At 36.4% G+C, this 72,089-nt stretch overlaps 2 protein-coding genes, 1 long non-coding RNA gene and 1 other non-coding gene across 8 annotated transcripts; 1 reads left to right on the top strand and 3 right to left on the bottom strand.

The window, feature by feature from the left end:
* Positions 1-44,662: 44,662 nt before the first annotated feature.
* Positions 44,663-49,490, top strand: LOC145088464 (protein NRT1/ PTR FAMILY 5.6-like). The gene is made up of 3 exons (XM_079026823.1): positions 44,663-44,958; positions 47,852-48,069; positions 48,159-49,490. The coding sequence occupies exons 1-3, from the start codon at positions 44,814-44,816 to the stop codon at positions 49,488-49,490; spliced, it is 1,695 nt and encodes a 564-aa protein (XP_078882949.1). The 5' UTR covers positions 44,663-44,813.
* An 85-nt stretch (positions 49,491-49,575) lies between these two features.
* Positions 49,576-52,113, bottom strand: LOC145088465 (serine/threonine-protein phosphatase PP1 isozyme 3-like). 2 transcript variants are annotated; one of them, XM_079026824.1, is made up of 4 exons: positions 51,624-52,113; positions 50,820-51,379; positions 49,869-50,069; positions 49,576-49,761 (listed from the first exon to the last, which is right to left on the bottom strand). In XM_079026824.1, exons 1-3 carry the CDS (start codon positions 51,799-51,801, stop codon positions 49,887-49,889), a joined length of 921 nt encoding a protein of 306 aa, XP_078882950.1. In that variant the 5' UTR covers positions 51,802-52,113; the 3' UTR covers positions 49,576-49,761; positions 49,869-49,886. The 2 variants fall into 2 exon arrangements, with proteins under 2 accessions (XP_078882950.1, XP_078882951.1); XM_079026825.1 differs by having other exon boundaries at positions 51,463-51,766.
* Positions 52,114-59,502: 7,389 nt separating this feature from the next.
* TRNAV-CAC (transfer RNA valine (anticodon CAC)) lies at positions 59,503-59,576 on the bottom strand. The gene has a single exon. It is a non-coding gene; the product is annotated as a tRNA-Val (tRNA).
* Positions 59,577-62,581: 3,005 nt separating this feature from the next.
* LOC145088463 (uncharacterized) lies at positions 62,582-65,261 on the bottom strand. 4 transcript variants are annotated; one of them, XR_013701147.1, is made up of 5 exons: positions 64,791-65,261; positions 64,444-64,675; positions 64,103-64,168; positions 63,169-63,379; positions 62,583-62,751 (listed from the first exon to the last, which is right to left on the bottom strand). It is a non-coding gene; the product is annotated as an uncharacterized LOC145088463 (long non-coding RNA). The 4 variants fall into 4 exon arrangements; XR_013701148.1 differs by having other exon boundaries at positions 64,103-64,675; positions 64,791-64,966; positions 65,061-65,261; XR_013701149.1 differs by having other exon boundaries at positions 62,582-62,751; positions 64,103-64,542; positions 64,713-65,261.
* Between the last annotated feature and the right edge of the window lie 6,828 nt (positions 65,262-72,089).

Below are 72,089 nucleotides of genomic sequence, written 5' to 3'. Positions count from 1 at the left end.
CCATACATCATGTGTCTCAAAATCAAACACAATACAATGTATCAAAATCATCAAAGTAAAATAGTAATCAATGCAGAATCATAAGAGGGATGTTGTGTGATCATGCCATACCCTTCCCTTTCGAACCGGAAGTACCTGAAACATAAACATGAAAACGTAAGCACAAAGCTTAGTGAGTTCCCCAAAATACCACATGCCATATGAATCAGTGAGCCCAACCTTGGGGTATATTCCAATGGGCCTAGCCCTGGGATATATTTCAATCTGAACATGCAATAATGGGCCTAACCCTATGGTATCTTGCAACCCAATACATATAAATAGGCCCGGCCATGGGGTATCTTTCAACCCAAACATACTTGCAAATGACACAAAAATAAATAGCATCCACCATAACGCAATCTAGTGGGTCGGCATTGGTGTCTTTAACCCACAAGTATAGTGAGAAGACTCACCTCAAACTGAAGAGTAATGAATCTCACACCCAAGTCGTCGAAGCTAGAATTCCCACACCAAACAATACATTATAAGGCCCTAATTAGAAATTAACATAATAATTCACACTCTAAGGTCTAGGCCCAAAATCTTTCTTTCTTTCTTTTTTTTTCTCTCTCTCTCTCTCTCTCTCTCTCTCTATCTATCTCTCTATCTTTATGGTTAAAAGACCATTTTACCCATCCATGGCCATGATCCACTCAACTTGATCTAAATCCATTTGAACAAAAGTCAACATCTGCGGGGGTACGCCATGAATACTAGGATCTAGGCCCAACATAGAGGCTTGTATGGTAACCAAGACAAAATCAGGCTACACCCTGCATAGCCTAGATTACACCCTGGTATTAGCACTGTTTGCTAACTTTCTCAATAAGTCCTTAATACCTTAAGACCAAACGTACAACTCCTAGATTTGAACCTAAGGTATGTATTAAATGATAAAGTCACAAACTTTATGTAACACCCATAAAATTCAAGCCAATTAAAAACTTTTTAAAACATTTAAAACCATTAAGTTATTACAATTTGTTTTCAAAATAGTTTAAACATCAGAGTATCCCCAGAATCAAATCTTGAAAATATAAGGAGGTGTACGATCACGCATTCTCATTGTCGTGATCATCAGAAGTACCTGAAACATAATCAACAACTGTAAGCTCAAAGCATAATGAGTTCCCCTAAAATACCAACGCCATACGAATATAACCATATAATATAACACAAACACAACATGCATAACGATCCATCAGTTTGACTGGACCGCCTCACATACCATCAGTCTATCTGGACCGCTCTCCAAGCCTTCGACCTGACTAGTATGCCCTAGTCGGGTCTATAGTTTATCTGGTCCACCCTGGGTATCTTGGCCTACAGCACAAAACAGGACCTGCCTCAACCCAATCCCCCAAACCAACAAACATGTGCACATAAATATCATACGCTAGCTAGCATGTACAGATAATCATACAGATCTACAGATCACTAACATAGCAACCATCCTATAACTAAGATACCGATCTAATCGATCATTAATGCAGCAACCATTCTATAATCATGATACAGATCTAATAGATAACTGACAAAAACCATCCTATAACCAGGATACAAATCATAAGGTCCGGCCTTGGTGCCTTACACCCTGTTGATATAGTGAGAATAACTCACCTCACACTGCTAAAGTCTCACGGATAAACTCTAGCTGCTGGATGACAGATTCCTGAACTATCAACATAAAAAAGACACCGAATTAATAATTGGGTTCCAACACATAATCATAAGTCCATGCTTAGGGTAAAAGACTACTTTACCCCTAACCTAGCTTTATTCAAGCCCAAGGCGCAAGCTCACACTCCAAAGGCCCAAAACGTCAAATAATGGACCAAAGCCTAACGTATGACCTAATTTTCCAAATTAGGCCCAAACCCCTCACATGGTCTTACCTTAAGGCCCAAACATTTATTCTGGTCCAAACACTTGGCATTCCAATGGCCCAATATCTCATACTCATAAAGGCCCAATTATGGCCCAATTTTCCAAATTGGGTCCAAGACTTTCTAATAGGCTTTATCCTTATGCCCAATCCAAATATTCTAGTCCATATACTTATTCTTCGATGGCCCATCAATAACTCAATCACCAAAGCCCAATAGAAGGGCCCAACTCAAGGCCCAAGCAAAATTAGGGTTTTCGCATAAAATGACGATTATGGTTAAGTATTTCTCACTTAACCCATTAAGGACTTAATCCATTAAGTCCATCACTCTACTAGATAAATCATACGGTGTGATCGGTGAAATTCACAATTCAATTTCAATGGCCCAAAATACGGGTCCCGATAAGTCCAAATTAAAATCTCTAAGATTAGGGTTTTCTAAACCCTAATTAGGGTTTCCAACCCAAAACATACTAATTAGGCCCAAAATTTAAGACTTTAGATCAATCAGGGTTTCATTAGGTCAACTAGGGTTTCATAAGTCAGGCACCATGCACTACCACCTCGGGTAGTTGTAACCCCCGGGTTTCAGGGCTAAGCATTTTTGTCAATGTAATAGTCTAGGTCAACTCTTGTAACTCTTTTTGAAGTAATAAAGATGAAATATTTGAGTATTATGTGAATTATATGTGTTTATTATTTAATTATAAATGTATAATTAATAAAGAATAAAAATGAGCGTCAAAATTAAAGTGTGAGATAATCCCGATATCTCTACATAAAGTTGTAGAATATGTTTCAAGGTTTCCGTGCATATAAGGAACGCCGAAATCCGAGTTATAACGAAGAAGTTATGACCCGTCGAAGTTTCACGACAGAACCGGCACGATACCGGGAAGCGTGAATAGTGAATTTACGATAGAGCGAGATTTAGCCTTAGTGATCTAAACGAAAGTCGTAGAATATGTTAAACTAAGAACATCGATAAAAAGAACGCCCAAATCTGACTTCGTATGAAGAAGTTATGAGATTTTAAACAGACCAATCCTGTCCCGGCTTGTTAAAAATATAACTTTAAAAATAAAGTCAAAATTAGCCGACGGAGTCTAAACGAAAGTTGTAGAGTACGTCTTCACCTACACGTGGATATAAAGAACGTCAAAAACGGAGTTCGTATGAACGAGTTACAAATTATAATAGCATATTTACGTATTAAAATAAAGTATAAATCATGTATACGTACACATATATATATACATATGTATATATCATTAGAAAGGTATCGACGATGCGGTCATTATAAGACTAATGTTGAGTTCTTTCGACATTAGTTTAATACAAATATCATTAAATCCATTTATAATAGTATTATAGAGGGGTGTTTAGTTGTTTATATAACTAAAAGGTCATTAAGTAATTATGGAGGGTAGTTTTTGAAAATTCAATTAGTATAAATAAGAGCCTTGGGCTCTCATATTTCTTGCACCATTCTCTTGATTCAAGAGTCTTTCTCTCCTTATCCCCCGAGCATTTCGGTCTCTCGTGATTCGACTTCTCTTTCTGTAGCTTAGTATAGTAAGGTGAGCGCTGAAGCGCTGCACGAATCTTTCTTAGAAAGATTCAGTGACGAAGTTCTGCCCCTGTAGAGCCCGACTCCTAGCTAAAACCCCCTTGTAAGTAAGTTATGCTTACCTTATTTTAATATAGCTTATATTTAAAATTAGTATTGTTATTATGAACTTATAATAAATATTTGAGCTATTATTATAACTTATATAAGTGTCGTTATAATATTTTTTTTAACTACTCGCGGTACGGGGAATCTGGTTTAAAGGGCCGCATAGGGTTGTTGGATTTCAGAAGTGCTATATGCCAAAATGGTCCTGCCCTCCGGTGTTTTATGTCTGGCCCCTGTCTGTACATAGTGGTTGGAAAATATTGTTTAACGCTTATATAATAATAATAATACTAAGACTAATAGTTGGTCACGGTAAATATTAGACTAAAATTTAGCGATAATAATGCTAGGTTTCGTCGAAGGAAAATAGAATCGTTAGAAGCAAGCGCTGCCCGATTTTGGAATCATCACCTTAACAGGTGAGTGCATAGTTACTTTCAACTTACACATAGATATGAAGTATTTTATATAAATTACGTGCTATGTGTGCATATTATCTGAATACTTGCTATCTATGCTAGATGAACGTTGTTATACATGTTTTCAATGATTTAAACTGTATATGTATTTTATATCTACGAAAATGTTGGGGTAAAACATGGGTAGATGCAATAGGTGATGTGTGATAAAATGATGAGAGGCCTCGATGTTGATGTTGTTGATTCTGTCATCTAGCGGAGTATGGATGACGACCACGGACTCTTCTAGACAGTCCAGTGGAACACTAGCAGGCTCGCAACCTGTAGGTCTTTGTGAACGATATGTTCACCGGTGTACTCCATCCCCCACATGGTTGCCTTTAGGACATTTATTGCTGAGGAATCCCCTTAGCAGTAGTGTCCGTCCCGATGATGATCCTTAGGCTAGGTCCCTTATGATAGGTGTTTAGGGACGTAAAGTGAGGATAACGGGAACGGGTAATCGGGTTATTGTTGATCGATGAAATTAATAAACTTATTTATTGTGGGTTGAAAACCCTATGTGCTCACCAGGCTCCCAAGCCTGACCCACTCAGTTTTATGTATTACAGGTAGTGGCGCATGAGCATAGGTGTGATGTTTTGGACGAGGGATTACGAATATAGGCCTGTAGATATGAAATAATGTAGTAAGGCTTATATTGTACTGTTTATGCTTTTGATCTGTACGAACATGACATCCCGAGTCTTTTAATGAAATACATTTCTATGGAAATGCTTTTGATAAATCTTTATCATATTTTTGTTTTGGGACAAATTCCGCAACACTTTCATTTAAAATGTAACTTTGATTTTTAAACAAAGCATAAACAAACCGGTCTTTTCTGGCCGTGATTTTAGGGATGTCACAGTAGTGGTGGTCAACGGCGGCTCACGGCAGCGGCCACCACCTCAAGGTGGTGGTTATGGTCCTAGTCCAATTATGTCTAAACATCCCAATAGTAGTCTAAAAATAAGCAAAAACACACCGCCACCCAACACGACTACTGATGGTGGCAGGAGGCGGCAGCCACCACCTCACGATGGTGGTTATGAGTTTTCTTTTGATTACTCTGTTACCAATTACAATTTTACAATGCAATGTCAAAAAATAAACACACACACACACAATAAGATAAACACACACCTCATGGTGGTGGTGGTGGCTTTCTTGTGAAGTCTGGCTAAGCAACACACGCCTACAAACTGAAACACGCACACAATACACGTATTTTGCTCAAAAATAAACACGACCACCCACCTCACGGTGGCGTACGGCGACGACAACAATAGCACTAGCGGTTAACGGAGGTAATGAGCGCGAAATGGCGGCGATAGCAGCAGCAACAGTGGCGGTCATGGCATTTGGTTGTAGGCGGCGACTAACATAAGAAGAGAAGAATAAGAAATGGTGGCAGTCGAACAGAAAGGCGGAGGCTGGAGAGTCACGAACAACGGCCACCACGACGCCACCTCTTCGTCGGTCTTCAACTGATGCAACACCATCCCCGAGTTACCTTCGTCTTTGTTATTACTGGCACATGGGTCACCAGCGGCTGGAGGGGGAGCGGGAGGTATAAGGTGGTGGCGGCTGAGTATTTTTAGGGTTAGGTTTTGGACAGGGTGGGTGACGGGTTATATACCTCGAGCCTTATAAAACATTATCCCATAATAACAACATTGGTCCCTCCTTCTCCCTTTGCTTTTAAAATGAATCCATAATTTACCATTTAAACCCTGCCTTCTGAAATCCCTTACAAATCAAGTCTGAAATATTACCAAGCAGCCCTTCCCTCTACAAATTATTTTCAACTGAAGTCCTTATGTTACCAAATGGACCCTCCTCTACAAAACCTTTTCAACTTAGGTCCAAAATTTACTCTTTAGTCTCTGCTTCCATAAATTATTTCATATTAAGTCCAAATGATACCAAACACCCCTGACTTCTGAAAATCCTTACAAAATAAATCCCGGATCTTACACTTTAACCCCCGAAACTCCAAATCATGTCATTTGACTCCCCGAAACCAACACCCCGATAAATATTATGGATTTTTGGGCTACTATTCATTTATAAATCTTTATCTATTTATTTATTAATAAACAAGATGTTACAACTCTCCCCCATTTAAATTAGATTTCGTCCTCAAAATTGTTTCTTATCATTCCTTACACGTCAGACAACTTGAACTACATGGCTACAATCCCAAGCATAACCCCAGCCTTCCCAAGGCAATTAAAACTAACCATCACACGGTTTTAAAACCGAATATGGACGAATTCCCCGCATTATGATCACATTACTCAATCTGAAATTTGTAGTCTCGAGATGGTCTGAATCCCTGACAGACTGCCCATACTGAATCATTATTTTTTAACCTAGTCCGCTTATCTCTCAACTAACTATTCAACTTCTGATAACCATGGGTTCCGACTGCATGACTTAGCATATCCCCAAATAATCAAATACCGCTCATACACCCGAAACCCAGATTACTAATACTGCCCTAAACACAGAAACTATCCAAACAGTAGGATATCTCTTGATTGCTTCCCACAATCCACCGAGACCTCCCTGGTCCCAACTTATGTGGAATAATGAAATCTTACCTAGTTGCTGAGTCAAGAGCAATCTCACAGTCACCCCACGCGAGTCCCAAGGAAAATTCAATTATCAATAACTGCCATAGTTATATCGCCACTCATGGCTCCACCAATCCTTCTGGTCCATCCAATCGTAATAGCCTGACAACCTGTCGCCATCGAATCACGTATGAAAAGTGAATGCTACTAGAATATTGTAGTCTTACATCATTCCTGGTCCCCAACGACATACCGTTTCCTGATTCCCATCATGATGTGGTCTACCCACAATCTTAAGAACTGCCCCACCTTGGCCTAATCATCTGAAAGAATTCGTGAATGCTACGGGTCCTCCCACAGTCTCACAACACTTCCCTCACTATCTGACCACTAGATTTAACGGATTACATACATAGTCTTCAGCATGACTGGACCGCCTCACCGGGCCTTCAACATATTTGGACCACTCTCAGAACCTTTAACATGTCTAGACCCCCCAGGCCTTCAACATGTCTAGACCGTTCTCCAGGCCTTCGGCCTGACTAGCACGCCCCATTAGCCTTCAGTTTATCCGGACTACCCTAGGTCTGTTAAGAAAAGCCTTGAACCCATCTTGGTGCCCTTTCCATAAATAACCAACTCTCCCCCACTTGGGGTTAGAACACTCGATTCAATTCGCATACTGTAATCCTGACCTAACCATACACGTAAGTTGAACCAAACCCCTTAATGCTACCTTGAACACCTGCAAATATACTCGAAAAGATCGCCTCCATATCTATACTTGTGGAAACCCTTGACCTCCTGCTTGATCGCCCCACCTCTATGGAGCCCATTATCCGGATAACGACAGACAAAACCTTCAATGGCATATGTCTCATCTGAGAATTCTCATTTCCCCCTCCGATCCCAAGTGACAGTAATTAGTCCATATTTGCAATCCAAATGACAATCCGACACTTGGACCACCTGAGAATATGGTACCTAACTTTCCTCGCATGATACTCATGCCACATCGAATCACTTACGCTTACCAGCGCTGAAATACTGCCGCCAACCCCTGCGACCAACGGACCTCGACTGGAACCACCTGACCCTGGGGCCACTAGCCTGCTCACTCCTGTGAACTCGGAAAACAGAAAAGGTACAACCCTTGCCATAAATGATAAAATTCCAATCCATCAGTCAACCATTCTACTTCCGATCCTCTAATGAATCCCTGAACTCTAACTACCTACAATCCTATGATAATAAAATTCTCTGACACTTCTAGTGACCTAACGACTCATGAAGTTCCAGCACACATGGATCAGACAATACAGGTAACTAACCCGAAGTTGCTGCTTACCCATACATAACGAGATTCCAAGGCAAGACAAATACCGATCAAAGACAATTTGACCACAGTATTATTACAGAATGGGGGTTTCCAATTACATACCTGAGATTTCTTGTGGCTCGAAGTTGACCTCCTGAGGAACGATGACCGTTGGAATCTGAATTCCTTCCGCCCCCAACGTAGGATAGCTGGACTTGAAATGACATGGATGGTGACGGTGAAAGCATATCTGATCCTTCTTGCAATCCCGTTGCACATTCCTTCTCTATCCGCAATTGTAGCACCTGAATTCGTGACAAGCAAATCCATGGGTTCCCCCCCCCTCCCGACACTTGCCACACACCTCCTGACCCTCCTGAATTCCAGTACCCAGGTCATTAGCCTCCAACTCTCCGTCCTCTTCCAGAAAGTCCCTCTTCCTCTTTTCCTAGTTATGACCATACAACCGACACTCCCCCAGTAGTCATCCCAGTAGCAACGTCTCTCATAATTTGTAGGACTACACTAAGCTCCCCGTAGTTGGCGATCACCCTGGTGGTGACCCGGTTCACGACACCGAACAATTCTTCTTGAAAAATATGAGATACCTCCACGGGAATCATCTCCTGCATTTGATTAACGGACAATATCGGCTTATCCTGGCTGCTAGCTCCTCCCCCTGTCGTCTTTACAGCTGCTGCGGCAACCATCTCATTAATGGATGCATAATGCTCGTCAAAGTACTCAACCATGGTGGTCTTAGTAGAACCAAAAATCTCTGGAATCTGACCCTAGACAATCTCAACCACCTCCTCCCGGATAATCTCCCTTATGCGATCCTCTGTCAACGCTGGCCTATCTTGGATGCCAACTCCTGATCCTGACCCGGATCCGACCTCAAATCGTTTCGTAACCACTATACCAAAAATACATACCAAGAAGATATCATACATTCTGTGCAACAACGGAAAACCAACTACCAACAAAACCCTAGGGGTCGTGACTTCCTTGCTACGCGTATGGGTCCTGTGCTTTCAGTAGTACAAGCCCATACTACCTTCCACACCTACCCATATTTGTCTCAAGTATCATCACAACACCCTAACAATATACGTAAACATGGCGAGCGCTCAATCCTCACTCCTGGAGGAAGGCTGAATATCCCATAACTAGCCTACCAACCTCGCACAACCCACCCACGAAACTTCCACCAACCCTGCAGCATTCGTGTATGCTAGCCATACATAACGTTGGACCCTAGAGAATTTCAAATACCTGATCCTACCCTAAGCCCTTCATCAAACAAGAACATGAAATAAGGCCAAACCAAACATTCTCAGGCTATAAGATCTTAATTATGTACGACCGTGATGCATACACTAAGCAACTACAGTAATGATGTCAATTTCACATAAGGAAAAACCCTAGGCTATCAGGCATCATACAATCAGACAATTTTATCATGCAATTCCTGAAGATCCCTAGCCTAGTACTAGCATGCTGTTCTAACATATCACAAAATCAAATAATATGTAAGGTAATTTGGGGTCTACTTACAGGCTCCGGCTGATCGTACACTTGCATCTTCCTTTAGTATTTTGAAAACCGTTTGAAAAATCATTTTAAAGTTTTGTCCTCGGTTTGAGATTGGATACACACGAGTGTTTCCTCCAATTCACTCAAACCAAGGCTCTGATACCAACTTGTAACACCCATCAAATTCAATCCAATTTAAAACTTTTTAAAACATTTAAAACCATTAATTTATTACAATTTGTTCTCAAAATAGTTTAAACATCAAAGTATCCCCAGAATCAAATCATGAAAATATAAGGAGGTGCACGATCACACCTTCGCCTTGCTGCGATCATCATAAGTACCTGGAACATAATCAACAACTGTAAGCCCGAAGCTTAGTGAGTTCCCCCAAAATACTAACGCCATACATATATAACCATATCATATAAACAAACACTACATGCATAACGAGCCATCAGTCTAAACAGACCGCCTCATAGGACATCAGTCTATCTGGACCGCTCTCCTAGCCTTTGGCACGTCTGGACCGCCTCTTAAGGCCTTTAACTTCTGTGGACCGCTCGTCAGGCCTTCGTCCTGACTAGTATGCCCTAGCTGGGTTTGCAGTCTATCCGGTTCACCCTGGGTATCTTTGCCTACAACACAAAGCAGGACCTGCCTCAACCCAACCCCCCAAACCAACAAACATGTGCACATAAATATCATACACTAGATAGCATGTACAAATAATCATACAGATCTACAGATCACTAACATAGCAACCATCCTATAACTAGGATACCGACCTAACCGATCACTAATATAACAACCATCCTATAACCAGAATGCCGATCTAACAGATCACTAACATAGCAACCATCCTATAACTAGGATACAAATCATAAGGGTCGGCCTTGGTGCTTTGGACCCTGTTGATATAGTGAGAAGAACTCACCTCACACTACTGATGTCCCGCGAATAAACTCTAGCTGCTAAATGACAGATTCTCGAATTGTCAACATCAAAACGACACCTAATTAATAATTGGGTTCCAACACATAATATTAAGTCCATGCTTGGGGTAAAAGACTACTTTACCCCTAACCTAGCTTGATTCAAGCCCAAGGCCCAAGCTTACACTCCAAAGGCCCAACATATGGACCAATTTTCCAAATTGGGCCCAAACCCCTCACATGGTCTTACCTTAAGGCCCAACCATTTATTTTGGTCCAAACACTTGGAATTCTAATGGTCCAATACCTCATAATCATAAAGACAGCCACCACGACGCCACCTCTTCTCCAGTCTTCAACTGATGCAACTGGTGGCGGCTGAGTATCTTTAGGGTTAGGGTTTGAACCGGGGGGGGGGGGGGGGTGACGGGTTATATAACCCGAGCCTCATAAAACATTATCCCATAATAACAACATTGGTCCCTCCTTCTCCCTTTTCTTTCAAAACGAATCCATAATTTACCATTTAAACCCTGCTTTCTAAAATCCCTTACAAATCATGTCTGAAATCTTACCAAGCAGCACCTCCCTCTACAAATTATTTTCAATCGAAGTCCTTATGTTACCAAATGGCCCCTCCTCTACAAAAACCTTTTCAACTTAGGTCCATAATTTACTCTTTAGCCCCTGCTTCCATAAATTATTTCATATTAAGTCCAAATGATACCAAATACCCATTGACTTCTGAAAATCTTAACAAAATAAATCCCGAAACTTACACTTTAACCCCCGAAACTCGAAATCATGTCATTTGACTCCCCAAAACCAAAACCCGGATAAATATTATGGATTTTGGGAAACTTTTCATTTATAAATCTTTATCTATTTATTTATTAATAAACGAGATGCTACATATATGCATTTGCATGGCTCAAAAGGGAAAAAACCAACCCTAAGTCCAAAAACCACTTAAAAGCTCAATAGTTCATTCATGGTTGGCTGAGTATCTTTAGGGTTAGGGTTTGAACCGGGGGGGGGGGGGGGGTGACGGGTTATATAACCCGAGCCTCATAAAACATTATCCCATAATAACAACATTGGTCCCTCCTTCTCCCTTTTCTTTCAAAACGAATCCATAATTTACCATTTAAACCCTGCTTTCTAAAATCCCTTACAAATCATGTCTGAAATCTTACCAAGCAGCACCTCCCTCTACAAATTATTTTCAATCGAAGTCCTTATGTTACCAAATGGCCCCTCCTCTACAAAAACCTTTTCAACTTAGGTCCATAATTTACTCTTTAGCCCCTGCTTCCATAAATTATTTCATATTAAGTCCAAATGATACCAAATACCCATTGACTTCTGAAAATCTTAACAAAATAAATCCCGAAACTTACACTTTAACCCCCGAAACTCGAAATCATGTCATTTGACTCCCCAAAACCAAAACCCGGATAAATATTATGGATTTTGGGAAACTTTTCATTTATAAATCTTTATCTATTTATTTATTAATAAACGAGATGCTACATATATGCATTTGCATGGCTCAAAAGGGAAAAAACCAACCCTAAGTCCAAAAACCACTTAAAAGCTCAATAGTTCATTCATGGTTGGATGGGAGTGCACAAGCTCCCATTTTTATGACTACTCAACTCAAAACCAATAGAACATGGTGATCAATAGGTATGGAGTAGATCATAATCCATAAAACCAAGGTCTTGGGACACAAGTATAACAAATCATGAGCTAACTTGAAATCTATCAAAAGGAAGCATAAAGGATTAAACTTTATACCTCTTGAGGATGAAAAATGTAAGATAGATCCTAGATCTTCAAGCTTGAGCTTCACCAACTCCAAAGGTGGACTCCTCCTTCTTCAAGATACACCATAAAACATAAAAGAGGCTCAAAATGTGCTCAAGGTTATTAGGGTTTTGAAATGACTAATTGGGAGAGTGGAGGCAGAGGTCAGAGAGGGACTCAAGGGAGTTAAGGTCCTTAAATAGGGTCATAACCCTAAAAGTTTGGGTTTAGATCCTGCGTACCTACGCCTTACGTAGGGATTGGTACGCCCTGCGTAGTGCATTTAGTCCCCGTGTTCTTAATCCCTCTTACACACTGCGTACTAAGTGGTGGGTTATGAGCAAAACAACATTCCTTTGATGTTCATGCAAACCCTAATGCTTGGATCTAGTTTTTCTATTTATACATGCAATAATTATGCAAGACTTGAAAACCCTAATCTAGCATACAACAATAAATCGAAATCAACATAAATAAATTAGTGAGAATGTTACCTTTGATTGTTACTTGAAGATCTTGAGCTTTTAAGAACCTTAGCACCTCAAATGTTGTGCCTCTAATAGATCACCAATACCAAAACAATTGGAGAATGCAAGAGAGAGAGAGAGAGAGGGAATAATTCATTTTCGTCTCTTGGAACTCTTCTTACGGGTGTGGTTGCCGAAAATTGCATGCCAAGGGGTTCCTTATATAGGTGAGCTGTTAGGGTTTCAGTCAAAACCCTAATTAGATTGCATAGGCCTTAAGCAATCCAAAGGATCCTTCCAGAAGGTCCCCTTGGACGATTTCTATGTGGGCTCCCACATAGAATTCGTCCAACCCTTTTTTGGGGTTCCTTAGCCCATATTATAATTGTGACACAATTACAAGTTCAGTCCCCTTAATTCAATTAACCTCTTTTGACCACAAAATTAATTCTAAATTAATTCTTGACCAATGTTAAGTAAATAAATATGATTTCTCTTTTAATATGTTATTCATATATTATATTAATAAGCCATAATAACCTCTTTCTCTATTATTCATCCAGTCAAGTTGCTCTGGTGAAGGCAACCCAAAAGGATCATGCTACAACCGGGTCAAGTACATACCAAATATAGTTATGGACTTAGACACTAATCCAACGGTCTCCCACTTGGATAAGTCTAACAACTATAAATGCAAGTACAACTTCAAAATCTGATTAGCAATCATAGCTCTCAAAAGCCATTGTTGAACTCTGACACGTCCTTTAGATAAGAGATCGTATATTCCTCCGTTCTCAAGATATCGTGCGGACAATTACATGGAACATAATCATACTTATTGTCCAACAGTTTGTTTCTCGATCTCTGATTCGTATGACATAGAACTTAATTGAACACATCAATTTAGTCCTGACCGGGCTCGACACATAAGTCAAAACAAAATCATCGAGGGGCCCAAGATATCGCTTTTAGCCTCGTAGGATAAAAGGAACATATAAACTTCGACTTATTTGCTTGTACTATTTACTTATCAAATCGTACACAACAATGCATTTTATAACATTAAGTTACTGATGCGTTTACACAGTATCAATGCACAACCGACTCGTAAACAACAACTCATATATCTAGTTTTAAATACTATATGATATTATCATCTCACAATCACTCGTGATTAAATTCCATGAAGTGATTCATGTGAGTGCGGGTTTAATCCAATACTCAAATCATATTTCATAAGTACTCATGAACGTTACAACAAACCTTTGCTATGTCTAAACACTTAGACAATCTACAAGCCAATTCATGACAGTCTTCTTTCATACCTACTTCCAAAGTATGATCGATTGTGGATAGTTTAAATAATCTTATTATTTAGGAAGTCAAAACATGCAAAGTGGACCAATAGTAAATAATTAACACAAGACAATAACTTTACTTATAAATAAAACTCCTTTATTTAATCATCAAATGTTAATTACAATTTATCTATTACAAGTTTCTAAAGCTATCCAATTACTAAAACTAATATCATCCTTCAGCCCAATGCTCCTAGCGTGCTGCAAGTGCTTAACCCTACTCAATCCCTTCGTAAGAGGGTCTGTTGGGTTCTGTTTTGACGATACCCTGTTTACTACGAGGAGTCCCTCTTTTACCCGATGTCTAATAAAATGATATTTCATCTCGATATGCCTGGATCTGCCATGATCCCTTGGTTCCTTGGTTAAGGTAACCGCACCTTCGTTATCGCTAGAAAATCCCCATAGTCTCCTTTATGGCTGGTACAACTCCAAGGTCTCCGATGAAGTTATTTAGCCATATTGCCTCCTTTAACGCTTTGCTCGCTGCTATGTACTCTGATTCGCACGTTGAATCAACTACGGTCTCCTGCTTGGAACTTTTCCATGTCACTACTCCCCCATTCAGGGTAAAGACCCAACCTGACTGAGAGTGGTAATGATCCTCTGAAAACCAGCGTCACTATACCCTCGTACTCTCAAGTCATCACTCCCACCGAAGATAAGAAACCATTTCTTAGTCCTCCAAAGGTACTTAAGAATATTATTCACTGCAGTCCAATGTGATCTACCAGGGTTCCCTTGATATCTGCTGACCATGCTCAAAGCGAAGGCCACATCAGGGCGAGTACATGTCATAGCGTACATGATTAAGCCAACTGTGGAAGCATAAGTTACTCTTCTCATCTCTGCTATCTCGGCATCGGTACTCAGACTTTGAGTCTTACTCAACTTGGTATTTCTTAGGATTGGTAACTCCTCTTTCTTGGAATTTTCCATGCTAAAACATTTCAACACTTTATCCAAGTAAGTACTTTGACTAATTCCTATTAGTCTTTTACTCTTATTTCTCAAAATCCTTATCCCAAGAATATAAGTAACTTCTCCGAGGTCCTTCATAGTGAAGCACTTCCCAAACCAGGAGTTAACCTCCTGTAAGGTTGGGACGTCGTTTCCTATAAGCAGTATGTCGTCCACATATAATACGAGAAAGCTAACTATACCCCCACTGGCTTTGACATACAAGACTCATCCTCGCTTCTCAAAAAACCAAACTCTTTGACCTTTTCGTCGAAACAAAGATTCCATCTGCGAGACGCTTGTTTCAATCCATAAATAGATTTCTTAAGCTTACACACTCTATTTGGGTGCTTTGCACCGACATAACCCTCTGGTTGACTCATATAAACATCTTCAGCCAACTTCCCATTAAGGAAAGCAGTTTTGACATCTATCTGCCATATTTTATAATCATGAAACACAGCTATGGCTAGTATAACCCTTATAGATTTAATCTTCAGAACTGGTGATAAGGTCTCATCATAGTCAACTCCGAGAGTTTGAGTAAAACCCTTTGCAACCAATCGCACCTTACACATGTGTACTTTCCCATCCATGTCAGTCTTCTTCTTGAAGATCCACTTGCACCCGACCGTCTTATGACCCGGTACATTGTTAACCAAGTTCCAGACTTGATTGTCATACATGGACTGAATCTCGCTGTGCATAGCCTCTTTCCATTTTGTAGAATCCGGGCCTGCCATGGCTTGCTTGTAGGTGTTAGGTTCATCCAAATTTACTAGTGTACTATCACTAATAAACGTATCACCCTCAGCAGTTATATGGAAACCATATAATACGGGTGGAACACTAACTCTACTGGAATGTCTAATAGGTAGGGACTCGTCAATCGGTTCAACATAGTTTCCTCCTCGAGTTGAGTGCCAACGTTATAGGTTCCTTCATCGTTTGATTCTTGAAGTTCTTCACGATCAATTTGCCTACCACTGTCCTCTTGGCATATGAGTTAGCGTTCTCGAAAAACACCTCTCCTCGCAACGAAGACAAAATTGCCACTCGGTCTATAGAAGAGATATCCAAAGGACTTATATGGATAGCCGATGAAAATACATCGCTCACTACAAGGTTTGAGCTTGTCGTGGGTCTCTCGTCTTACGAAAGCCTCGCAACCCCAGACATTGATATGTGCCAACGAGGGAGTTTTCCCTGTCCACATCTCATGAGGTGTTTAGACAAACTTCTTAGTCGCGACAAGATTAAGGATATGGGCGGCGGTCTCTAAGGCATACCCCAAAACGAGATAGGTAACGACGCACGACTCATCATGGAACGAACCATGTCCAACAAGGTTCAATTGCGCCTCTCAGCCACACCATTCAACTGCGGTGACCTAGGCAGCATCAATTGCGGAACGATTCCACATTCCTTGATGTAGTCGTGGAATTCCATACTAAGTTACTCACCTCTTTGATCGGATCGAAGCATCTTAATTTTCATGCCCAGCTGATTCTCCACTTCTTGGCTTAAACTCTTTGAACTTTTCAAAGGTTTCTGACTTGTGCTTGATTAAGTAGATATACCCATATCTGCTATAATCATCGGTGAAAGTCACATAGAAGCAGTTCGCATCCCTTGTGGTGGATCTAAAGGGCCTACATACATCGGTATTTATGAGATCTAATAAACCCTCACCCATTTCACAAGTGCCGATGAAGGGTGACTTGGTCATCTTTCCAAGTAAACAAGACTCGCACGTGTCATCATCCCTAAGGTCGAATGACTCCAACACTCCATCCTTTTGGAGTTGGGCTATGCGCTTCTTGATGACATGTCCAAGACGACAATGCTACAAGCATGCCTTATCCACACTATTGGAAGAATCGATATGTAATACATCATTTCCTAAGTTGTCTACAACCATCACAGTTTCATATATTCCATTACAAGGCAATGCTTTAAAATAAAAAGTACCATTAAAAAGAGCATTAATAGAACCATTTTCATTATTAAACAAAAATCTAAAACCTTGTTTATACGAACCATGAAAAGAAATAATGTTTCGTGTTATTTCTGACGAATAACAACAATTATTCAAATCTAGACCTAACCTACTACTAAGCACTAAAGAGTACACTCCAATCTTGGTGACAGGCGACGCTTTTCTATTCCCCATGATCAAGTTTATCTTCCCATGCTCTACATCCCTACTTCTTAGACCTTGCAAATAAAAACAAATGTGAAAACCACATCCCGTATCGAGTACCCAAGACATAGCATGTGATGAGTTATTAGATTGAATAATATAAATACTTGCAAATGATGGCTTTATCTTCCCATCCTTGATATCTTGCAGATACTTCGGGCAACTTCGTTTCTAATGCCCTTTCGCGTGGAAGTAGTAGCACTCTGCTTCCTTTGGGTTGGAAGAAGGAGCAGCAGGACCAACTTTGGTTCCACTTGAAGAGGTACCGTCATAAGACTTTCCCTTGTGGCTCTTAGAAAGAGCCTTCATCTTCTTTCCTTTTCCCTTCCCAATTACCAAGACAGGGGCAACAATAATAGGAGTATATGCAACCAATTTTCCTTTTAGACAACTCTTAACAGTCCTTAGCAAGCCTTGAAGTTTGCTTAGAGTGACCTCCTCCTTGTTCATGTGGTAGGTCATACGAAACTGGTCGTAGCAAGGAGGTAAGGAGTGTAGAATAATATCTATGGCCAGCTCCTCATCGAAGTTAACATTTAACTTCAGCAAGCGGTCCACGTATCTCTGCATTTTCTGCAAGTGGGCAGATGGACTCCCCGTCCTTCATTTTGGAAGTGATCATCGCAACGATGATTTCATGCCGTTACTGCCTAGCACCTTGATGGTACCTTTCCATCAAATCTTAGTGCATCTCGTAGAGGTAGTAGGACTTTGGAGTTCAACAATCATTGTTGCGAGCATGATGCAATGAACCTTTATAGCATCTCGCTCGTGGGTTTCGTAAGCAGCGATTTGTTCGGGAGTAGCAGTGTTGACATTAACTTCTTTCAGCTCCTTGTCGAGAACATACTCCTTGTCCTCGTAATGGGTGACCATGCGAATGTTGCGGATCCAATCGTTGAAATTGGACCCATCAAATATTACCCTCCCACACAAGTTCATGAGTGAGAATGAGCCGGAAGGGGTCGAGCCAGAAGCGTTGTTGTTGTTTGAAGTAGACATCTGAAATAGAAAAGGAACAAAGTTTAAATTAGATAAGAATCTCCAATTTAACACCCAAATGAGAAATTAGGGCTAGGACCCAACAAAATTATTCACATTTTAAAAGAGTGATGTCATAATCCAAAATGCAAATAATTTGAAGGTTGGTAAATGACGATTTACCACTTTCCACCATGAAAAACGAAAAATACAATTAAGTTTTAAATGTATTGAAACTCCTAGATCCTTTGATATTCATTGAACTTTTAAATGGCATGTTTAAATCTCGATATGCCCTTCAAGTCTGTGATTGGGATACCGAGGATTACAAACAAGGTGTGAATAACCATGTAAATGTACTTGGTGCTCTTGATGACATTTACCACCTAATCAATGTTCCAGTTAACCACACACGCTCCATTTATCTATGATAAATATCGAGCCACCTGTTGGGGTGCAAAGTTATTCATGATTGACTTTGTAAATGTTTGACTTTTATAAAACCCACTTGCATGTGGTGCTTTATCCTTTAGACCCATTTGTTTGTTAGAGTGAGAGAGAGACATGTAAACACCTCTATATAAGGTGGGTTTGTCCACCTGTAGAGGTGTGCTTGAGAGATTTAGTTCACAGTGATTAGTGAGTGAGATATTTATGAAGCTCTAGACTAGATCCCTTTTTGTACTCATTTACTATGATCGAATGTATCTTTTAGCACCCAAATCACCATGTTCAATTGTGCAAGCTTTAATTCCGCATGCCAAACCATGTTCTTTGTCACTACAATTGCTATAAGATTTTTTTAAGATCAAATTTTCTTGAAAAACCCCATTGATGATCCAATATTTTTTTTTAAGATCAAAACTAAAAACCATTTTAAATCTGTTATTGTTCACATATCATGAGCCCAAAAGTATATGATCCGATATCTTAAAATCAAGAGTCCATTATTTCGTTAGTTTATGATCCAAAAGAATGAGTTCGGTTACAGTTCATCTGATTAGAGCCCAAGACATTTGTTTTTGATCCACTTTCATTAGGTGAGCCCAATGATTCGATAAATTCTTTCAATATATCTCACTGTTGGTATTCTTCACCTTACGCTTAATAACTTGTATATTGACGGTGTTATTGAATCGCTTTTCTTCAACTTGTTCTTGAGTTTCGTTTTTATATCATCATTCTTAATAATCGATTGTTGTTTATCGTTGATATGAATATGGGAATCGATTTCATATAATTTGTTCTATGACAATATCGATTTTGTTCAAGATGAAGTTTAGACATCAAAAATTGGTTCATTGATTTGGATGAATATTGTCAAGAACAAATGAAAGTGATGAAGAACAGTTAGTTAAACACTTTTTGATCTTAAATTGGACATTAAAATCGTCAATTTCGTGTTTATGGTTCATTGACTCTAAAAAGTCAAACTGTGAAAAAGTTGGAATTCAAGAGATGAATCGGTGAAATTATACACTGAAATCAATAGTTACAAGTTGTTTTAGAGTTGAAAGAATCAAAATCTAGCCTGATTTGAGTGTAATTTCGAATTTGGTGTTGTCGATGTTCTTGATGACGAACTCTATTGGAGTCGGTGGGTGTGTTTTTGGGTTGGTGGTATACTTGGGAACGAACAGATGAGGAGATTTGATTGTTGATTTCGAAATATTGGAGTCTGTGTTCGTTAATTTGGAATCGATCGTGAGTCAGGTGTTCAATTTCATGAAAAACGAAGGGTTAATGATCGATTTGGGTTAAGATTCGAAGTCTTGAATGTCGATCTGTTATATCAAGAAGTAAATGTTTCAAAGCCTTGGTTATATGATCGATTGGTTGGAGTTGGATGTTTTGATGAAGAGGAACAATTTTTGGGACGAAGAACAGAAGTTTCGTTCATATGGTGCAGGATTGGTACGTATTGAACTTGATTTGGAAATTGATTTTGAATATACGAAGGATTTTGATCGTTGATTTACGAAGGGTTCAAGTATGGTTGATGATTTGGTTTGTGTATTAAATGCGAAGGCAAGTTAATTGAAGAATTTGATTATGGAATCGATTTCAAAGGTTTTGATAATTTTGGGGTTGATCGATTCGAAGGGTACATGCTTTGGGTTTGGGAAGATCAGTAAGAAACGAAGACTGTAAGAATGAGAATTTGATTTTGGAGATCTTGAGGTCAAGAAACGAAGGGTCATGGATTGCAAAAAGCGAAGGGTAATAGATGAATGAAAAAAAACGAAGAACTGGAACTGGGTTAACATACGAAGGGTATCACTATTCATTACTGTTCACAGTCAACTCTTCGTATGCTTCGTATGTTTTTTCAAAAAGTCTTCATATGAATTGAAAAAGAAAAGCAAAGTTTAAAAAACAGCCCCTGAACCTTCGAATTTTTGACACTTCGAAAATTAAAGCAAGTTTCGTATGTTTGATCACAAAAAGCTTCGTATGAACTAAAAGAAAATGGGAAGTTTCGAATCTGGCCCCTGAACCTTCGAATTTTTGATACTTCGAAAATTAAAGCAAGTTTCGTATGTTTAACATTTTTCACCCAACTTCGAAAATTGTTTGAGGCTTCGCATATTTGGTACAAGTCTTCGTATGTTTGGAGCAAAAAGGGCAGAATTTACGAAGATGGTCCCTGAGACTTCGAATTTTTGGCAGTTTGCACCGAAATTCGAAAAAGGACTATTTTTTGCTGAAAATTGAAGATTGTGCATTTCAGGCCCCTGCAGTTTGTGCAAATTGACGCTTTCTACCCAGCTTTGGAAAAGGGGGAGAGTTTTGCATATTTGGCTGTTTTGGGCGCAACGGGTCACTGCAGAATTTTGAAATTGACAATTTCTACCCATTTTTGAGAAATTTTGTCAAAGGCAATCCGTGAACGACAATAAAAATTGAATATTTTTTGGGTTTTCCGGATTGAAGCACAAAGTTTATGCCATATGTTAAGGGGGAGTTTTGACACGAAAAATTCCAAATAGAGCACGTTCTTTTTCCTTGGGAGTTTTATAATCATTTTTCGATTATAAAAAGGGGGATAAGTTTTATATGGAAATTCGAACTTGAATTTTTCATATTACATGGATTTGAAGACTGAAGTGATCTTGAAGTTTTGAAGCCTACGAGATGATGCAATTGGAAGTTCGGAAATGATGTATTCGAAATGGGTTTGGATTTATTGAAGATTTTTGGGGTGTGTTTTTATACGCAACTTTTGGGTGATTATTTGGAGTTTGGAATACTCTTGATCATTCGTTGCTGCTCGGTTTGTATGGTCTCACATCCTAGAGCCCAAATTGAAGAGTCATGGAAGAATTGAAGATTAAAATTCGTTTCGACATGTGTCACTTTTGAGGCTCGAACCGCGTAGTGCTTGATTTTGGAAGATTTGAAGTGGGTCATTTATTCCTAACTTTGAGGGGGAGAATGTTGGGGTGCAAAGTTATTCATGATTGACTTTGTAAATGTTTGAATTTTGTAAAACCCACTTGCATGTGGTGCTTTAGCCTTTAGACCCATTTGTTTGTTAGAGTGAGAGAGAGAAATGTAAACACCTCTATATAAGGTGGGTTTGTCCACTTGTAGAGGTGTGCTTGAGAGATGTAGTTCATAGTGATTAATGAGTGAGATATTTATGAAGCTCTAGACTAGATCCCTTTTTGTACTCATTTACTATGATCGAATGTATCTTTTAGCACCCAAATCACCATGTTCAGTTGTGCAAGCTTTAATTCCGCATGTCAAACCATGTTCTTTGTCACTACACCACCCTTTGCCACCATTGCTAGTCCATATTAGTGTGTCGGTTATACATGCACGCTCCACTAACGACTTGGCAGGGTGCAAAGTGTAATTTAATGGAATAACATCATTTCACATTTTTCCTAAAGTAACTAAGATTAGGAATTTTATAAAAAAACATTTAGTTACTTTATTAATCATTATACTTTTAATGAGGAATTAGTTGTCCTATCCTACCCGTTCGGCTAACGACCCTAAACCAATCATGGAAGTAGTGGGTGAGAGTGGACACCCATTAAACTGTCATTTTATAGGCAACAACCTTATACCCCCTTTATAGACCGGTTTCATGAATGATGCCTACTAACGGTAAGTCTAACTTAATCTTACACACACACACACACACACACACATATATATATATATATATATATATATATATATATATATATATATATATATTATTAATCTTATAATATTATAATAGTATAAGGGTTAAATTTTAAACTTGTAAAATTCTAGGGTTTAGAAATTAAATATTTCAAAATTAAACTTTTAATCAAAAATTTAAATTCCAAAACTTGAGGGCAAGTTTTGAAACTTTTCAAAACATCTATTAGATCAAATTTGAAAATTTATTAATTGATCATATTATTAATATTTATCACATAATTTGAACTAATCTATTTTCTTTACAAGATAATTCAAATAAAAAATACAGATAATTAAATTTATCTTATAAAACAAGTAATCATCTTATTTGTGATAACTATCCTTCAATTGAATTAGGATAATCAATACTATATTGAAAAAATTATGTTTATCAGTCAAAATCGTTTTTGGTAATTATCACAATTTAGTTTTAGTCAAAATCCCGAAAAATCAGCCACCAGACGAGCCGACTCGCCGAGTCACAGAACTGGACTCGTCGAGTAGCCCTGACTCGTCAAGTTCATCTGGTGACTCGACGATTCCATCAGTCAGAGGCTGAAATTTTCGACTTTTGAGCTTGAACAAATTATATATGCAATAAATACAAAAGAGAAACAATCTAGGCTTTGATACCACTGTTGGGTTATGAGCAAAACAACATTCACATGGTGTTCATGCAAACCCTAATGCTTGGATCTAGTTTTTCTATTTGTACATGCAACAATTCTCCAAGACTTGCAACCCCTAATCTAGCATACAACAAAAAATCAAAATCAAAATAAATAAACTAGTAAGAATGTTACCTTTGATTGTTGCTTGAAGATCTTGAGCTTTTGAGAACCTTAGCACCTCAAATGTTGTGCCTCTAATAGATCACAAACACCAAAACAATTGGAAAATGCAAGAGAGAGAGAGAGAAGGGAGAGGTAATTTTCGGCTCTTGGAACTCTTCTTAGGGTTGTGGTCGCCAAAAATTGCAAGCCAAGGGGTTCCTTATGGAGGTGAGCTGCTAGGGTTTCAGTCAAAACCCTAATTAGATTGCTTAGGCCTTAAGCAGTCCAAAAGATCCTTCCAGATGGCCCCCTTGGACGATTTCTATGTGGGCTCCCACATAGAATTCGTCTAACCCTTCTTTGGGGTTCCTCAGCCCAAATTACAATTGTCACACAATTACAAGTTTAGTCCCCTTAATTCAATTAACCTCTTTTGACCACAAAATTAATTCTTGACCATTGTTAATTAAATAAATATGATTTCTCTTTTAATGTATTATTCATTTAATATATTAATAGACCATAATAACCTCTTTCTCTATTATTCATCCAGTCAAGTTGTTATGGTGAAAGTAACCCAAAAGGACCATGCTACAACCGGGTTAAGTACATACCAAATATAGTTATGGAGTTAGACACTAATCCAACAGTAAGCAATCCCGTGCCCTGCGTAAGACCATTTTTGCAAAGAATTTATTACATAATTTAAAAAGGTAAATACCTAGGAAACAAATGTTAAAACTCTCCCCCACTTAAATCCGTCTTCGTCCTCAAAGTTCGTTTCTACAAATAACTCCGGGTAATGCTCCATCATCTCCTCATCAAGCTCCCATGTCCACTATGAACCATTATGATGTTGCCATGTCACCTTAACTAAGCCTACCACCTTGTTGTGTAAGGTCTTCGTCTTCCTATGAAGGATCGCTATCGGTTTCTCCACATAGTTCAGACGCTCATCCACCTAAATGTCATCCAAGGGAACCACTATGGAGTCACCAGATAAACACTTTTGTAACCGAGAGACATGGAAAATGTTATGGATCTGACTGAGTTCATCAGATAGATCCATCCGGTATGCAACCTTGCCCACCCGAGTGATAATCCTAAATGGACTAATACATCGAGGGCCTAAATTGCCCCGCTTCTAAAGTCGGATGACACCTTTCCAAGGTGACACCTTCAGAAGCACAAAATCCCCTACCTAGAACTCGAGGTATGATTGTCGACGGTCTGTAGATGACCCCACACCCGCAGAATCAACTCGGTGATCTTAAGTACTACCTCAATACTCCCCATAACCCAATGTACACCCTCCCAACAAATCGATGTCCGACACTTCCTTCCATACAACATCTCAAAAGGTGGTCGATCAATGCTGGCATGATAGTTGTTGTTGTAGGAGAACTTGTCCAGTGGAAGATAAGTATCCCAACTCCTGCCAAAATCCAGCACACATGCCCTGAGCATATCCTTGAGTGTCTGAATAGTGTGATCACCCTGTCCATCGGTCTGGGGGTGGTATGCTGTGCTGAAATGCAGCCGAGTACATAGCTCTTCATGAAATTTCCTCCAAAATCTGGAGGTAAAGCGAGAACATCCCGATCTGAAACTATCGAAAATGGCAGCCTGTATCGTACCACCACATCTCTAATGTAGATGTCGGCTAGCTTCTCATCAGATATACTCTCAGCGATATGTAGGAAATGAGCATTCTTGGTCAATCTATCAACTATGGCCTAGATAGAGCCAACCCCACATGTCGTGCTTGGCAAATTTATGATGAAATTCATGGTAATCTCCTCCCATTTCCACATGGGAATGGGTAATGGTTGCATCTTGTCATGGGGTCTCTGATGTTTGGCCTTGACTTTCCGACAAGTCAAGCACTGCTCCATAAACCATGCTACCTCCGTCTTCATACATGACCACCAACAACTCAACCTTAGATTCTTATACATCTTCATGGCCCCTATGTGGACCGAAAAATTTGATTTATTAGCCTCATTCAGTAATGTCTATCTAACCCCACCAACAGCCAGGACCCAAACTCTACCACACTGAGTCAATAAACTCTGACTATCCCTGACGAGTAATGGAATCTGACCCCTGATTTGCTCCGCCTTCTAATTTTCCTTCTTTAACCCTTCCACTTGAGCATTCTTGATCATGTCTTAATATGGTAGAAACAATAATCATCCTCTAACACAAGTCTCTGATGGGAGTACTTGCGGTTTTATGGATCAAGGAATCTACCACAAATTTGGCCTACCCTGGGTGATATAGAATCTCAGTAGGAGAACCAATGGTTGCAAGTTGATCACAGTAGGAGCAAAATTTGGTACTATAGACTGTAACATAATCATTATTTGTGCATAGATGTTGCAATTCATCATTTAGTTGAATTTCTTGTGTCTTGGAGCGAAGAGTATTCGCTTTTTCTAGGGCAGTCCACACATCAGTAGGATTTTTACAACCTAGGGTTTCAGCCACGGATTCCTCAATCAAGGAAGAGAGAAGGAGGTTGTACAATCATCGATCCTGAGCAAGACAATCTTTATTAGTTTTTTGTATGGCCACATCAGAGGATGACGATGGTGGCATAAGCTTAGAACTATTCAGATAGCTAGACAGATATTGAGAAGTGAGAAGAGTCTCCACTTGGTTACGCCACAAAAGATAATTTGGAGAGGTGAGTTTGATTGTAATCATATGAATGAGAGTGACATATGGAAGAGAGAAGTCAGAATCAACCATGGTGAAAAGATGCAGCCGCAGGCACAGGCACATGACATGTAATAGGGTTCTTAAAAAAGATATGTGAGGGGTATCCAATCTGATACCATGTGAATATTTTGAGAATATCACCTTTGAATGGTGGCAAAATATTATTAACAATATATAGAAGAGGGATTACAACATATTGTGTACATAAGCCTAAACCTAGAATATAAATATACAAAACACAATTTAACATAGTGGGCTAATTATGGGCTAACAATGAATCAAGTTATAACGTTAATGATGTGAACCAGTCTAAATTAATTGTGTTTGACTGAACTAGACTTGTCGAATGTTGAACCGGAGAGCCTGGATAAGATATGCACCTTTATAGCTTATGAGTTATTACTTATTATAAATTTAACAATACTTAATTACGACACAGAGCCCTTGTGCAATATCGGTTTCTTCTTCTTTAATGGTTTCATCGATTACATGTTTAGTAACAATTTTAAGCCTATGATAACTTAGCATCACACATGACCTAATTATCAAAATAGTTGTTGATTTCTTTCGTAAATACGGAGTGCACTTTGTTGTTATACCGTGAGTTGATATTTCTTATGCAAATATATGTGGTAAGGAGGCAACATGTTAATTACAATAAATTAAATTTTACTTTGTGTATCATATCATCAAGATGTTATATGTATTAAATTTGTTCAAATCTTTTACCAAGACTATTCTTATTCTCTTTTTTGTCCAAGTAAAGTTCGTGCTTAATAGCTTTAGAATTTATCCTTCCATAGGGCTAGGAGGCACTTACTGGACGAATGCAAATGCAAAGGCTACTCCATTACGAAAGGTGAACTTATAATAGTATTTTGGAAGAAAAAGCCATGCAATCGTCATAGTAAATCAGTCTTATTTTAGACAACTTATGGTAACTTTTTTGGAGAATCGACAGCAATTAGTAAATTGCTTGAAAAAGAGGCATATTATATATCATATTTTTATGCTCAAAGTTTGAGTACAATGGTTGCTCTGTTACAGTATATATTATGCGACTTTTTCCCCCCGAACATTTATTTATTCTGGGACATTAGAATTAGTGCTCCAATAACTAATTTCCTTTGTATAATGGTTTATACTTTATACTGTTAGCCAAGATATCCATATTTTATTGGATATTCTAGGTTATTATAATATAAACTCGTGTTTCACGAGTTCTAATATCCTATTATTGGCTATCATATCTATAAAAAAATCAGTGTGATAATTCAAGTTGTATTCAAAATCGGGTATATTGTCCAAATGCATATCATGGGTTCACTATGGACAAATGCATGCCATGAGTTCAACATGGTAACATGCTTGTAAGTTAGGTTCAAATGGATTTATTTATGTTTGTTGTGGTTTCGTTGTAGTTGTCACGGATATATAGTCCCAATGAAGGATGAATTTAGACCCAGACACGTTTACGAGTTACTTCACTTTAAGTTAGGAAAACCCATATGAAATTTGTGATTGCATCTATTATAATTTTTCTAAAATTGTGTTCCCTGTTGTTGATTATTATATAGGGAAGTCACTAGTGTGGTGTGATATGGTTAGAGTCAAAACCGTATATACACATAGTATTAAACTTTTCCGAAACCGCAAACCATATCATGAAAATGATAAACCGCAATACCATGTTATGTGGTGCAGCTTGGGGAAGCGGTTTGCGCTATGTGATGAACACACCGACAATTTAACAACATTGTGTGAATTTGGTTCTACATATATTATGCTTAAAATTTTTATAATATAAAATTTCACTTAAATATTAAGTGTGTGTATATATTTTTGAACGGCAAGCCACCATAAGGTTGAAGCCGTGATATTCGTATCTTTGTGTATGTGACTGACGCCGAATAGAATAGAATCAAGAATAAAGAAATGCTCAAGAAATCTAAAGGAAGAATGTATTATTAATTTCAAAGATATTAGAAAAAGCTTACCAAATCCTTTTATATAAAAGGAGCTACATTTTGGAGAAATTGTCGAACTTCTGAAAAATAAAAAATTAACATTAATGTCTCTAGTAAAGCTGAATATGAAAAAAAAATTACATAGAAAAGTATATTTTGACATTAAGAGATAATAAAATAAAACATCATAATAAACCAAATTTGTTGAAAACTTAATATTCAGACCCCAATGGCTAATGTGATAACGATGTGGGCCGCTAAAAAGGCATCCACATCAATGAGTGTTTAATAAACTATAATACAAGAGAAAAAAAAAATAATAATAATAATAATAGCCTAATCTTTTAATTACTTTGTAGAAAATAGTCAAAAAAATCTAAATTACAAAATTAACCATCAAAATCGAAGATGGATTAATTAAGTTCATCTGCGGTTTTATGTTCTCATATGGACTCAGTCTCTCTGTGATCTCTCTTTTTTTAAGGGTATAAAACGTAATTTTTTTCTTTTATTTTTCAAACTTTTTGTTGGAGAATTATTTCTCTCTTGAGACACTATGAACAATTTCATGAATAATCCCGACAATATGGTAAGATCTTTACTCATTTTGTGTTTTAATCATTATTCATCAATTTTATGTTTTATTTATTTACGATTTATTGGGAAAAAGTTTGAAAAAAAACTAAAATCTAAGGTGTTGTCCATCCGATTTTCTTAGATCTATGTGTTATATTTGATATTTACAAGATTTGATAAGTAGTCTTGAGGTTTTAATAACATTTCATAACTGGATCTATGATTGTACAAGTGCATAATGCGTAAATCGTACATTGTAAGGTTGTACATTTGGTACTTTTGTGTTAATATGTTACATAAATATGTCAATATGTTCTAATATTATGGTTTTTTTAATATAAAAATGATTTTTGTTGCTTCATGATCTTGTAAAATTGTATTTGTGAGGTTGTACATATAGTTTATGTTATAAAAATGTATTTTTGATGTATCATTATGTTATAAATATTCAATTTTTGATGTTATAAATATGTTTATATCTGTATTTTAGAAATATCGTTTATATACAATCGGTTTACTTGTCATGGTTTATATACATTCAGTTTATTTCTCAAAAAACATATTATACGATGCAATTTGGATGTCATTATAAATACACATATTGTTTATTTTCTAATTGTGTAAATTTAATAGTTTCTAATGTAGATTGTTGCCTTTTTGTTATAATAATAGGTTTTTTCAATAATATTTTTAATATTTATTATAGTTACAAATAACAACTTACTCTCCTTTAATGTTTTTAACCTTCTAACATCTTGTTGTATTTCGGCATGATTCTAGAAATCTAAATGTTAAAGTCGTGGTTAATCTAAAAGGACCAGGATGTAACATATGACAAGTATTTGAAGTATTGCATGGTGTGCGACGAGAAACATTTAGAAGCACTGTGTTTGGTTATTTGTTGGACGTCCCTCAATTACAAGGGGACGAGTTGCTATTTCATAAAATGTTTCTTCATCAGTTACGGTCAGACACACTAATATCTCCAGATGGCATAAAGTGGTTGTATTTTAAAATTGGAGATACTTAAATGGTTTATGTCCCCCGAAGAGTTTTGTTTGATAATCAGATTTAATTTTGGAGTTTATCCAAAAATGATTGGAAAAAAGTGTCAGAAGTCAATGGTCAAAGTCAAAGTCAACATCTTGAAATGTCAACCATCAAGCCTCAAACTGTAACCGGCCCTTGGTCACGTTGTGAGAGTCCATTCGGTGCGATTCTAACTCGCTTGGACCCAACTTTGCCAACTCAAACAAGGAAAAGCATTTGAGCTGATATCACAACATGAACAACCATCTGTCACGTCGTGAGCCCCAATAAGCTCAGCAGAAGACAAGGTCTTCCAGCCTCACATCGTTAGGCCTCGTGTCTTATGTCGTGACTACAGTTTAAAGCCAAAATCCAGGGATTTAAGTCCTTAATCCATTAAGGCTTTCACTCTAACTTTTCCAAAGAGTCTTATAACTCCAAAATCCACTTAAAAGTCGATGCTTTATGGACATGTATGTCTGACACATGTCTAGATCTCATTTAGATAAAAAAAAATGTAGAAATGATCACCAAACTCTCATGCAAGGATTCAAAACCCAACCATTTACTAGATCTAGACCTCATGACATTCTAAGGATCTATATAATTCATAAAGTTGCAAACTTTATGGTTTCCTTTCATGCAAACTTGCTCAAAAAGGAGAAAAGTGGGACAAAACTTAGATCTAGCCATATACAACAATAAAGGAGGAAGCTTTAACACTTACAACGGCCCAAAAGGAATATGAGATGATGATGATGATGTTTCCTTGCAAGATCCACCAAAAGAACACCTTCTTCTCTTTCTTATTTAATACAAAAAATGCTCCAAAAGGCCAAGAATCAACAAACGAATTAGGGCTAGGGATATCCTGAGGTGTAGGAAATCCTAAAAGATCATGGGTTTAGGTTGCAGCTGATCTCACGTCGTGAGACCACTCAATGGTCACGTTGTGACCACTCAATAGTCACGTCGTGACACTCGATTTTCTCCAAAACAATCCTTTTAACCCCGTTAAAACCCTGAATTGATCCATTCTGGAAAACGGGTGTTACATATTCACGAAATCTTCAATTCTTGTTTAGATTGTTTCTGCTAACAATCAACCGATTAGAATTTCGATTTCTAAGCCTGCACTGTATCGCTGAAACTACGAAAAAATCATAACTTCCTTTCACGAAGTCAAATCTGGATGTTCTTTGAATACACACTCTCGATTTAATGAATACTAAGATTTTCATTTAGATCACTTAGGCTAAAAAGTAATTTATCAAAATTTCAATTTTTACGATACACAATGCCGTGTTGGTTTAATCGCGAAACTTCGAAGAAGCATAACTTCTTCATACGAAGTTAGATTTCAGTGTTCTTTATATGTACATAATCCTTGTCACATATACTTTAACTTATTTAAGATTATGTATCCTAAATAATCTTCTATAAAATGTCATTTGTATAGCTTATTCTATTTTAATCAACTAGCCCGAATCTGCGGGTGTTACAATTATTAATGAGAGGTGTCTTTTTCATTGGAAAATAGTGTTCATCATGGTATTAGAGCTATTTTCATATTTTCTCTATATCTCTTTCTAATCTTTTCCAAAAATATCTTTTGCAACTTACATCATCCAGTCATCCACCACTCTATCATCGATTATGATGGGATCCAACGCCGACACTCCAACCCTAGCATAAAAAACCGTAAAACATAACTAATATTCATGCTTTTGCACCTTAGCAATCTAAACTACACCTCATGGCGTGAACTATTTTTACACTCATTATTTGTGGTATGACACTACAAATGTAACACCCGTTTTCCAAAATGGACTAGCTAAAGACTTAATGGGGTAAGATGAGGTTTTTGGAAAAAAAAAACCTATGCCATGATGTGGTGCATGGATGATTACGACGTGGAATAACTTTTATGAATCACGTATTTTTGATGAGCACCACAAGATGGTGGTTGTAGTAGCCCAAACCCATGATTTTTATGGTTTCTCCCATATTTAAGGACCTTAACTTTAGGGTTAGTGTAACATCTAATGCAAGTATTCAATCTTTTAATGTTTTGATTTAATTAAAGAATGTAAAACCCCAATTAATAGTTGGTCACGACATGAGGAAGGAAGCCTTACGACGTGACCATCGGGCTGAAACATGTGACTATCTTCGTGGGTCACGACGTGATGCATAGGCGGTCACGACGTAAGGATGGGTTTACCCTAATCCCGTAATTTGCACCCTATTTAAGAGAAGTGAGGGGATAGGATTTGCATACCCTCAACCTTCATCACCTTCCTCTTGCCCAAATCGAAGTTGGCCCCTATTGCGACCTTAAAGAGCTCATTTAGTGATTTTTGGCTCTTTGGGAAAGAATCACTAAGCTTTATGTTTACAGTTGTTGATTAAACGTGTTTCAGGTACTTTGGATGATTGCGGGAAGGAGAAGGCTTGATTGTACACTTCGGCTTGCATATTTTGATGATTACGCATTTTAGATACTCTAATTTCGGATGATTGTACCTGACATACCTGATATATTATTGACTTGGTTTTTATAACATTTGAGGTTTTTTATATTAAAAGTTAAGAAATTTTGTTGAAGATTTGGGTTGCTATAGTTAGGTCATTATCTTCAGCCTTCACCCTCTTATCTCGAAACACTAGCCCATATTGAGTGTTCTTGAGGTGTTCTTGGCCAATTGAAGGCTCATTTCTCATGTTTTGGTGTGGATCTTGAAGATCAAGTTTCTTCCAAAGTGTTTTAGTGAAGAGCTCAAGTGTAGATATAGCAAAGTGACATTATTTCTGGACCATCATGAGTAAAAAACTTCAACATTTACTTCTATTTTGTTAGATCTAGCTTATAGTCCATTTTTTATGCTTTTGGCCCCCTTTTTGGTGGTGTTCTTGGAGTTAAGATGACTTCAGCCCCTTCTAAGCACTAATATTGTCTTTTGGAACTTTTCTTGTTGGAATGCTGGTAGCTTGATCTTGCCCTTGGAGGCATGCCTATTTTTTGAAGAATTTATATCATTTTGGACTTAAGTTTTAAGATCTTATTTCGTGGTGAGGTCTTAATAGATAAAGTTGGATACTTTATCTATTAATTTAATGAAAAGAATTAGATATGAAGTTTAGAGCATTGGTCTGAAAGGATTAAGTCCTTAATGAAGATTTTGGCTTCCGGCTTGAAACCACGATGTGGCCGAGAGCCTTCCACAATGTGGTGATCTCCTGCATGTCGACTATCTTGTACAGACATGCCCACGATGTGGCCAAAAGTTCTCCACATCGTGTTGGTTGTTGACTTGGTTGATCGTTGACTTTTGAAGTTTGACCTTGGGTGAAACTTGAAGGTTTTGGGTTTTGGATTAAGGATTTATTTTTATTAGTGTTAGTTGGTTCGCGGAATTGATCAGTGCAAGGAGTGAGAGTGTTGTTGTGCTTCTACAATTCTACGCTTCAGGAGAGTTTCTCATTATGCCGCGTATCTCATTGTATATCCTTTATGTGGTAGGATATAGGTATTATTAGAGTACAATAATGCTAGTTAACTGTGTTATCCCCTTGTTATGCTTGTGCACAATGTGCAGTATAGGACACTTGGTGTCATGGTATTCTAGACTGATAGTCTTTTCTGAGGATTATATGATACTGTTAGGTGTCAAGATTGGTTAGGGTAATGATAATATTGAATGTTTGTTGAATTATTACCCTAAGGGATTTTATGCAATTAAGTTTGATAACATAAGAACTCTTGGTCTAATGCCCAACTGTATGGTGCTTGTTTGATTTATTGCTTTTGGGTAGATCATCTGTTAGAATGTCAATCTGATTCTGACTATGTATAGCTTTGGCATTGTATGGAAGACCAGGATTTGGCCCTTGACAACCCCAAAAGTGTACGGAAGACTAGGATGTAGCTCCTTGCAACGGAGTTTAGGTTGGGCCCATTTACTCCTTAGGCGGGGCCCGTCATGTATGTTTGGGTGGGGCCCGTTTTGTATGGTTAGGCGGGGACCGTTATGTATATTTAGGCGGAGCCTATTATATGAGTTGGGTTGGGCCCGTGAACTCTTGGGATGGGCCCGTTGCATATGATATATGTATGTGTATAGGAGATAGGTTGCTCGGCGCTAGAGTCGAAGATTGTATGTGGATGCATAGTATATATTATGGAATATATAGTATATTGGGGAGCTCACTAAGTCTGATGTCCCAAAAACCTAATGGAGAATAGTGCCCATAGCCATAAGAAACTCGGTAATATTTGAAACATCCCAAAGATATGGTCAAAAATTTTCGTTTTTAATTATTAATAAAACCATAGTTATTAAATCATCACATAAAAATCATAAGTAATTGTTTCTCAAAACATCATAAACATTTGTCTAACATATCAGAGTAAAAACATCCCAGGCTAAAATCATGGTGTATGCATTGCAGTCATCCCGAGCTCTTCCCCTTGCTACCGGAAGTACCTGAAACCAAAACTGAAAACTATAAGCACGAATCTTAGTGAGTCTCCCCAAACTACCACATACCATACACATAATCACATAATAACATTGAAGGGTTTTGAGCATTCTAACACTCCTATGGTGTACATGAAACCCTAGAAACCTTGGATCTATGTTTTATTTGTGATACATGCAAAATTGTTTTTCCAAGGTTCATAACCTATCTAGCATACATGGGGAACTTTTAAACATAAAAGTTAGTAGGAAATACATACCTTGTAGTAGGTTGGATTCCTTGAAAACCTTGTGAGCCTAGCACCTCAAGTGTGATGCCTCAAATGTCTCACACAACACCAAATCCACTTGGAATAACTTAGAGAGAAATGAAGAACACTCAGAAATCGGCTAGCCCTCACTTGTATCCTTAGTAGCCGATTTTGGTGAATAACATGTAACTTATATAGTGTGTTACAATTAGGTTTACACCATGTAAACCCTAATTGTCATGACTTTTCATTTCCATGACCCATGGGTTCTAGAACCACCACGGAGCATCCTATGGGTTTTAGCCCAACTTGATAATCCATGAAGCATTAGCCCACTGTATAAGTATGGATGATTTACACAATCAACCCATATATTTAATTAATCTTCTTTTGATCACTTAATTAATTCTTGATCAATACTAATTAAATAATACTATTAATATATTAGAACTTATAATATATTAATAAACCTTAAGTGTTATTTCTCTCATTTTAGTCTATCCAAATGCATGATGCCATGCAACCCAAATAGACCATGCTAATCGGGTTAGGTACATTCCAAAAATAGTTATGAACTTAGACACCTAATCCAAAAAACATAACATGGGCATTGCCCGCTACATCGGGCCCCGCTCGACATCGGACCGAAGTTCAACATTGGGCTCCGCCCGGCATCGGACCAAAATCTGGTATACATATAAACATATCAACAAATACATATAAACGTAACCACATAACATAAACATATAAACATTTCTCGGGCCCCGCCCGACATTGGGCCGAAATCGGAAAGCATATAACATAAGCATATAAACATTCCTCGGACCCCGCCTGACATCGGACCGAAATCCAGAAGCATATAACATAAACATATAAACATTCCTCGGTCCCCGCCCGACATCGAACCAAAATTTGGAAGCATATAACATAAACATATAAACATTCCTCGGGCTTTTCCCGACATCGGACCAAAGTCCGGAACATATAAAACAAGCACGTGCAAGAATCACGAAGACATCAAGCATACAAACATTCCTCGGGCTTTCCCCGACACCGGACCGAAGTCCGGAAACATATAAACTTACATTGGGCACTTCCTGAAATCGGACTTTAGTCCGGAATACACTAACATACATAAATAGGCCGACATTGGTGCCTTCGACCCGTTCCTACAGGAAGAAACTCACCTCGTACTCCTGAAGTCCCATGAATAAATCTCTGGCTGTTGGCTGACAAATCCCCAAACCGTCAACATCAAAACAAAACTTAATTAACCATTTGGTTTTCAATACATAACCATAAACCCACACTTGGGGTAAAAGGACCATTTTACCCCTATCCTAGCTTGGTCCAAGACTAAGGCCCAAATTCACACTCTAAAAGCCCAAAAGCCAAATAATCAACCAAGGCCCAACATATGGCTCAATCTTCCAAATTGGGCCCAAACTTCTACATGGTCTTACCTTAAGGCCCAACCATTTATTCTAGTCCAAACACTTGGCATTCCGATGGTCCAATATCTCATAACCATCAAGGCCCAATTATGGCCCATCTATGGCTCAATTTTCCAAATTAGGCCCAAGCTTTTCCAATGGGCCTTAACCTAAAGCCCGATCCAAATATTCTAGTCTATATACTTGTTCTTGGATGGCTCATCAATAGCCCAATCACCAAAGCCCAACAGAAAGGCCCAACCAAAATTAGGATTTCTCACATGAAATGACGATTAGGGTTAAGTATTCTTACTTAACCCATTAGTTCCAATATTACGTTAAGATAATTATAGGGGCATTATTATGTATTATTTAGAAATTTAATTAACGACTTCAACGCGGGTCCCGGTAATCCAAAACTAACATCTCTAAAATTAGGGATTTCTAAACCCTAATTAGGGTTTCCACCCAAACACAAGTCATTTAGTCCAATGACTAAATTTTTGAGTCAATTAGGGCTTCATGAGGTCAATTAGGGGTTCATTAGGTCGAATACCACCCACTGCCACCTCGGACGGTGGTGGTTGACTGCGGCACACGGCTGCAGCCACCACCTCACGGTGGTGGTTATGATTCTAGTCCAATCATGTCCAAGCATCCCAAAAGCAATCCAATCACACACAAATGCACACCGCCACCCAACACGACGGCCGGTGCAGCAGAAGGCGACAACCACCATGGTTGGCAGCCATTGTGGTTTTCCATTGTTTCCGACCAATGAGCACACCCACACTCGTACAACAACACCAAAACACGCAAACACACGAGTTGAAAACGGAAAACACACTCCATCAAAAATCTTGTTGTGGCAGGTGGTGGTTTGCGATGACAGCGACCACCTCACGGTGGTGGCGAGTTTTCTTGAGTCTCTGCCAAGCAATACAAGAACACATACTCGTCGTGAGCTCAACACCAAAGTGCACCCCGAGCTCAGCCACTCTCGTGGTGTTGTAAGGCAGTCGGATGAGGTAGCGGCGATGCGACATCGGAAGAGAAATGGAGAAGGAAGAAGGTGGTGCGAACCCAACGAGTACAACAGCAGCAGAGAACCGAAGGGGGGAATTGCGTCCTCGCCGACGGACAACATCGACATCCATATCTCGCAGTTTCGACGACCCACGATGCTCCTCACCATTCACGGCGTCCGGCAATGGTGGTGACGCTTCGATGGCGAATTAGTGGGTGGAAGATGAAAAAGGATGGTGGAAGTGCAGTGGTCACTTGTGGCCGTTTGCTGATCGAAAAAACGGGCATGGTGGCGGCGGCCGGTGGTTAGGGGATATAAGGTGGCGGCTGATGAGCACTACTAGGGATAGGGTTATGGGGCGGGTGACAGGTTATATACCCCAACTCTATATAAACTTCATCCCATGTTGACACAATCAGTCCCTCCTTTCTAGATTTTTTTTCAAACTAAGCACCAGAATTTACCCTTTAGCCACTGCTCCCATAAATCCTTTCATAATAAGTCCAACAATTACCAATCATACCCTGACTTCTAAAATTCTTTTCAAATTAAATCCATAATTTACCAAACAACCCTCAGCCTTCAAAATTCTTTACAAACTAATCTAGAAATTACATTTTAACCCCTAAACTCTCAATTATGACTTTTTAGCCCCCAAAACCAACGCCTTACTAAATTATTCCGCATTTAGGGCTACTATTCATTTATTAATTTTATCTATTTATTTATTTAATAAATGGAATGTTACAATATTATTGTAGATATCAATGTCCTTTTGGGTTGCACGCAAGAACAAAATAAAGCAGAACTGAAAAAATATTTATTTGAGGGACTTATTTTGTTAATTAATTAATTAATTTAATTAATAGTAAATAAAGGAATATGGAATATTCCATAATGATTTGAATACCATATATAATCTCAATTATATTAGGTAATTATCTTTAGGGTTCCAAACCACATCCATATAAATAAAAGGGGTCAAATACTGGTTTTGGATGATAGAAACTTAGCCTTCTTACTCCAAAAGTCTGAACCCTTAAGAAAACCTAGAAAAAACCTGAAGGCTCGATACCACAGCATGGGACCTCTTCTGGCACGACGTGGCGATGAACAATGTCATCGTTTTGAGCTTGTTTCATGTTGGTTCTTGGTGGTTTGTTTAAATCTGTTAGAGTGTTGCGTCTTGGGTGTGATTACAAGAGAGAGAACTCTCTGTTGGGTTCTCTAGTCCAATCAATTGGCATGTCAAAAGAAGAAATCTACGATGAAGTCAAATATATGTTTTTCGTTTCTATTGATTTCTAAATAAGTTGCATTTATTTGTTGAGTTTAGATCCATTTGTTTCGAGTGTTAGATCAGATTTTTTTATCATTTCCGCTGTTATTTTGTTTGATTTAATGAGGCTCTAAACCCATCAAAAACCTAGCAAAAATTTTCATTTTTTAAAAGACATTTCCATAAAAATCATAAGGTATCCAGTTCATTGTTTCAAAAGATAACCATAAAATCAGAGTATCAAATAACATCTCTCAACCATAAATCAACAGGATGACGTGTACGATCACATCTTCACCTTCTCCCGATCCTCTAAAGTACCTGAAAATTTTTAATCCATAATTGTAAGCCAAAACTTAATGATTTCCCCCAAAATACCCAACACAACAATACACATACAATTCATGTACACATGAACCTACAGTCTGACAGGACCGCCTCGCAAGGCCTACAGTACACCTGGACCGCTCGGGTATCTTGGCCCACAATACAAAGCAAGACCGCCTCAACCCAACCACAACATATCGATATATACAAATAGATAATAACCAACAACACAATTAATCATAACAAATCTACCAAATTAACAAATCATTACAACATAACAACATTGTAACACCTTGTTCTGAAAATGTTTGTTTATGGATTTCAGAGGCCTAGGCTAGGGGCGTTTCGGTCTTTTATGGGTCTTGAAGTTTTTATTCGAGAGGTTTGGGGCCGAGGTGTGTTGCTAGAAGCGTAGGGCTTCTCGCCACCTTTTTGTGGATATAAATTTTGTTGGAAACAGACCTCGGATAAAGAAGATATGACGCCTTGAAGTTTTTGGCATTAATGGTCCCTAATGGAAAAGTTGACCAGGAAGGACCATGCATGCAAAGTGGAAGGCGCGTGGGTACGCCCAACGTAAACTGGGTTACGCCTAGCGTATAAATGGATATGGTCGCGGGTGTTTTTGGCGTACGCCCAACGTACGCCTAGTGTCCAGAAACCCTAATTTTAGGGCCAACCACTATATAAAGAACATAATGGCTCAAACCCTAGCCTCCTTATCAGCCTCCCCAACCTCAAAGAAACCTTAGAATGCCTCATCTCTTTATCCTTGGGTGATTTTGACTTCAAGAAGCTCATTTCGGTGGTGTAAGCTTGGAAGAAGAAAAAAAGAAGTTGGCAAGGAAGAACTTGGGAAGTTGGAGCTCATAGATCTGGAATAACATCATCATTTGGAACTCTTTGGAGGTATAAAGTTCATAAATTTACTTAAGGGTGCTTAGATCTAGTGAGGTTTAGTGTTGAAGTAATTTTGGTCTAAAAGGTGGAAGCTTTATAGCCCAAATCCGATTTCCAGGCCAAGGGTTGCCACCCTTGGTGCTAAATGATTCTCTAGGTCAGAAAGTTGACACCTTGATGGTCTTAATGGATTCATGCAAGAGATAAGACCATCTTCATGGAAGTAATACATCATTTTTGGAGTTTGAGCTTGTTTGGGCCAAGTAAAGTTACCAAGTCAGTGACTTTATGGATTAGGACCTGGAAAAGGACTAGGATCTATGATTGTAACTTCTGAAGTGGAGTATTAAGCACTTAATGGGAAAAGGACTTATCAGGAGGTTTACGCTGATCGTACATGCAGGTACGCCCAACGATGCACCATTTAGCTAGTACGTTTAGCATTTGTGAATGTACGCCCCGCATACTCTGTCAGTTTGGGCTTTGCATTATTGGGCCTCAAGTTGGGCCATGCTTTGGGTCCTTGGGCCTTAGTGGGCCATCAAAAGTCAGATAATATGGGCCAAGGAAATCTTTTGGGCTTAGGTTAAGGCCCATTAAAGGTATTGGGCCAATTTAGCAAATTAGGCCATTAGTGGGCTTGGGAAGCTCACCTAGTGTTAGGCCTTTTAATTATGGTTTGGGCCTTAGTTATGGACCAAGTTGGCCTAGGGGTAGAATGGTCATTCTACCCTATGAAGGGTTATTGAATTGGACTAAGTGATATTTTGGTATTGATAGCCCGGGGAGCCGAAGGATCAGCAATTCGGGAAGTTCCAGTTAGTATACAGAGGAGTTTTTAGCAGGACTTCAGCAGTGCAAGGTGAGTCTCCTTATTGTGTGCATGGGTCTACGACCACAATGTCGGCCCATTATGTTTGTGTATAGTAGGAAGACCCGGGGGTTAGCCCTAGCCATTCTTATGATAAGTATTCCGGATTACGATTCGATGTCGGGCAAGGCCCGAGGTGTGTTAGTATGCTAGAGGTCTTGGTGATTCTTGAATGTGCCGGTAGTATATTTCCGAACTAGGTTCCGATGTCAGGGTAAGCCTGAAGAACGTTATATGTTGCGTAGTAGAGTATACTTGTTGTCTTTGTGATATATGTATGTGCCTGGTAGGGGGTGTGTATGGACGAGGTCCCGTATCTCACCACTAGACGAGTGTGGACGGGGTTCCATGACTTATCAGTAGTAGAGCAGGGGTGAGGCCCAAGGTAGGCGAGGCCTTAGAATATGAGTACAGTGTAGTATGTTTCTTTATGTACTAGTATGTTATATGTTTGTATGTGTATAGCGGGAGAGGCCTAGAGAATGGCGGGGCTTATGAGAGACATATATGTATACCGAGCGGGGCTCGATGTCAGGCAGGGCCCGATGTCGGAGCGGGTCCGATGCCGGGCAAGTCCCGATGCAGCAGGTGGGGGCCCAGTATGTGGTTATATGTCTGGTATGTGGTAGTATGGGGAACTCACTAAGCTTCGTGGTTACAGTTTTCAGTTTTGGTTTCAGGTACTTCAGTAGCGGAGGGAAGATATCGGGATGACTGCATCACACACACCACAATCTTTTAGCCTGTGATGTTTTACTCTGATATGATACGTTTAGAAATGATCCTTTGATTAAATATGTTTTGAATGAATGGTTTGACAACTATGGTTTTATTATAGTTTTAAAATGAAATTTTTGGACATGATTTTTGGGACGTTACAAACATCCTACACATAAGGATACATACTGCAGTACAAAGTATAGTGAGAAAACTCACCTCGTAGGCTAGCAGGCTATCAATACAGCTCACGCATAATAAAGACTGGTGCTACGAGCCACCTATACAACAATCAGAGGTACATCCTCACTCTATAGCCTAAAACCCTTAAGTTGACCTAAATCCAAACTTGGTCAAAAGTCAAAAATCAACGGTCAAAGTCAACATCCCAAATGTCAACTTTGTTAGCCTCCAGGTCATGGCTAAGCATCTACCACGCCGTGGCAACCTCGAGACAAAACATTCATGAGAACCCCATACGCCACGACGTGGTGAGTATATCACCACGTCGTGGGAACTATTCCTGGACAACTTAATGGATTAAGACTTTAATCCATTAAGCCACACACTCATCTCTTCCAGAAGGCTTTATTACACCTAATGAGTCATAAAAATCATTGCTTTATACACATGCATGTCCAATTCATGTCTTGAACTCTAGTTAGGTCAAAATGGTTAAAATGAGGTCAAAACCTTATGCATGGAATCAAAGCTCAACAATACTTTAGATCCGGAACAAGAAAATATACATGGACCTCAATCCATAAAGTTGCTAACTTTTTTGGAATCCATTCACTCAAATTATCCCAAACTTGGAGAAAAATGCATATAACCCTAGATCTAGAAGAATAACACATAACTATTAGATCTTGTGGATTTACAAAGGTCCAAAATATGACCAATAAGGCGGTGAGGTAACTTGCTTGTTGTATCTATGCTCAAGGGACACCTTCTCTTTGAAGACACTAAAAATCACCACAAAAGCTTCAAGAACTCAAAAATAGAGGCTAAGGCTTACTTGGGATGAAAGGGAGGTGATGGAGGCTGAGGGTGTGCAAACCCTAGCCTTTACTTCCCTTAAATAGGGGCTCTAACCCCAGAAATTAGGATTTTTCATGCAGCCAACCGTCGCATCGTGACAAATGCCATACAATGTTGTGGTGGCCAAAATGAAGGCGTGTTCCAATGGGTGATGCCATGTCGTGGCGACTACATCTCCACATCGTGACCACCAAAAACCATTTTTATTCTTAAGTCTTAAATTCCAAAATCTCAAGAGCAAATACTAAAACTTAGTGTTACAGTAAGCTATATGCTTACAGTTGTGGATTAAATGTTTTGCAGGTTGTTCGTGAGAAGAGCTCGGTGGGATTGTACACACGCATTGAAGATATTCGTTCATGTAATTTTGTAAACTTAACTCTGATGTATATTTTCAATCAAACAAATGTTGCTCAATGATTTTGAAACAAAGGTTTTAATCAGTTAATCTATTTTATGAACAAAAATCTCTATAATTTTTGGGACATTACAACAAACCAATTAGATTAACTCCTCAGGAAAAACTCGTGCTGTCACTAACAAAAAAAATTGGCTTCGTCTCAATTTCGTTGTAAAATCATGGATATACGGTACCAACTCTCAACTATTGCTACAAATGATTTTCATACGAAATGTTATCGCCTATTAAATTTGTACCAATCTCAAGAACTTGTTTCATGACAACAAAGATGCAAAGACCATTTAACTAAATTGTGACTACATGGCTAGTCGCGTCCATCACTGGTCTTCGTTCCTGAAATTTTTAAAGACCCTCTCCATGCTCTTGTTGGAAGAGAAGATAATGAATCAGGTTTGTCCCATTCAACCTTCTCACTTGGATCATGCCTCGTCCCCTTCAATTTTGGTGATCAAGAACACTCGTTAAAATCATAGACAAAACTATAAAGGTGGGCGTAGACATCATAGAGACCATAATGACACTCAAGGCAATCATCGTCCATTCTCTACCGGGAACCGACAACAACAAGAGCTCATAACGTCGATGTTATTTCCCAATTCAACAAAAAATAACCTATATGGATTTGAGTGGAGCTCAACATCGTAGGCCAATGCATTAGCCACCTAACACCCATCCAATAGGCTTCTTCCCACTTCAGCCCAGTTCTCTCGTGGACCTGCTCTTCACTAGCCAAGCTTTAGCGGTTGGTCGATACCTAATGGACTTCCGACAAATCAACAAGCCTAATAATAGGCCCACTTTGTCAGCACATTTAGTCCATAAGAGTCAAGCTTGATCTAACGCCCCCTCTACCCGGGCAACCTACTAGGCAACTACTCTGCCTAAAAAATTATCGATTAGGTCATCATCGTAATTTTAACATTTTTGTGGTTTTGTGGCTAAGTTTTGTATCACATTTTCGTTAGTAGATATGGCATTGTTACCTTGATGTCGTTAACCTTTCGTCCTTGTGGTTGAGGTTTATATCGTGTTTCGTCAATATAACATGTATAGGGGTGTAGCATGAACAATACTTTTATAATTAAAAACTGTAAATTCTACTGTATAATACGATTTCGTAAAATTACGAACAAGAAGCCATACCACAAAAATTATGAACCTTATTATATGGTTAGCTATAACAATTTGTGGTTTGATAACATTAATAGTTATAATTAGAGCCTACTTTCTATTATTTGGTTTATATTTAGTTAATCTTTAAAAGAATGTTTAAATCCTTTATTTAAAGGTCTAGTGGCTTATGTGTAAAATTCAGGACAAGATGTCCATAGTTCAAACTTTGACATGCCCGGAATATTGTCATTGTTTTGGAAAATGACCTCTCATATAAACTTTGAAGCGAGTTGACATTGACAGCTCAAATACTATGACTTGCCATTTTTTTTTTAAAAATAGCGTTTAGGTATGTATTTTCAAAAATATTATATTTTGGGTAATGGGTTAAAAGCCAAACACAACTATGTAGTTTTACATACATCTCAATAATAAGCTTTCTTAATTTCATTCTTTACTTGTTTCATGGTCTCTTAAGTATTAAACATCACCTGGTTCTCTCTCCTCAATTACAATATTTACATTTTTATATTTTTAGAACGGCAAACTTGTTCTACTCTCAAATTTTATATATTTATTTATTTATTTTTCCAATGAGACTTAAACCATATATATTTAGGAGACACATTTTTACCGAGACATAATGGTGCTAGACTACAAACCATTTGGTAAAGTGATTTTACATATCTTCATAATTTGATAAGGATATATATATATATATATATATATATATATATATATATATATATATATATATATATATATATATATATATATATATATATATATATATATATATATATATATATATATATATCAATGTTGTAAAAATCCTGAATAGGTCCCGATTAATCTCCGTTTAATCCCTAGGCGCTACCCAACCGATTAGAGGGCTCCTAACGATTAATCTCTGCATACATAATGAGTGAAGCATTATAAAACGATGAAATTTTAATATTTTGAAGAAGTTTTATCTCAATAGAAACTATTTGAGGAATGATTAACGTTGTATTAATCATATTAACCTATGTTGTTATCATATTAGTGGTATTTACGAACTTTAATATAATATTAGTCATATTTATTTTTTTAAAATTCAACAAATTAGCAACTAATGATCTCCGATTAATCTTCGCCTAGCCGATTAATCGTTTGACCCCAGTCCACCGACTAGCTAACGTCGAGAGTTTTTTACAACCTTGATATATATATATATATATATATATATATATATATATATATATATATATATATATATATATATATATATATATATATATATATATATATATATATGATAGAAATTTTAATGCAAAACCAAGAGAAGGACAACTCACACAAGTGAACCCCACGAACTACCTAGGAAATCAAGAAATCATTGATTTCTCTTTTAAAACACACTCGCTCGCTCCCTCACTCTCCTCTCTCAAAACCCCGTTGTTTTTTCTTTCTTGTGCCTTTTGTGGTCCTTTAATTCCAACTGAAAATGGCACTACAACCGGAGGAGCAGCAGAATAGTGTTGAAGATGCCAAAGATATGATGTTCGTGTGTGATTCATCTTTGGATCATAAAGGGAGACTTCCTCTTCGATCTTCTACCGGAACTTGGAAAGCCGCATTCTTCATCATCGGTGAGTAGTTTTATGTCTTTTAATCGCCATCGAAACACATACAGATCTCTTGTTTGCATGCAAATTGTCCCTTACAACATCCCCTTCATCATTTGTTGTGGATCATTTATGGGTGCATTAGTTTTTTCCAGCCCATGGATTTAATGGTTATAAAGTGAAATTCTACATGCATCGTGTTCAAAATTGTTGATGTTTTATTTACCTTGTGATAATGCCTGTTGCAACCATCAAATTATTATTAACTCATGTTTTTTCTTGAACAATCCATCTAAAAAAATGGCTATTAATCAAATATGTATAATATCATTTTAAACTTGTGAATCAAAATCAATGATGTTATACTATATGATAATACTGGTTATTCAACAAACTAATATAATATATTATATACATTTATTTCAAGTTAATTTAAATGCAAAAAATCGTTGGGTGCTTACGTTTTATAATAAAAGCTATCGGTGACATTTATTGGTAGGAACTTTTGAGTAAGAAACATTTACTCCACCAATGTACATTTATGAATGTTATCAATAAAGTCAACTTTCAATTTTGGTGAGGAAGTGGCTTCTTTATTACTGTATAATTTATTGCTGTTTGAAACTGAAATAAAAATCTAATTTTAATCTCTATCCATCATAGCTTTCGATTGTTTTCCATTTGATTGAGTGTATATATATATATATATATATATATATATATATATATATATATATATATATATATATATATATATATATATATATATATATATATATAATAAAATCATGAATTAAAATGAAATTTAGCATAAAAAGGTTTAAACTTTTTGCTAAATAATAGGTTTTGTTTATCAGTTTTTTAATTACTTTTCCATGGAGGGCCATCCCTTAAACTTTTACGAATTTGGGTGGCACAGTGAACCATTTCCAAAGTTGGGTTATATTAAAATTTAAACAAAATTGTTCTCGGAAGGTTTTTCATTTTTTTTGAAAGGGTAATAAATTATAAGGTTGATATCATAATCGGCACAAACTATTTTTTTTAAGACTATCAGGTGTGGGACTAAAACGTCGTGGAGGAGTCTACGGGACATCCATAAATTGTGAAATAAATTTTTACCCATTTATGATATTAACTCTAAGTTATATTATATTTTTAATAATTTGTAACTCCGTTAAGTTGTATATTAAAAGAATTTCTATTAGTTAGAGACTGTTTTTCTAATTTTTTTAAACATATGGACTATTTGCTTTTTTTTTTTGGCAGAATGATAACTTTATAATTTATTTTCTACATATAGACCAAACTTGCTACATACGAAAATCTTTTGGTCAAGATCTCAAACCCAAGGAGTATACTATTTAAACATATAGATCATTTTTGTAAAAAAAAAATGCATTATAAATCATATGGACATCTTCTGTAATTTATTTTTTATGTAGAGACAAAAAATAACAACCTAAAAAAATATTGTGGCCAAAGTCTAACACCCAAATATAAAAATGGACATGGACTTATTTTTGTAAATTTTCTTAATTTATTTTCTACACAAAGATCAAATCTATTAACATACAAAATTATTATAACAAAATGGCATTTTCTGTAAATCACATGAACATCTTCTTAATTTATTTTCTAAACAAGTACCAATCATGCCAACATACAAAAATATATGTGTTCAAAGTCTAACACCCAAATAAAAAAAATGGACATTGACCTTTTTATTGTTTTGTGAGTAATTAGGACAACTTTTGTAATTTATGTTTTACACATGGACCAAATCTATCAACATACAAAATTATTATGACAAAAGTCTAAATGCCAAAACTTATATGTCAAAAGTCTAAAAGTTAACACTAAACTATTCATACACGGTTAATTTTTATTATATATAATAATAAGAATATCATTACCTTACTTACGTTTCAAACTTGTTCCGGATCAACGATAGAGATGATCGTCGAGGACTCATCTTTTCAAGAGTTCTATCTTTTTTTTTTGGACTATGTAATATTAATATACAATCATTTGTCTATTTTTTTTAAATAAAATAAATTACATGAAGTGAGAAGGGCCAAACTCAAATGCCAAAATTTGATACATTATTGGAAGCACAAAGAAGCAATATCGTGCATATAATTATCGTTGTCCATAAAAACTGTGTGTCGTTGCAACCAAAATAAGGGAAATTGAATAAGAAATTGCAAACTAACAACGTATGAAGGAATCAAACAACAATATCAGTCGATTATGTCGTTTCAGTTCCTAAATCTTAACGGCTAGATTTTCACTACATATAGAATTTTACTAAGCATTCTTATTAATGTAGTAGAATTTTACTAAGCATTCTTATTAATGTAGCATCCCACTAGAAAAGTTTTCTGAAAATCGCTCTTTCAAAAAAAAATTGAAAATTAAAGTTATTAAATATCTATTTAAGTCATTGATACCCTGATAAATGTTGAATGATTTGACTAATTTATGTATAGATAAAAATATGTCAGATTAGACAATATTGGTCTGGATACTATTTTTTAAAATGACAAAAAAAAAACAATTTGTTTGAATTCGAACTCCTGGCCAACTGAATAGAAGGCACATGACACAACCAATGTTTTTTTTTTTTTAATTTTTTTATCATGATACTACTATTAATGGTTTTATATCTAAAAAATTTACAAGAAATGTTTGTTTTTTTTTTTTTAAATTAGTAGATTTTGTAATATCTTCGACTATACTAGTGTCTTTGAAGGGATTTTTTATTTCCATGCCCCAAATTATCTTTGGACCAAACCTAACATGACCGTATCACTTTTCAAGCAAATACGATATAAAAATAGGCAATATACAAGTTTCAATGCATCAAATATATGCCATTCTTACACTATTTTTACTTGTATTTCTTTCCTTTAAGCGATCGAATTCACTGAGAGACTAAGCTACTTTGCCATAGCAACAAATCTCATCACCTACCTCACAAAAGTGATCCATGAAGATCTCACAACTGCAGCCAAAAATGTCAACAACTGGGCTGGAGTCACAACCATCACACCTTTGCTTGGTGCCTTCCTTGCTGATGCATATGCTGGCAGATTCCTCATGATCTTGCTTTCCTCCATTGTCTATCTCATGGTATATATATAACATCTTCCCTAATTAATCAACTTCAATTCAAATATCAAATCACTTGATCTGGTATGTTTATGTATTGATTATTGCAGGGTTTAGGAATACTCACCATGTCCCAATTCATACCAAGCTTGAAGCCATCCAAAGGAAAGGTTCATGAAGTCGTCTTCTTCGCAGGAATCTACTTACTCTCTCTAGGATCAGGTGGCCACAAACCCTCATTAGAAAGCTTTGGAGCTGATCAGTTTGATGATGATAATCTTGAAGAACGTAAAGGAAAGATGTCTTTTTTCAACTGGTGGAATGCAGCTTTATGCTCTGGACTTCTTCTAGCAGTAACAGTGTTGGTGTATCTCCAAGATAACATCAGCTGGGGATTCTCAAACATCATTCTTACTATCACCATGGCCTTAACCATCATCATATTCATTCTTGGGAAGCCATTTTACCGATACCGGGCCCCACAAGGCAGCCCATTAACACCAATTTTACAAGTTCTTGTTGCAGCATTTATCAAGAGAAACCTACCTCACCCTTCCACCCCGGATTTGTTATATGAAGTCCCAAACTCGGGAAGATCACTAAATCATACGAATAAACTCAGGTTTCTTGATAAAGCATGTATTATTCAAGATAACGAGACACCCGAAGCAGCATCTCATTGGAAACTAACCACAGTGACAAAAGTTGAAGAGACAAAACTTATAGTCAACATGATTCCGATTTGGTTGACTACATTACAGTTTGGTGTGTGTATTGCACAACCTACAACTTTCTTTGTGAAACAAAGCAGCACAATGAACCGAATGATTGGTAAAAAGTTTGAGATCCCACCAGCAACCATTGCCTCTCTTGCTGCCGTTGGAATGTTGTTGTGTGTTGTATTCTATGAGAAAATCATGCTTCCGATTCTGAGGAGGGTGACTGGAAAGGAAAGAGGGATTACAATCCTCCAAAGAGTCGGAATCGGAATGGTTATTACCATTCTAGGTCTGGCTGTTGCAGCAATTGTGGAGAAACAGAGGCTAATAGTTGCAGAGAAAGAAAAAGGAGGCAACAAAAGGTTTCTTTCCATGAGTGTGTTTTGGTTATCTCCTCAGTTCTTGATTCTGGGGATAGCAGATGGGTTTGCACTTGTGGGTTTACAAGAATTTTTCTATGATCAAGTTCCAGACTCAATGAGAAGCTTGGGAATCGCGTTATATTTAAGTGTGATTGGTGTTGGAAGCTTTATAAGCAGCTTTCTGATAACTGTTGTGAACCATGTTACTGAAAAAAACGGGAAAAGTTGGTTTGGAAAAGATCTGAATAGCAGTCGTTTGGATAAGTTTTATTGGCTGTTGGCAGCCATGACTGGGTTGAATTTTGGTGTTTATGTTATACTTGCAAAAAGGCATTCTTACAAGAGTGTGCAGAAAATGTAAGAATATAAGCTCCAAGTGATAAGTGATAAATGATAAAATGATGTAGCTGGATTTTGTTCTTATCATATTAATAACAAATATTGAGTTATGTGAAATCAATCGGTGATTAGATTGATTTATCATCTTAAATTACAAATCGTCTTGGACCCATTAAACATTATAATCATAATATGACCAAACTACTAAAAAATATATACAGATTCTTCTTCCTCTAAGTCCCTGGAAAAAACAAGAGAAATTTACTTCTTTCAAGTCAATGAATGTTCTTCGGCTGCAGAAGAATGAATACTAGAGTGAGAAGAAGATTAGTGTGTAATTGAATTATAAGTTTTGATTAAGGTGTTTGAGTTTGAAAAATTTTTAGATTGATTGTTGGACCTTGAGAAGCTATAGATTTTAGTGGACATTTAAGAACTTGTCTTTCTTCTCAACTGGTTTGAGGATTTGGAAAGAGCACAAGAGATTTTCATTGACACTCATCATTGCACCTGCATTATCAAATTCACCACAGTAATTTGGGGCTGAGAATATCGTTACAAGTTGTCTATCTGCAAAGAATTCATAACCATCTTCCACAACCTGCATAACATGGTTGCTTAAGTTATTAGTTATAATAAGGAAGAACTTTCTATAATCACATATGTCAGATAATAAAAGTAAGAGTAGAATATGTTCCTTGAAGCATATGTTGTTAAAGCCTGAATAAGTTATGTTGATGGTGAGTTAATGAAGTAGGAAGTTATTCCAAGGTGACCTTTATTCATTTATGGTTTGAATGTCTATAGAAATCCTATATGCTAGAAATCTTTTCAAGTATAGACTGGTATAAGACTAACAAGATCCATTAGTATGTTACATCAACTCTAAATGAAAAAAAAAAAAAAAAAAAAAAAAAAAAAAAAAAAGTAGTAGTTTGATTTTAGAGATGGAGTTGTAATATCATCACAAACTGAATAGAGATGGGTTCAAGTGCTGATGTGCATGGTAAACTTGTATGGTACAATCACTCGATGCACATTAGTTATATCATCATCTATGTGTATGTGTGACACGATAAACATATGATAGGATTTTAACATTTTGTTAAAGCTCGACACTTTCCATTTTGGAAAGTTGAACTTTCTTTTATAGTAAGTTTCAAAGATATAATCATTTATTTGTCTGTTGTCATCGTTGCAAAAAGAAATATGACATTGACTTGAATTCATATAGTTCACTGTTTTTGTCATGTACTTTAGACATTGACTAATGATAAAACACTAGAGATCAAGATGGAGTAAAAAGCAAAACTTAAAACAACAAAGCCAATGCAAAAAGAGAGTGAATAACCTGATGAGCACGACACACAAGATCAAGATCATGCTTTGTTAAAAACTCTGAAACCTTATCAGCACCAAAGGTATAAGAAACCCCTCGATCATTCATCCCCCATCCTTTAACATCTTTGCTAGGATCTGACCATAGTAAATCACAAAGTAGCCCTGTATCTGGGATAGCAGTTGGTCGTTGCAAGTTTCTAATTTGATCCAAGTCAGAAAGATCAGGGGAGAGGCCTCCATGCATGCACAATATCTTGTCATCAATAAGAGCAGCAACGGGTAGACAATTAAAGCATTCTGTAAAAGCTTTCCATAGCTTCACATTGAACCGACGCTTGCATTCATCATAAAACCCATAAATTCTATTTATGGAAGCACATTCATGGTTTCCCCGAAGAAGAAAAAAGTTCTCTGGATATCTGATTTTATAAGCAAGCATTAGGCATATTGTTTCCAAACTCTGTCTGCCACGATCCACATAGTCTCCCAGGAAAAGATAATTGGATTGAGGTGGAAAGCCTCCATATTCAAAAAGCCTTAAAAGATCACTGTATTGCCCATGAATGTCGCCTGAAAGATGAAACCATATGTCAAAGAGGAGGGGAAAGGAATTGCACTTCAGAAATTGTAAGTTGAAACCTCAAGTTCTGTACTTTCAGATGTCATCGTAATTTGCAGAATCGGCTGGGCAATTACATGAAACGAAATCAATACATTAAACAAATCTGATACACTTAGGTTAAACAAACAAAACAAAACAAAAATCTTTATTAAATACTAATGCATGGGATGGGAGAAATCGATTCAAGAGTACCGCAAATCTTGATAGGGGCTTCAAGCTCAAGAAGATTAGGTTGTTTGATGAAAATTTCGCGAGAGGCAGCACAAAGCTGCTTGATTTCAGCCTCCGAAAGCTGAACCAACTTCCCTGATTTAGTCGATCGAACTTCAGTTAGCCGTTCGATTATGTTGTCAACGGCGATTGGGTCCATCTCAAAATCCTCTACAAATCAAAACCCTACTTTTTTTTCTCTGATCGGAAAATGGGTCAGAAAGATCGAAGGCCGGTTTTGATTTTGTGTTATCTGGAAAAGGGAAATCAGAATCAAAAGATTTTTCAAAGGAAAGAGAGATTAGGGAATGCTACAGCGATGCTCCATTTTCCAAAGGAAAAGTAAGGGGGGAGACGGCTGCAACCCCTATGGAATGGAACGATCGCCTACCAAATCTGGGTGCGTGATGATATATGATTTTGTTTAATTGTTTCCTGAAACCCCTTCAATATCTTCTGAGGATTTGCCCATTTGGATTTTATTGGCATGTAATACGTATTATGTGCCGGTTATAATTAGGTGTTCTGTTGCAACAAAAAAATTATTTTATTTATTTATTATTATTATTATTATTATTATTTTTTTTTTTTTTTTTTTTTGTAACGATACATGGCATTCAGGATTATCTTTAAGAACAAGTTTCAGAAGTTGTATCTTGACTTGAAAGGATTTACTAGGACTTCACCATATAAAGAGGCTCTCAAATCATTTGAGCTATAAGTCATTATTTCTTTATCTTGATGATGTTCTCATTAAATGTTTATCAATTAGAAGCCAAATTCCTGTGATAAATTTCTGTGTTCCGTGGCTATGGTATTTTGTTTTTGTCTCCTTTAATTTATATCTCCTTCTTGTGCTAATTGTTGGGCTTCGCAGTCTAGATTTGTATGTTATATAATTTTCTCTTTCGTTCTTTCATTCTCATAAGAGTTACATATTTGTAATTATATGAACTTTATAACAGAAGAAAATGCATAATATCGTAACAGAATATAGGCTGCTTTCAGGAATGTTGATTCTTTATCAATTGAAGAACGAATAATCCATATTCTGGAAAAATACAACCACACAAGGGTTGAATTATATCCAAGTATACTAACTTATATTCTAAAAGAATACAAACATCATCATATTTATTAGGGATAATGACTTGAAAGGGTAACGAACTTTTGACTTTTATCACATTTAGTCACTAAACTTTTTTTCGTTATCTATTTGTCATTGAACTATTGAAACTGTTTACATGTTACCCTTATGACCGGCTGTTGGGTAAAATGTGAACAGTTTCAATAGTTCAATGACAAATAGATAACGAAAAAAAGTTTAGTGACTAAATATGAACAAAATCGAAAGTTCGTTTCCCTCTAAAAAGTTCAATGACTAAATGTGAACAAACCTCCTCTTGTATTATGTTTTAGCAAAATATTTATTTTTGTTAAATTGTAACAACATTTGTTGATGAAGAAATCTATGAAATAAAAAAACAAAACAAAACCCTGAAAATATATTTAAAAAAAACAAAAAACCAAAACCAAAATAAAAAACCAATGGTTTGACATTTTCCAAAATAAAAAATCAAAATTTCCAATCTGATTTTGGTTTTACAAAAATATGAACCATTCTCACTGATGTGAATTATGACCATTGGTTTGGCATGCGAAATTTGTGACATCCCATGAATATGTAGTTACAACATCGTTTGAACTCGTAATCCATAGTAAGGGGTTAGAGTATCATCGCATGAATACGTAGTTACAACATCGTCTGAACTCGTAATTCATCACCTACAGGTTATGGGCCTGCTGGTGTTTCCACTAGGTTGTCTAGAATAGTCTGTGGTCGCCATCTATACTCTGGTAGATGACTACATCGCCACATTGCTGGTTAAGGTTATGGTATCTCCTTTCATCCTACATCACATATTCATCGTCATCTATTTACCTAATTATCACCACCTTTCTATCATCACCTATCTCTCATCATTTTATTTCATCACACACCAACTATTTCATCTATCCATGTTTCATCTGCAATATATTTGTAGATATAAAATAAATATATCGTTTAAATCTTTTAAAACATGTATAAAATCGTTCATCCAGCATAGACAACAAGTATTCAAATAATATGCACACATAGCATGTAATTTATATAAAATACTTCATATCTATGTGTAAGATGAAAGTAACTATATATACCATAAAAATCTCATAAATGCTTCCTAACTTCGAACCCCAAGGTTTACTCTACTAAAGCTTCATATTCTCGGCTCTCTGAACCTAGAAGGGTTCAGATCTATCACACCAAAAAGCTCAAGATAGCTCTTCCTCTCACTCTACACACTCAAGCTCGCTAGGGTTCTCACTTATGGGAATGGTAGTTGCAATTGAAGGCCATAAGTGCCTTTAAATATGGCTCGGGCCCAAAGATTTAGGGTTTCTGCCAACAGCGCGGACTCGTCGAGTCACCTCACCGACTCGTCGAGTCCATTCATTAATCCGAGTCATCAGTCGCGACCTTACTCGACGAGTTGAGGCGTCAACTCGTCGAGTCTCTCTTCTTAACTCAAAAGAAAAATACTTAAATGATGATACCTGGAAATCTGGATGTTACATTTTGTTTTTTTATTTCATAGATTTCTTCATCAACAAATGTTGCTACAATTAAACAAAAATAAATAATTTTGCTAAAACATAATACAATAGGAAGTTTGTTCACATTTAGTCATTGAACTTTTTAAAGGGAAACGAACTTTCGATTTTGTTCACATTTAGTCACTAAACTTTTTTTCATTATCTATTTGCCACTAAACTATTGAAACTATTCACATTTTACCTTTATGACCGGCAACAGCCGGTCATAAGGGTAAAATGTGAATAGTTTCAATAGTTTAGTGGCAAATAGACAACGAAAAAAAGTTTAATGACTAAATGTGACAAAAGTCGAAAGTTCATTACCCTTTCAAGTCATTATCCCTATTTATTAAGCATAAAAGTTCCCCATCTGTGACATATTCACATTTAAACAATTGCATTTTTATAATATAATTGAACTTGTATACAAGTACTTTAACCTATATTCTTAAAGAATATAAACACACATGTCTACTAGCTACGTATTCTCATTAGACTAGTGGTTCGGTTGTTAAACCATTTTCATGAGAATGATTACCTAAGTGTGAAACATTTTTAAAAAAACGGAGAAGGATCAATACGTACAATAGTTAAAACGTGATCATTTTCATGAGAATGATACAAATAACAATTTTGAGCAATGCGGTCCAAAATATCCGCCCAAATTCAATCCGGAAAGATGGTCCAGGATATCCACTAATAAATGTATTATTTCTTTTTAATTTATGCCCTTACTAACATTTTTTGTTTTTAACAAAGGGAAGAATTTCTTAATGTCATTTTTAAACCTTAAAATATTATATTTGTCAACCTTAATTTATTAATATCATATTTACCCTTCATAAATTTTAAAAATATCATATTTTTCCAAATCCTTTTTATAATGTTTTTAATAGCTTATAATCATGTATTATATCTTATAATTATTATAATAATGAAAAAATTTAACCATACTATCCCTACGTCTAAGATAGTGGAACGCCTACTTCTAAATTGCTGGAAAGTCGTTTTGTAACGCCTACAAATTCGGGCTAGTCAGATTAGAGATAATAAACGTTAAAAATAACTTTTTGATAAAAGATTATTTACAATAAAAAATCTTAACCAAAGTTATAGTATATGTCGCAAGGATTCCGTACATATAAAGAACGCTGAAATCCAACTTATAACGAAAAAGTTATGACCCGTCGAAGTTTCGCGATTAAACCGACATGGCTCCGTGTATCGTAAAAAGTAAATTTTGGATGAAATACTTTTTAGCCTTAGTGATCTAAATGAAATTCGTAGTATACGTTAAACCGAGAGCGTGTATATAGAGAGCGTCCAAATCTGACTTCGTTAGATAAAATTATGATTTTTCTAAGATTCAGCGTGGAAATCGAATTTTAGATCAATCGAACATTAGCCGAAACAAACTAAATGAGAATTGAATATCTTATTAATAGGAGCACAACGATATAAAAACGGTCTAAACGGACGTCGGATGACAAAGTTATTAATTAATTTTTAACGGACTTTAAGTGTCTAAGCTTGTTAAAATATAACTTTTAAAATAAAGTTAAAATTAGCCAACGGAGTCTAAATGAAAGTTGTAAATCTCGTCAATACCTACGTGTGGATATAAAGAACGTCAAAAACGAAGCTCGTATGTCAAAGTTACGAATTTTAGAAGATAATTAATTTTTGGGTTAACCAACGAGTGACAAGTGGCAAAATCTAGGCCACAACTTCTTCCCTACGGCTTGGAAGGAGATCGTGTGTAGCACCTGGTTCCTGTTACGTAAAATTTATCTAAGTATTTTACATTTTTGGCCTTGGACTTGGCGAGTTGTAGGCCCGAATCGCCAAGTAGAGACGGGTTTGGGAGCACGTTTAAGTTGGCGACTCGGCGAGTCCACATTCTGGACTCGGTGAGTCCCCGCTGTTTGATGAAACCCTAAATTTCAAGGGTGTGCACCCTATTTAAACCCTCTTATCCGCCCCCAAGCTCGCCCCCTTCACCCTCAGAGCTCTCTACTTCGTCCAAGCCTTGTTCCTTGTGAGATTGAAGCATTTTGGTGTGTATTCTTGAAGATTTTGTGAGGGAAGGAGAGTAGATCAAGAAGAGAAGAAGGAGGCCAGATATCCTTGTGTTATCTCAATGATTTCCTTGAGGTATAACTCAGTTTCCCCCTGTTTTCATGCTTATAGTCCCTTATAGCTCCATGAAAGTCCTTCTTGAGCCTCTCCTCAAGCTTGATTGTGTATTAGGGTTTGTAACAAGTTGTTTAGCCTCTAGATCTAGTCAACGCTCAACTCGATGAGTAGAAACGGGTTGCAGGACAGTTGATTGGATAAGGACTCGGCGAGTTGGGGAGCCAACTCGGCGATTCAGGTCAACTGAAAGATGACTCTGGCTTTGACTTTTAACTTGATCAAGGGTAAATGGTCAATTTACCCGAGCGTCAGTTAGCGGTGTTTGATTGAGTGTTTTGTGGGAATTATAGCCGGAGGATTTCCGGAGCAGCAGCAACAGACGGTCAATTCCCACAAAGACCAGCAGCTATTTCGAGGTGAGTCTCCTTCCAGTAGGAACGGGTCTAAGACACCAAGGCCGACCCGTGTAGACGAGATGTTAGCACTAGAGTGTGGGCCGAGCCCGTATCTCTTGGTTTAGTTAATTATGTTATATGTGTCGGTATGTTAGAGTTGTCTGTACTTGTTGTCTGTGTGATACTTGTATATTATGAGTTAGCGGTTGAGTGTGGGCAAGGCCCGTATCTCTCCGAGAGTGGAGTGTGGGCTAGGCCCATATCTCCCAGATAGTAGAGTGTGGGCGAGGCCCGTATCTCCCGGCCAGCGAAGTGTGAGCAGGGCCCGTATCTTCACGAGTGTGGGCGAGGCCCGTATCCCCCGGCTAGCGAAGTGTGGGCAGGGCCTGTATCTTCACGAGTGTGGGCGAGGCCCATAACTCCTAGCTGAATGTTGTATGTTATATGTTTGCATGATATGAGATATTATGGGGGAACTCACTAAGCTTTGTGCTTACAGTTTACAGTTTTGGTTTTAGGTACCTCTTCATCGAAGGGGAAGGAGTTGGCACGGTAGCGGCACATCATGCACACACACTGGTTTCCGCATTTACGAGATTTTTCTGGGATTTATACTTTGATATTTCGATTGGATGTATGATTTGGCTTTTAGACATGGTTTACGTTGTGATGTGGTTTGATCAAACAATGTTTTTAATTATTAATGTTTTCTAAAGTAATGTTTTAAAAACAAAATTTTTGGACGTGAAAATTGGGTCGTTACATATGCAATGTATTTTATAATTTCATGTTTATAATGTACTGATATGAATATTATCTTTAAATTGTGTTTTATTATTTTAGAATTAAAAAAGTATTTATATATGATTACAAATATGTTTTATGCATTTAAGATTACAAATTTATTTTATCCATCTATCATTACCAAATTCCTATGAAATGATAGATTAAAAAAAATTGCACTAAAAAAAACTTATTGGATTACGAAGTTAATGTGTGTCATTTATTAATTTTGAAATGATAGATTAAAAAAATACCTCACTTATTGTAAGATAACAATTAAAATGCATGTTGTCTCACGTTATCATATCGTTTTCGAACTATTAATGCTAGTTAGGAGCCCCACAAACTTTGTGCATTTTATCAAATGAATATTTTCATCCATATAAATTATAAAGCACAATGCATTAGATATAAATGGTTATATTCACTCATAAATATACAAATTTCATTTAACATATAAACATTAAATTTCAATATAAGAAAACGCTATCAGACTGTACATATAATAACTTCATAGACATATGTTCCTTTCATTGAAGCATATTCAATACAAAAAATGGCTGAAACCTATTTAATAAAAATATGTTACTTTCTTATTAACTAATGGAAACTCAAGAATGACCGCGTGTTTAAAGGAGTATTCATAAAGCCCGCAACAAAATCAATGGTATATTTCTGGTTAAAATGTAGGGATAAACAAGTAATGTGCACTTAGGAAGAATGGTCAACATATCAGTTTTGAGGATGTCTTTAATTGTCATTTGTTGTTCTTTTGTATTTGTTTTAATTTAAACAATGTTCTTTTTTGTTGGTTTGTTCATTCGCTAGTTTCTTGCTAGTCGTGAGTTCTTTTTATAAAAGTTGTCGTTTCCAAAAAAAATTAGTAATTACAATTAATGTAATTGTCAATTTTTTATAATGTCATTTATAAAATGATTGGTTCATAATCGTTCTCGAGTTCTCAACAATTTTCTGTTCTTAATATATATATATATATATATATATATATATATATATATATATATATATATATATATATATATATATATATATATATATATAGGAATGAGTTCTATGACATTTCTTTCTTCACAAGTAATGTATTGTGGAAGTGATGTGTTGTCATGTTTTCATTGATTCAAATATGTGTTGCCCTAATCATTAATTTTCCATACAACTCTTCCCTATATATATATATATATATATATATATATATATATATATATATATATATATATATATATATATATATATATATATTAATTACCTTATAAAACATTTTTGGTCAAATGCTGAATTTTAAGTCGTACAAACATACAATGCATTTGTACAATCAATTTATGCATTACAAAAAAAAAAGTAGAGTACATATGGTCAACTTTTGAAAAGGTCAAATCGTTTATCCCCTATTCCTATGCTATTTTGACCCGATTCATTTCTTATCTCCGTATTTCCCCAAATCTCGCAATTTCTGTTCACAAATCTTGGATATATATCACTGACGTTTCCATTTATAGGGTTTAATTCATCTTTCAGCATTCAACCACCATTGTCACACCCGTCGCTTGGCTCGGGTAAACGGCTAGTATATATATATATATATATATATATATATATATATATATATATATATATATATATATATATATATATATGGTGTAATTCATCTTTCAGCATTCAACCATCATTGTCACACCTGTCGCTTGGCGCGGGTAAACGGCTAATATATATATATATATATATATATATATATATATATATATATATATATATATATATATATATATTCTTTATCTAAAACCAAAACAGACTTAATAACGATACATAAACACACAATGATCACGTAAAAAAACAAAATTTTGACAAAGATTCAACTTCAAAATAAAGGGGAAGTTAAAATTGTCCAAAATTTTTGTCTAAGCCCGGGTTCGAACCGGGGACCTCTAGTGTGTGAGACTAGCGTGATAACCGACTACACCACCCAGACATCTTTGTGGTATTTTTATCGTAAATAGTATTTGTTTAAATGCATTTGTGTAACTTAAATTCAGGAACTATATATGCGAATAATGTTAACTAAATAAACCTATTAACTAAAATGAGCATCATTAATAAATTGATACGGCTAATTAACATCCATGTATACCGTCTTTTGTTATTATAAATCCATTTAATATAATGAAAGATTTAATTTATTATTTTTTTTTCTGATTAAACTTTATTTTATTTTGATTTAAAATTTTGCAATCTTTTATATTTTTTTTATAATTTTACCATCATTTTAACATGTTTACTGGTAATCTTTCTATTTAATATTTTTTTTTTCTGAAAAAAACCCCCAACTTTTTTTTCATAAAGTAACTCAATTTTTTTCCCAAAAAAAAAACTTTACATTGACAATTTTTTTCGAAAAAAGAACAATTAGAGGGGTTTTTTGGATTTTTTTTTTTTTTTTTTTTTTTTTTTTTTTGTCTAAAACCGGCATATCACAGGAAACCCGCTAAATATTTAGTTAAAAAAACAAAGAAATATAAAGCTTTTCATAGAGAAAATAAATTTGATGTTAATCCGAACAAATAAGTGCATATGGTCTTATGAAATTGCCCTTAAACATTTGTATAAATACATCGTCTACTAATGATATAATAAAAATCGTTATTTCCTCTTAGAATTGAATTTATTTTTACTTAAATTTATACAATAACAAACTAGTTTAGACAAATATACATTTTGCAATTTTTTTTTTTTTTTTTTTTTTTTTTTTTTTTTTGTAAAATAGTGATACTTCTCTAACTTTAGTATATTTTAAACAATTATTTCCATCATTTCACTATGGAATATTAGATATCATCAATCCGTGAAATTAAAGACTAACATAAAATAGATGAAAAAGCATGCATTGCCTAAATAAATGATAAAAACACATCATTTCAAAAAAGATTTAGCCTAAATACATAATTATTAATAAATTTATTTCAAGCATTTCGTAAGAATTTTAAAATTAATAATTTATCTTCGATGGATCTTAAAGGAATAAGAACATAATGAGGTCATAAGCACATGTGAGGCACATGCACACAACCCAAAAGGTGTTCAATTTTTGCTTTTCAAAATTCACTCTTGGACAATGCTCAACTTTGTCATCAATACTTTCAATAGTTAAACGGGAAAATAGAGTTTTTGACCAAAACATGGTTACAGGAATAAATATTTACTGATCTAAGTATAGTTTTAAAAATATTTATCAAACTAATGTTTTTTTTTTTTTCATTTATTTTTCTTGTATTTTTCAATTTTTCTTGTTGTTTTTATTTATTTTAGATATCAGTTTTTTTATTTAAGTTTTTTACTGTTTTTAATTTTTTTACTATTTTAAGTATCAAGTTTTTATTTTTTTATTTCAGTTTTTTTTTAATATATGTTTAACATAGTATACAAAATACACAATTTCATGCATTACAGTTAATTAAAAATAAGATGATTTAATGAATAACACTATCATAATTAATTATTGTCACCCGTCACAAAAAAGAATACCATAAAAATATAGTTTTTCGGTTTCGCTGAATATCTTTATAATGGTGATACAACTTCAAAATAAATTTGTGTAGAGCTCATTAGATCATTCGTTAGGCTTTTACATATTGAAACTATATGAACATGTACCTCTTCTACACAAATTTTATGTGCAAATTAAAGATCAACAATATTTTATTTGAAGAAATTCTTTAATACATTATTTTATTTTCAATTTTTTTAGTTTGATATATATATATATATATATATATATATATATATATATTCATTTTGATATTAAGTGTTAAGATGTTACATTATTTTATAATTTTCAATTATTTGGTAGTTCATAGAAATATAGATAACTTGATGGACAAATTTACTTATAATAACACAAAAAAATGAACAATAGCAACGACTTGTTGATAGTGTACAATGTTGTTGTATTTTTTAAAAGATCGTTTTATAATACTTTAAAAATGAGTAATTGCGGTCACTAACATAATTTATTAAAATGTCATCTTATTATTTTGATATACATTGAATATAGATGTTTAGACATCAATTAAAAATGAAACATTATATCATTATTAGAAAATATTTCTAGTGGAACTAGAAAACTTCACTTTTTATGATGTTTATTTTTGTGATAGGGGGCAATAATCAATTATAACAGTATAATTTTTTTAAAAATTTTATTTTTAATTGACAATAATTTATGAAACTATATATTATTTTTGGTTTTTATACTATGTTAACATATTTAAAAAAAAGGGGGAAAAAACTAAAATAAAAAGAATAAAAAACTGATATTTAAAAAAAAAAGTTGGACAAAAAAAACTGATATTTTAAATCAAATAAAAACAGTAAAAATTTGAAAAATATAAGAAAAATGAAAAAACACTAGTTTAGCAAATATTTTTGAAACTATACTAAACTAGTCATTTCTCAGCATTTGTATTAAAATGCTCACTTCTTAAAAAATTGAAACAACCTCTAAAATGTGTCATCTTATATTGAAAAAGGGTATTACCAATATTTTTTTAACATCACATATGGCGTTAATGGTGTTTCACATTTACTACTCAATCACTTAAAAGTATTGAAAATGTTCAGGCAGCCAATTTGTATTATCAATTTTAAAGATTTTTCTTTAAAAAAAATAAAAAAACATCAATCACTTACTTCTGTCAAAATTAGGAAAATTCGACTATAGAGTAACCAAGATTCACCATTATTTCATTGGTGAATTCAATGTATTATAATACACCATCACACTGCTAAACTTGACTAAACAACATTAGTTTTTTTATATTTAAATATAAAAATAATAATAAATATTATTATTTGCTAAACTCGATTTGAATTCAACTGTTTCATACATTATAATACTAATGGTTTGATTTATGTTTATGTTTATTACATAAACATAAACATTAATATTTGCTAAATGCTTATTGAAGATGTTGATATCAATTTTAAAATCAATAATAGTTCATTCGACATTTACAGTTACAATATGACATCAACATAACACAAGAGGATGAAAAACAATTCAAATTTCCCAATAAAAGAGCATAAAATGAATAGAAATAGAATAAAAAAGAATGTAACCTGTAGCAATGCTTCCAGCTTGTTCTCTGCACCTAAAATTTTAAATAATAGTGTTCATGGTCAGCTATTAATCCTTGTTCAAAACTAATATTTGATTTATCATAAAAGACTGTTACAAGTTATTGCTCGACTTTGTTGATTTCATGTGATTAATACAAGATCACAAGATATAATTTTAAATACAAGATATAATATAAAATGATCAAATTGTTACTTGCATAATAATTGGATGTCATAACTAAAAGAAAAAGAGGTAACTGAAGTTGTTATAACATTTATTAAACCTATTTTTAGCAAAAAAAAAATGATCATTCTTCCCTTCAAGTTTAAAGTCACAATTCTAGCTTCTTTTATATGGAACAACACATACCAAATACCGATCAAATATCCAAAATTGAAAAAACTATAATTTTTGGAAATGTTACCATACAAATGCGAATAATGCTCACCCTGTTTAAAATCTCTTCTTACTGTCATCTTGTAATTCAAGCAACTGCCAGGAATGGCATAAACAATCTCCATCTGGATATTAGTCTTTAGAAGATTGCAGAAACATTTTTGACCAAAATGCTCCTTGATTTTTTCCTTGGTGAACCACTTGTACACAACCCTTCTCTCCAATAAAGATATTGATTCTTATAAGATCGACATAAGCTAAACCTAACAATCAAACAAAATTTGATTAAATAAAACATGAGAGATGGTTAACAATCAACTAAAGCTTGAGTAGATAAGCACAACCGTTCCATAATTATAATTTTTTTCCTACCCCAGATACGACCCGACCACCCAACCGGAGCTTGAAAAGAGCGTGCATCATTATAAATTGTTACTTTTCATTTGTATCATTTAATATATTTTACAGATGTAATAATTTGTTGGTTGGGTTCTTCTACAGAAACTATATTCTCATTGTTCATATGAAAATCATTGACCACATTATGTTGTTTAGGCAAAAAGTAATCATTTTTCTCACAACCTTTTTTGTTTAATCCTGAATCATCCCACAATGGACCATTCCATGACTTAGTTTTTTCATGATCATCATCCCATGAAGGACCATTCCATGACATGTTTTTCTTATCTAACTTAGGGTTTGAATTTGATGCATCATCATCATCCCATGACTACTAAATTATTGGACGATGCATTGGTTATGATTCTATATATTGAATAAAAAACCCAATTAAAAAGTAACATGCTAAATGATACAAATGAAAAGACCGACTAAATGAAAGTAGAAGGAAATAAATTGGTTTTTTATTGTTCTTTCACTGCCCCTGTTTCGCTACAACTTGGGACAAAAACATAAAAATTAACGTATTCAAAGATTAAAAAAAGAAGTTGTTCAGTGTTTTTTTTTAAAGATAACCAAGGCTTTACATTCAGGTCCTGCTGAGTAACTTCTTGTAATACGGCTTTACATTCAGGTCCTGCTGAGTCACCAACCTGTCATTATGTATGTAATCACAAAAATGGTGAAATGAGTCTTAAAATAAAGAAATATGTTTAAAAAATTTCATCACCTGTTGATTGAATTCAGTGAAATTGTATATAATCAGATTTGCTTCAAAAAATATCATAAATCCCAAATAATAACTGATCAACTAAAAATACGGGAAATCAAATTGATGATATTACCTGGTCAAAGGAAGAGAACGACAAGATATACATAGAAAACAGATATAAATATGAATTGGGAAGTGAGAGAAAATTATGATTACCAGGGTATGAAATACGATTAACAACACCTACAACCATTAACCCCTCAACAGCCCTCCTCACTTGTGTGCCTTTATCGCCATCCCCCATAACCCTCAAGGCTTCATATTTATAAAGATCAATCAGTTATCCAACAAAGTCAAGTGTTTGAAAGGGCATCAAAATACACTTTTTGTTGTAATTTTTCTCTTAGGCATTTCATCATACAGTTGGCGAGCCTTAATTTGGAAAAAACTGAAATAGAAAGAGATGAAATTTAGAAACGACCAACCTGTTCAACTGAAAATGAAAAGGATCGAAATTGATTAATGCGAATCGGTTTTCTTGGGCATTACATCAAACAGTTCACCTGAATCGGTTCGATTAATGCGATTGGTGGTGGTGGTATAATGGGGATTTATTGGTGCCGCTGGTGAACCAGAGAGAAGACGAAGGATGGTGGGTGCCTGGGTGGTTGTCGAACAGTAGGGGGTAGAGAGAGAGAGAGAGAGAGAGAGAAAGAAACTTGTAGTTGGTCGTGTATTACTGCATCAAATCGAAATTGAGGGAATGTTTATTTCATAAGATGAATTTGAAATCACGATATGTATATGGATGTCCATAAATTTGTTGCAAAAACCTGGAGAATTGACCAAGATTTTCCTGACTTGTGTTCGAAAAACCATTTGTGGTGGGTAATGGAAGAGAGAGAGAGAGGTTTGTTATAGATAGGGCGGGGGGCGGCGAACGAGATATTTGGTGATACTAATAAGAAGGACATCGAGCAGACCTCCGATGAGAGGGGAGAACAGAACAAGGCGGGTTTTCAAAATTTTTGGGATTTCATTTTCCCCCTATCTGTAAACGCGCGTTCATTAAAAATTATATAGCGACACTTACAGAAGACGCGCATTTAACATAAAGCGCCCTCCGTGTTTTTAGTTTTTTATCTTACGACACTAATTTAAGGGCACGCAACAATGCGTGACCTAAATCCTTAAATTTTTTTGAAGAGATGTCACTTTTTTGATGTCACTCTCTTTTGCGTAACATAAATCTATGAGTGTCGTGGTTTGTGCGTCGTAAAAGGGTCTATTTCTTGTAGTGTGGGGTCCTGCACTTCCTCCCGTAAAGCAGATCGAAGGGAGGTCGATCGATGCTGGCGTGGTAGCTATTATTGTAGGAAAACTCCATCAAGGGAAGGTAGGTATCCCAGCTACCACCAAAGTCTAGAACGCATGGTCGCAACATATCCTCCAAATTTTGGATGGTCTGCTCGCTCTGACCAACCGTCTGCGGGGAAAATCCGTGTTGAAGTGCATACGAGAATTGAAGGATTCCCAATCCCTCTTACCTTAATAAAACACCCAAATGAGATATTAAGGCTCAGACCCAACTCAATACTGTACAACTTGGGAGAGGGATGTCGTAACCCAAATTGCAGAACATTTGAAGGTAAGTGAATGACGATTCACTAATTTTCCACCATGAAAAACGAAAAAGAGATTAAGTTTTAAATGTATTGAAAACTCCTAGATCCTTTGAGATTCTTTGAACTTTTCAATGGCATGTTTAAATCTCGATATGCCCCTCGATTTATGACTGGGATGCCGAGGATCACAAAACAGGGTGTGAATAACCATGCAAATATACATGGTGCTCCCAATGTTACTGTCACCTATTCGATGTGCCGGTTAACCACACACGCTCCACCGAACTATGACAAACATCGAGTCACCCTTCGCAACCTTTGCTTAGAACCCATTCAGTGTGTCGGTTAACCACACACGCTCCACTAACGTCTTAGCAAGGGTACACAGTGTAATTTCATGGAATTGCATCAAATTCACTTTTACGGTTTTGCCTAAAGTGACTAAGATTGGGAATATTGTAAAAACATTTAGTTACTTTATAATTCACTATACTTTTAATGGAAAGGGTTTTTCCTATCCTACCCGTTCGGCTAACGACCCTCCACCAATCAAGGAAACGGTTTTGCCTAAAGTGACTAAGATTGGGAATATTGTAAAAACATTTAGTTACTTTATAATTCACTATACTTTTAATGGAAAGGGTTTTTCCTATCCTACCCGTTCGGCTAACGACCCTCCACCAATCAAGGAAACGGTTTTGCCTAAAGTGACTAAGATTGGGAATATTGTAAAAACATTTAGTTACTTTATAATTCACTATACTTTTAATGGAAAGGGTTTTTCCTATCCTACCCGTTCGGCTAACGACCCTCCACCAATCAAGGAAACGGTGGGTGAGAGTGGACACCCATTAAACGACCATTTTATAGGCCATAACCTTATACCCCCCCCCTTATAGATCGGCTTCGTGAATGAGGCCTATTAACGGTAAGACTAGCAGTTTTAGTTATACATATATAATATTAGACTTTTAATGTTATATATATAGTATAAGGGTGTATTTTTCACTTTTAAAATACTAGGCGGTCTAATTTAATAAATTACACTTTTAATTTAATTAAATGTAAACCATATCATTATGGATTTATTAACTTTCTTTTAATTGTACACTTAATAACATAAGGGTGCAATTTGAACTTTTTTTAAAAAATTAGGGTGTTAGAATTTAACATTTTTAAAATTAAAGTTTTATTTAAAATTTAAATTCCAAAACTTGAGGGAAAGTTTTGAAACACTTCAAATCATTAGGGTTTAAAATTTAAATATTTCAAAATTACACTTTTTAATCAAAAATTTAAATTCCAAAACTTGAGGGCAAGTTTTGAAACTTTTCAAAACACAAAAGATCAAATAGCAAATAATTTTAAATTGAACAATTAATTTAATGATTATCTAAATTTGACCTAATCAAGATTATTTACAAGATAATTCACCAAATAAATTAAATAATCAATGATTATCTTATAATTAATTTATTATTCAAATAAATGGTAATTATCTTTAAATTTTGTAAGGATAATCATAGCATATTTATAAAAACCGTATTTTATTATTCAAAAACAAATTTGGTAATTATCGTTCAGCAAAAATCCTGATTTTACGTTTGTCTAACTCCCGGACTTGCCGAGTCACTGTCTGGACTCGCCGAGTCTAGCAAGTGACTCACCGAGTTCAGTCAGGCAGAGGGCAGAAATCAATTTTTCAAGCAGTGGATGACCATGTAAACATCAAATACAACAGAAACCAATCATGACTCTGATACCACTGATGGGTTTTAGCCAAAAGAACATCCTATGTGCTCATGCAAACCCTAAAGCTTGGATATAGGTTTCTCTATTGTTCATGCAATTTATCCAAGACTTACAAACCCTAGATCTAGTGATATATTTCGAAATAGACATAAGAATACAGATCTAGATGATTACCTCTTTTTTAATAGCTTGAATCTCCTTTGTCTTTAAAGCTTAGAGTCACAAGTGTCACTCCTCTAATGGCTTACAAACACCACAAGCAAGATGATGACTAAAGAAAAGGAGAAGAATCACCAAAACCGTCCTAGGGTTCTTCCAAAAGAGTTCCACACATTTTTGGGGCTATAGGAGTCTTTATATAGTGAGGCAATTAGGGTTATCAGCTAGGAAACCCTAATTTGACTGCTTAGGCCCTAAGCAGCCCATGGACTCCCTTTAGAACAGCCCTTGGACGAATTCCTTATGGGCTTCCCAAAGAATTCGTCCAACCTATGTTCCAAGGTGATCCATAGCCCAATTGCAACTATCTTATAATTACAATTCCAGCCCCCAAGTTTAATTAATGTCTTTTAGTCACAAAACTAATTCTTACTTAATTCTTGACTAATATTAATTAAACAATATGATTTCTCCTTTAATATATTATTCATATAATATATTAATTAATCATAATTAATCATCTTTCTCCATAAATCATCCTATCAAGTTGCTTTGGTGAAGGCAACCCAAAAGGACCATGCACAACTGGGTCAAGTACATACCAAATATAGTTACGGGCTTAGACACTAATCCAACATAAACCATATCAGCCATATAAGCTACATAAGTTAGATCATCCATATAAGCCGTGCATGCAAACATATAAGGAAGCCGTGGAAACCCTCCAAGGTCTTACTCTGGGTGCCATAGGAACCCCCTCATGATCTTAGCCCACTGTCATGGGAACCCCCACATGGTATTCACTAACTACCATACAAACCATACATATAAACATATAAGGATGCCCTGGAAACCCTCCAAGGTCTTACATCGGGTGCCATGGGAACCCCCACATGGTCTTAGCCCACTTCCATGGGAACCCCCACATGGTCTTATATCCAACTGCCTCGGGAACCCCCGGGGTCTTCCATGCAAGTATCAGAAAGACAACTAGCATACCAAATACCATACAATCAACTAGCATACCACATATAACTAATTTCCATGGGAAACCCCGCATGGTCTTCACATAAATACATAATGTGTCGATAGCACATCCACAATAATCATCACAACTAGATAAATGGGACGACCTTGGTGAGAGACTCACCTCACACTGCCGAAGACCCGTGGATAAAACTCTAGCTGCTGGATGACAGACTCCCGAACTGTCCATATAAAAACAACACCCAATAAACCATTTGGGTTTCAATGCATAACCACAAACCCACACTTGGGGTAAAAGGACCATTTTACCCCCTAACCCAGCTTGGTTCAAAACCAAGACCCAAATTCACACTTTGAAGGCCCAAAATCCAAATAATCAACCAAGGCCCAACAAATGCCCCAATTTTCCAAATTAGGGCCAAACCTCTACATGGTCTTACCTTAAGGCCTAACCATTTATTCTAGTCCAAACACTTGTCATTCCGATAGTCCAATATCTCATAATCATAAAGGCCCAATTATGGCCCAATTTTCCAAATTAGGCCCAAGCCTTTCCAATGGGCCTTATCCTAAAGCCCAATAATTTCCTTAGTCCATAAACCTGTTCCCAATTGGCCCACGAAGGCCCATAACAACTTAGTCCAAGAAATGGCCCAACAAGAACCCAAACCCAACTAGGGTTTTTCACATAAAATGACGATTAGGGTTAAGTGTTCTTACTTAACCCATTAAGGACTTAATCCACTAAGTCCATCACCCCACTAGGCCAAACATACAATGTAATCGGGCATAAGTCATAACATCAATCCAATGGTCCAACATGTAGGTCCTGACAATTCCAAACTAACATATCCAAAATTAGGGTTTTCTAAACTCTAATTAGGGTTTCCAACCCAATCGCATGCCAATTAGTCTTGTGTGTTAAATAAGTCGGGCACCACCCACTACCACCTCGGGTAGTGGTGGTCAACGGCGGCTCACGGCGGCAGCCACCATCTCGTGGTGGTGGTGGTATGATTTTAGACCAAAACATGTCCAGGCAACTCAATTAGTAAACCAATCACACATAATGCACACCGCTACCCAACACGGCGACCGGTGGCGGTAAAAGGCGGCACCTACCACCTCACGGTGGTGGTGATGGGTTTTTCCTTGATTAATCCGGCCAAAGCAATACATTTTACAACATATTATCCATAAAGAACACACAAAATAACATACGCACACAACCATCCTTGTGGCGGCAGACGGTGGTCGGAGTTGATAGCTACCACCTCACGATGGTGTTGGTGGGTTTCTTTGGTTTTCCGGCCAAACCATCACACACTCTTGACATATATAACCGGCAACAACATCATACACACCTACATATGCTAATATGGGCGAAGCCACCCACCTGGTGGTGTGGAGCAGTCGGAGAACATCAGTTAAGGCGAATAGCCGCATGTCGGCAACGGCGACGACGAGCATTTTCCGAGGCGCAGTGGCAGAAGACTGGATAAGAGAGGGTGTGCGTGACCCAACCACGAACCACATCAGCCTCCACGGTCGTCAGTCTCCGATCTCCACGACTGGATCAACGGTGGGATGGCGACTCTTCGTCTTCGTCGGCAGCAGAATGATGACGGTGGATGTTCTAGTGCTTCTTCGGTGGCGACAATGATTAGTGGTTGGAGGGTTGGAGGAATGAGGTGGTGCTGGCCGATGTTATTAGAAGTAGGGTTAGGGTTATGAAGAATAAGGTGACGGATATATACCCCCGACCAAAATTAAAACTTCACCCATATTAACAATTTCAGCCCCTCCTCCTCTTTTTCTTTCAAATTAAATCCAAATTTAACCAAATAGCCCCTCCTCTACAAAATATTTTCAACTGAAGTACATATATTACCATTCAGACCTCAACATTCCAAAATCCTTTCAATTTAAGTCCAATATTTACCAAACAAGCCCAATCTATTATTATTTAGCCACATGCTCGAATATTTTTTACACCACGAACCCCGAAAGCACTCTTTAGACCTCCAAAACAAATTATAATGCCAACTACACACTTTTTCATTAAAGCACTTTTATTTAAATTTTATATGTCGAAATAAAATAATGCTTAAAATGCATTCTCGGACTTTAGGGTTTGTCTTCGAAACGATTTGTTACAACTCTCCCCTACTTAAATTAGATTTCATCCTCGAAATCATGCCTTACCACTCCTGACACGCCAAACAACTTGAGCGACACGGCCTCAACCACAAGCATACCCCAACCTCTCCAAGGCAACCAAAACCAACCCTCACAGGGTTCTAAAACCCGAAGATAAACGAATTCCTTGCAACATGATCACATTTACTCAATATGAAATATGAAGTCCCGAGATGGCCTGTCTCCCCGACAAACCGCCTACACTGAATCACTGCTGAATTAATTGCACTTGTCTCTCAACTGGCTACTCAACTTCTGATAACTCCCACTAGAAACAGAGTCAAGTACCAAATTTCTCTACAGAACACTTATACCTGAGAGAATCTCATATAATCCTTCGAGTAGGAGACTTATCCTTGCAACAGTTAGACTCAGACGACAGCTGTGCAACAGGGTCAAATCAACCAGTCTGAGGTTATTTAATCCAACTGCAAACAACTTAGCATATACCCCGAATACAAACAACTCCACACACGAATCCCAAGTTATCGAACCCACTTCCACTCTTCTTGCTACCAGTTGCTGCTTTTCAGAAGCAACCGAGACCCCTCTGATTTGACCTTATGTGTCAACTACTCGAAACACCGGACACCTAACCGATTGCTGGGACAAAATGAAACACAATATTACCATGCGACCTCCAAAGGATACCTCGTCTGACAGTAACTGTCCTATCTATACCGCCACTCATGGCTCATTTAATCCTTTGATCCATCCGATCATGATAGGATGACAACCTGTCGCCACTGAATCCAACGCAAAAAGGTGAATGCTACCAGAATAACTGTAGTTTTACATGATACCCGGTCTCTTTGGACATACGGTTTCCTAATTTCAATTATGTTGTGACCTACTCACAACCTTGCGAATTGGCCCAGCCTGGCCTAAGTCATTTGAACAAATCCGGGAATGCTATAGGTCATCCCAAAGTCTCACAACACTTCCCAAACTATCTGGCCACAAGTGAATGCTACGGCTACCCCACAGTCTTATAGCACTTCCCATACTATTTGGTCGCTAGTGAATGCTACGGCTACCCCTCAAACTTACAACACTTCCCACACTATCTGACTACTAGTGAATGCTAAGACTCCCCCATAGTCTTACAACACTTTCACCACAACTGACTACTAGTGAATG

The sequence above is a fragment of the Lactuca serriola genome, chromosome 2 (assembly GCF_051521515.1).
Source record: "Lactuca serriola cultivar US96UC23 chromosome 2, Lser_US96UC23_V15, whole genome shotgun sequence".
In the NCBI taxonomy this organism is placed as follows: domain Eukaryota; kingdom Viridiplantae; phylum Streptophyta; class Magnoliopsida; order Asterales; family Asteraceae; genus Lactuca; species Lactuca serriola.
The sequence above is the reverse complement of the archived record's forward strand: the minus strand, read 5'-3'. Positions and strand labels throughout refer to the sequence as shown.

Excerpts from the sequence above, each read along its gene's own strand:
- LOC145088464 (XM_079026823.1), top strand. The coding sequence starts at position 44,814 with ATGGCACTACAACCGGAGGAGCAGCAGAATAGTGTTGAAGATGCCAAA. Across the intron at positions 44,959-47,851 it reads AGCCGCATTCTTCATCATCG|CGATCGAATTCACTGAGAGA; the intron begins GTGAGTAGTTTT and ends CTTTCCTTTAAG. Across the intron at positions 48,070-48,158 it reads CCTCCATTGTCTATCTCATG|GGTTTAGGAATACTCACCAT; the intron begins GTATATATATAA and ends TGATTATTGCAG.
- LOC145088465 (XM_079026824.1), bottom strand. The coding sequence starts at position 51,801 with ATGGACCCAATCGCCGTTGACAACATAATCGAACGGCTAACTGAAGTT. Across the intron at positions 51,380-51,623 it reads AGCCCCTATCAAGATTTGCG|GCGACATTCATGGGCAATAC; the intron begins GTACTCTTGAAT and ends TTCATCTTTCAG. Across the intron at positions 50,070-50,819 it reads TTGTGTGTCGTGCTCATCAG|GTTGTGGAAGATGGTTATGA; the intron begins GTTATTCACTCT and ends CATGTTATGCAG.